The sequence below is a fragment of the Furipterus horrens genome, unplaced genomic scaffold (assembly GCF_987537825.1).
Source record: "Furipterus horrens unplaced genomic scaffold, mFurHor1.1.pri manual_scaffold_11, whole genome shotgun sequence".
In the NCBI taxonomy this organism is placed as follows: Eukaryota; Metazoa; Chordata; class Mammalia; order Chiroptera; family Furipteridae; genus Furipterus; species Furipterus horrens.
In genome coordinates this window covers 2,608,400-2,669,347 of record NW_028327181.1, presented here as the reverse complement: position 1 = coordinate 2,669,347, position 60,948 = coordinate 2,608,400, and the positions used below count along the sequence as shown (strand labels likewise).

The following is a 60,948-nucleotide window of genomic DNA, read 5'->3' as shown; positions in this document are numbered from 1 at the left end:
TACGTAAAGCCAGTTTGGGAAGTTGCGAGCATTTTTAAACCAACCGTGGCTCGCAGCCTTTAAGAAACTCACAAACAAACAGACGGACACGCGCACGCACACACCCTCGGCTCCCCCACAGGAGAAGCGCGTGGGAAGTACCACGGGCAGAGCGGAAGGAAAGACGCAGCACCGCCGTCGGCACTGCTGATTTTCAGTTTTGCTATTCATTCCAGGTTTGTCCTTATTCCCCCAAAAATCAACGAGAGAGCGCACAACTGAAAAAAATTATAATTCTTTGGAAACTGTCCCTGATTTTTATGCAAATGATATGCTTCAACAGCATCTCAGATACATCCATGTTGAAACCTGTCTGTTCTTATGTGTTGCTCAAGTTGGCGATGCTTTGGGGGTGACGCTGCTGCCAGAGCTGCTTCTGTTGGACCGCAAGCTGTTGAGACTGGTCTGAAGTTGACAGGAGATTTACAAGAGGAGCCACACAATTTGCAGGGATGATCAAACCTGTCATTGGAAACAAGAATCTTTAAAGGCTGCATCCAGGAGAAACCATAGGATGCTTCACACCGCACAGCAAACTGCAAATGCGGCACGACGTGAAGTGTAACAAACAAGCCTCCACACAAAGACTAAACACCAAATGACCACAACGGCTCTTGCAGAACCCCGACTCCTCGGCAGCGTTACCCACAGTCGCCTGAGCACGCGCCGTCACGTGACAGCGCCCTCCTGGTGGAGGAGCGGAAGGTCAAACACGGCACCTTCCCACCGGCTGCCCCTCCGCAGCTCCCCGAACACGAGCAGACCGCCCGCCCTGGCAGGAGCTGACGCACTGGAAGAGACTCCAGAGCTGAGCTGCCAATGCCAATGCTGACTGCAGCAGACAGACGTCAGCCAACCGGACAGCACACGCCTGGGTCAGGGGACTGTGAGCCCCTCCCGCATGGGAGTGGGGCGGCCTCAGTGTTCCACAGAAGCTGCCGTGTGAGACTTTTTTTTAAAGGAAGATAAAAATTCAGCCTTCTGAATTGAGTGTTGGACTCTAATTCAAACGAAAACTTGCAACCGAAAGTACTTGAGGGTCAAAAACAATGTTCCCAGGTTGACTCTGGCCACGGACTGCCAATCTGCCATGGATGACACAGCAGAAGGCTTCTCCGGGTGACAGAAACAACACAGGGGCAGAGCAAGGCCTGGGCGGCTCCCAGGAAGCCCTGCCCCTGCAGGGCCCCAGTCCTTCCCCTGTGCAGTGGCTGTGAGTCCCATAGTCTCGATCTGGCTCAATAATCCTAACATGGTCGATTTCAGAGAATCCCGGGCAAGAGGCTGGGCTTGGCCTTCATGACAGGAACCCCGCACAGCTGGCAACAGTGAGGAAGGGCAGGAGGAGGGGCACGAGCAGTGTCGAACAAAGGCCACCCCAGAACATCTACCAGCGACATCCAATCAAAGGCTTAGCTCTGTGCGACATTGTAAGAACACAGAAAGCAAGCTCTGCCCCACTATCGGAGGAGATGGGAAGATTCTAAAAGGTAAAAAGCAAAATAAGAAAACACGGGCCCTCGCCGGGCAGCTCAGTCAGCGTCGTCCTCATTCACCAAGACTGTGGGTTGATCCCCAACCAAGGCACAGCCAAGACGAGCCAATGAGTGCATAAGTAAGTGGGACAACAAAGTGACGTTTCTCTCTGTCTCCCCACTACCCCACCCAAATCAATAAATAAATTTTTAAAAATTAAAAAAAGGAAGGAAAAAAAAACAAAAAAACCCAGAGATCTTTTCCCCAAAAATCAAACAAAACGAACCTAACAGAAAACCTCGGACTTACCCACGATCCTCTGCCCGTCCTCTGTTCTCAGCCGGACGATCTGCATTTTCACGTTTGTGCCGCTGACAGAGGCTAGAACACCCTCGACTTTCGTCCAGACGCTCAGCACAGAGCCACATAACACGTAATACGTGCGGCAGCGAAGACCGATTTCACAAACTAGTCCCAAGCTTGCTTTTTTGCAATTGCCACGCCTAGGAGAGGTGGAAGGGGGGGGAATATTTTCACACACACACAAAAGGCTTGCAAGGTCTACCCAAATTTCAAGTGGAAAATGCCCCAACGTGATCTGCCTATACTGACAATTTCTTAGATTACAATCCCTTTGACATACTGAATTATCCTTTCCAATGTAGACTATCACTACTGAGTTTTAAAACTAGTCATTTCTGAGGCCTGACTCCCTATAAATGGCTGATTTACTCCTTTTGATATCCATTTAAACATTTTTTATTTAATATCCACTAGTTTACCGTGGATATTACTATATACGTTAAGATTAGCTTATAAAATAACCCTGCCAGCGTGGACCGGTGCTGCTCAGTTAGTTAGATGCTGTCCTGCAAAGCCGAAGGTGGCCCGTTCCATTCCCGGGCAGGGCTCAGGCCTGGGTTTCAGGTTCGGTTCCTGGTCGGGGCACGTGTATGAGAGGCCACTGACCCATGTTTCTCTCGCAGCACATCGATGTTTCTCTCCTGCTTTCTCCCTCCCTTCCCCTCTAGAAAGAAAATCTTAAAAGAAAAAAAATCCTGCTACTTATGTCAGATAAGCGGGAAAGGCTTCAGCAAACAAAAAATAAAAGCATATGTAAATTTATTTTTAAAGTTTTTTTTCCCTTTTTTCCCATTTTTTTATTGTTCTATTACAACTGTCCCATCTTTCCCCCACTGCACTCAAAAATCAAAATTTTGTGGTTAAAATTATTTTCACAATTCATCAATAAAAACATCCAGCATTAACTGAAGATGAATATACAGTATTAATGTACTTTTCCTGCAAAAACTCAAATGTTATAGAGAACTTTTGCAGGTTGACTTTTAAAACATTTTATCTTGAGTTTTCCTAATTTCTAACAGCCCTAATTACTCACAGAACAACAAAAACAGTGCCCACAAAGCAAATTTATCCACTGTCATGTGTATAAAATATAAATACAAATAAATGTTTTAAAAATATAGCTAAAATTCATCTGTATCTTATATTCCTTTCGAACTGTGGGCCAGACACCCCACTAACTAGTTGATGGAGGAGAAACCCTGAGAACAGTTAAGACCCAGGGAGCATGAGAAGGCCCTGGGCCCAGCCCAGAGGCAAACACCGGAGGGCGGGACCCGCAGGAGCCTTGGGGGTGGTGGCCCGCAGCATCAGCCAGGGCTCGCGGCCCAGCCTTCCGAAAGTGCTGCGAGCTACTCCAGGGTCTACAGGGCCTTCCCTAAGGTCCCCGGCCTGCAGAATAAAACTGACTGGGCACATCAGGGACGCGTCAGAGGGAGGGAAAAGGAGAAATGAAGAGAGAAGGAAGGGCAAGCTAGTCCCGACGCTGAGGAGGACACTTCAGCCCCCGCCCCCCACCGGCAGCTGCCTGGAAGCTCCAGAGCCCCAGCCACGAGCAGGAGGAGACGCACAGCGCATGGTCCACGCCAAGGGCAGCGGCTTGAAGGAGCCACGCACAACAGGGGTGATATGCTCGTGTGCTCGCAGGGACACACCGCAAGAGAGAAAAGGCATGTTTAATTAAATCTCGATGACACTCTGGAAGATACGGGGAGAAACGCAATCCTCACCAGTAGGCATGAGTGCAAGTGTCTGCAGACGAGCTGTACTGCTCTAACCAGTGAGCCACGGCGTCGTCCGAGGCCACCTGTGGAGGGAAGACAGAAGAGCCACTGAAACTACTGTCTGACGTACAGTGGCCGCCTTGCCGGGTCCGCGAAGCCCGTTCCAAGCCACCTCCACACAGAGAGCTGGCCCTTGCTGCGGCCCGCTGCCTCTCAGGAGCACATATCAAGTTCTGCCATGTGCTGGCTCAATTGTAACTGTTTCCAAGTGACCCTGCCTAGGAGAACAGGAGAAGGTGACACCAATAATAAAGTAACAACCAAGTAATGTTAGGAAAAACGTCCAGAAATCATCGCAGTTCATAATAAAACCAAGGGCTGGCAGGGTGGCGGTGGCGGTGGCGGGGGGGGCGGTCGCGGGGGGGGGGGGGCAGAGGGCATTTCAATCTTGCACACCTTTCCTTTACTTAGAAACTTCTAGCCCTGGCTAGGGGTGGCTCAGTGGATTGAGCGCTGGCTTGCAGACCGAAGGTCGCCAGTTCAATTCCCAGTCAGGGCACACACCTGGGCTGGGGGCACATACAAGAGGCAACCCATCAAGGTTTCTCTCCTCCTCTACCTCCCTCCTTTCCCCTCTCTCTAAAAATAAATAAACAAAATCTTTATAAAAAATAAAAACTTCTAATTTTACTGAAAACTTTTTTTTCTGACAACACAAGCTATTTCAAATCATCATCTTACAGGTTTCTTAAGGACAGGTGACATTAAAACTGGGATATTAATATAACAAAACTTGACAAAAGTTTTTTTCTGAAAACAATTTTCTAGTATTCAAATAGAAAAAATTAACCAAATAATTTTACATAAAAACATAAAGATCTTCCAAATAGTTTTAATAGTATTATAAGTATTTATAAATAGCATACAAATGAAAAAATACCTTCTTATATTTTTTCTTGAGATCAGCGTAAATTTCTAATTTGAGCTGTTTCCCAGTATTTGGTCGATAAACTAAGAAGAGCTTCTTTTTGGGGTTCACTTCTTTAACTAAGATGGCAGTTTTCTTGTTGTTCCTGATCTATGTAAAAAGTGAGAAAACATACAAACCAGTTACTGTACACTTTAAGGCACGCTGGTTTCCGGCCCCACCCCCACAGCAAACCCTGCGACACCAAACACGAGCGCGTGACTGCGGAGCACACTGGCGAGAGCAGCGGCCTGACAGGGGCCATTGGACCTTAATTCTGAGGGCGAAGGCTGCACAGCCCAAAAAGCCTCAGAAATCCATGAGGTAGGAGGCAAATCGAGGTCTTCAAAGGAACAGTCTTTGACCCCTACCATTTGTCTCATCTTCGGAATAAAACATTACTCTCCTTTAAGTTACAATAAAATAGAGCCTCAAAAATAGTGATTCTGACCCCAGCTGATGTGGCTCAGGGGACTGAGCAGCAGCCTATGAACAGAAAGGTCACTGGTTCAATTTCCAGTCAGGGCACAGGCCTGGGTTGCGGGCCAGGTCCCCAGGCAGGGGCACGTGAGAGGCAACCACACACTGATGTTTCTCTCCCTCTTTCCCTCCCTCCCTTCCCCTCTCTCTAAAAACAAGTAAATAAAATCTTAAAAAAAAAAAAGGCGAGTTTGATCACCCACAGCCCTCCGAGTCCCTCTCATCCCTGGGTGCTGCCCACCCCTACGGCTGCCATTAGGGTGACACGAAGTATCACAGGATGACCTGTCAACAGTGAGGCTGTGGCAGGAGGCCCAAATGTTGACCAAGAACTGTGTGCCTGTGCATGTGAAAGAGAACGCGTCACCCAAGTGATGGGACGTGCATAAAAGGGTTTTAGGTTGGACCCACGAGAGAGACCCTAGGAGGAAGGAGTGTTAGAAGCCCCATTTAATTCAAGGAAAAATATGATTGGAAGGTCAGCAGCTCCTTAAAGAATGGTGAGCAGTGACTGAATAGTCATCTCTGGAGAAAAACTGAAGGGGAAAAGAAAAGTTTCAAAGTGAAGACATTTTTCCAGCTCCTCTAAAACATGAATATTTTGCTGAGCAGCTAAGTTTTTATATTAAGGTCATTCTTACACTGATGAAAGAAAAATTTAATATTTTGTTTTTTCTTCACAGATATTAAAGATCCTTAGTCTCTTATACTTGCTCAAATGATTCAGAAAATTATATATTTCTGCCAAGTCTACAAAACAACGGTTAGGCGAAAACTACATTTTCAATTTTTTTATCAGCTGACATAAAACACTCGATAAACTAGACTGGAAGCACAATGTTTCAAGCAGGGCACTGTGTGATCTGACTTGGCAGTGTCACGGTAACTCCGTGTCCGCACAAAGCGTCACCACAGAGGAAGCAGAAGGGATCTGAGCGGCTCCCTGATGCTGACGCAGACCTGCTCTCTGCTGGGGGGGCTCAGCATCACATAGCTGCCCCCCCCCCCCGGACGCCCCTCCTGTCCGGCACCCACTGGAAGGCACAGAAGGCCGATGCGACCGCACCCTTTCACTGAAGAACACTGGGCACCAGTGCATTCATCAACATGTACCAGCGTTTTAAATTCCGACAATAATTTCAAGTGAAAAACAATACCCAATACCCAATACCCTACGTGGACCAATCAAAATCTAACCAAGGGAAAAACAGGGGTAAGCTCTGGTGAAGTGTATCAGTGCCCTGGCGGTGACATGGTCCCACAGTTGTGCTACCACTAGGGCAACCTGTGAACAAGGGCTTTCCTGTACTCCTTCCTATAACCTCATGTAAACCTAATCTCAGTAAGATTTACAAACCCACCCACCAACCCAACTAGCAGCCAGACCCAGTTTGAGCGCTTCTGCTCTTGGGACAGGGACTAGGAAACCAGGCCCGTGGACCACACCTGGCCTGCGGCTCCCAAGCTGAACAGCGTGAAGGAGGGGGGTGGAAGGGAAAACACACAAAGCAGAGACTCAACGCGCTCTGGCATGTGATTCCATAACAACAAGGGATGGAGCGATCAAACAGGCCACAGCACAGGTAAGCCATGAAAACGTCATGCTGAGTGGAAGATGGCAGGAAAGGACAAATACCGCGTGATTCTACATAGATATGCAAAATCAGAGACTCAAGGTAGAGAAGTCACGGGGGCCACGGGAAGGGGGTGGGCAGTGACTGTCTATTTGGGGTGATGACAGAGCCTTGGCAATAGGGGTGATAGTTGTACAACACTGTGAACACGATTAATGCCACTGAAACATGGTTAAAGTAGCACATTTTGTTATATACTTTTCCACAGTTAAAAAAAACTAACAATGTAATATACCAAAAATCATATAATCATACTGAAGTGGATGAATTGTATGGTATATGAATTCTATGTCAAATAAAGCTGTTAGAAAAAAGAAATGAAGAGTAGAAGAAAAAAACAGATGTTAGAAACAGGCAAAGATCTAATGTATGGATAGAAAAAGGTCCCGATAAAGGAGAAATCCAAGGAAACAGAATACTAACAACTCTGCAAATGGAAGTAACTGACAACGTACTGAAATAGAGACCTAACACCACACACTGAAAGGGCACGTCACGTCCCCGAGAACACTGACCAGAATGACTAGTAACAGCACATACACTAATAAAATCACAGAACTTGAACGGGAAAACCTTTTGGGCATGTAGCCCCCCCCCCCCCCCCCAAAACAACCAACACAAACCAAAAACACTTAAATTAAAAAGGAAAAGGAAATGAGAACACCGTCAGCCCGACAGCCCCCTGCAGCAGCAGAACCCTGAAGAGGAAGCCGGGGAAAGAAAGGGGAGCTGAGGATCTGCCGTCCACGGGCACTGTCCCCCAGGCAGAGACACAGTGCAGCACGCAGCGCGCAGGGCGTCACATCCCCACTGGCCTCCGTCCTCAGAGACCTGCTGCAGAACGGGCTTCCGATAAGCAAAATAACCACACAGGTAGTCACCGAAGGACCAGTGAGGGAGCATGAAATATCAGTTACTTTCCTGTAGAACTAAGATTATAAATAAAGGCTAAAAGAAGGGCACACTATGTAACTGCCATGTGCTGACTACGCATAAAGGGTACAGCTATTTTTAAGGTGAGAGAATGGGAGAATATGCAAAAACAGTTGATTTTTTAAAACATTTTATTTTCAGGAATACTGTGTTACGAACTCAAAACATTTCATCACCCTGTGTGCCCTGGAAAGTAAGGACTATAAGAAGACAGAGAAAAGGAACTGAGATAAAAAATTCCGGAGCCTTGAACAGAACAAATATATATGAATTCAAGATACTGCATCCTGTACAAACGTATGTATGTATTTGTGTGTGCATGTCTGAATATAAATGTACACACAAATACACACATCTGCCCCCCTTAGCTTTTCCTCCAGGCAAATACTAAATAAGAGAATGTAGTAACTGAAAAAAAATGAACCTCTGACGCATCGAGCATTATTAGGACTAAAAAAGATGACTGTATTATGAAAGAGGGGTTGAGTTTACTAAGACCATGTAGTAACTCAGACAGTGCACGTAACAGCTCTCAAATACAGTAAAAGAAAGTGTACATGGACGGGAAGGCCACAACTACCGTGATCAACTTACAGCCACAGAAGGCTGGATATAACTGGAAAACCAGCACAAAGCAGGCCGAGAATGCCAATGCTGGCAACGAAAACGCGTATCTGGATAATTCACATGAAAAGGAAGTGAACCTTACCTGCAGCGACAGGTAAAAGCCATCATCTGGTCCTGTCAGCTCAGCCCAAATCTTGGTAGCTTCCTCCCAGGACATGCCCCTCTCTACACTAATCTGGAAAAGAAACAGCAACAGTGAAACCCGACTCCCCTCTACGATGCCTGCCCAGAGCAGAGCGCGCCTGACCGCGTGACCTCCAGACTTACTGTATATAACTCCACGTGACCGGAAGTTGAATATCCAGGAGTCAGAAACTTCTTAACATCACTTTTCCTCACCTTCTCATCTCCAGAACCAAGATCTTGAACAAGAAAAAGCACCATATAAATGTAAAAAGAACATTTTAATAGGAACACATGTGATGTTTAAAAAAATCTCCCACTTACCTAAGATTCCCATATCATATCTTCCATTTTTTTTGGCATTTTGAACAACTGCAGTGAGTGTGTCTGCAAAATACTGAAATAACGCATTCTGCTGGTGCACCTCCATGCCCAAAATTCTGTTTAAGAATTTCCCTATGTTGTTATAATCTGCAATGACAAGATTATAGATAAGATTTAATACAACTAGCAATTAAAATTTTACTCACCTAAGCTTAGTTCAAGGTCTCCCTTTCTCCTCTGAAGTCTTCCGTCACAACTTCTGCACTGTTCCCAGAACAGCTACAATGTGACCATTTCTACCTCTAGTGACTAGCACGTCCCTAGTCCACGCTCAGAAGATGTCTGACAGGCAGGGCCTTTGCCTCCCCGACCGCACTCACTGCAGGTGCACGCACAGCCTGGCCTGAGAGCACCTGCTCCCGCCGTCCGTCCCAGCCAGCCAGGCATGGCCACTGCGCCTCGGTGGGGCTCAGTGACGGCTGCACGCATCAGACTATCTCAGAGCTGTGGAAGGTCACTCACGTCTGAGTTCCAGCCCTGACTTCAGTATTTTTAAAAACTTCAGCCCTGGCACGTGTGGCTCAGTGGATTGAGTACCAGCCTGCAAACCAAAGGGTCGCAGATTCGACTCCCAGTCAGGGCACATGCCTGGGTTGCAAGTCAGGTCCCCAGATGGGGCCTCAAGAGGCAGCCACACATTGATGTCTCGCTCCCTCTTTATCCCTCCATTTTCCTCTCTCTAAAAATAAACATCTTTAAAAATAAATAGAAATTAAAAATTAAAAAATTAAGAAAATAAAAAACTTCCCAGCTGCCCTGACCAGTATCCCTCAGGGGGTTGGGCATCATCTCCCAAAGCAAAAGTCAGGGGTTTGGAGTCCCAGTCAGAGCACACCTGGGCTGCGGGCCAGGTCCCCAGTTGGGCGCGTGAGAGACAACCGATAGATGCTCCTCTCTTACATCTATGTTTCTCTCTCTCCCTCCCTCCTTCCCTCTCTCTAAAAATAAACAAAATCTTAAATAAAAATATAGACGTTTCACAGTGGATCATATACACAACCTGGGCAGAGCAGTGCTGCTATCCAGGCAGAAGTTTAACTGCTTTTGAATAACCAGAGTGCACGTGAGCGCTCAGTGACAAGGGACTGAGAACGTCTACGTCGAAGCATCCCCTTCAAGTTCACAAAGGCATACACAGCAGGATGGGCTTTGCTGACACAGCAACAGCTACGTGCACATGCAGAACTAATACCATTACCTTTATCTAGAGTAAGAATTCCTGAGCGATCTTCTACATTTATCAGGCCAACTCCTATTAGTCCTTGCCGAACATCTGTAAGAGAAAATAAATTTATAAATGACCTGACAGCCCAGATGAGTTGTTACCTGACTAATCAAACTAGATCAAGTTCTAGCATTAAGACAGCCCAGCATTGGCAGGTGTGGCCCAGTGGGCTGAGCACCAGCCTGCGCACCAAAAGGTCTCCAATTTGATTGCCTGCCAAGTCCCCAGTACGGGGCACACAAGAGGCAACCGATTGATGGTTCTCACACATGGATGTTTCTCTTGCTTTCTCCCTCTCTTCTCCTCTAAAAATAAAATCTTTAAAAAAAAAAGAAGAGAAAGAACACGACAGCCTATGTGCCTTCCCCAGCTCTTATTAGCCGAATCTGATGGAACCTGCAGTCCCCAAAGGTCTTTGGGACTCCAAAACCCTACTCAAGCTTCACACTGTATTTCATTTCACTTAAACACTCCATCTTCCCCGGGTGGGGCGTCTAGTGAAGGAACTAATATGAATGATCCATGGACATGGACCACAGGGCGGGGACTGACTGTGGGAGTGGGGAGGTAGGCAGGGCAGGGGAGCGCAAATGGGGGTCGATGGGACAAGTGTAATAGAACATCAATAAAAAATAAATGGGAAGGAAAAAAACAACTCATCTTCCCAAGAGCAATCTTTGACAGAGGCGATCTCTGGCTACGCAGTTGTCAGCCACGAAATACACACAATTTTGACCGTGCAGCAGAATACTACCTTAAAAAACTGAATAAGGATAGAATGATGCCTCCTTCCCGGACGTTATCAGTGTTGACAAAGTAATGCAAAAAAAAAAAAAAAAAAAAAAATAGCATGTTCTGAATTGTGTTACTAAGAGGGCAGTTGGTGGAGCTTTAAAAAGTAGACTTCCAGCCAAGACGGCAGTATAGGCAGACGTGGGTCTCCTCTTCACAAACTGCATCAAAATTACAACTCAAATATGGAACAACCATCACTCAGAACTGTCAGAAACTGAGGTGCATGGAAGTCTGACAGCTGCGGAACTTAAGAAAGCACACCCACTGGGATGGGTAGGAGGGGCGCGGGTGCGGATGCTGGTCCCTCACCCACGTGCGGTGGATAAAATCTGGAGGGAGAGCTTGGGGGCGAGGAGTCCAGCCCCACACCAGGTCCCCCAGCCCAGGGTTCCAGAGCCAGGAAGAAAAGTCCCCACATTTTCTGGCTGCAAAAACCAGTGGGGACTGAGTCAGTGGAAGAAACTGGGGAGCCCCAGGCAGTGCCTCTTAAAGAACCCATACACATCCTCACCTATGCAGACTTACAGTACAGTATAGGAAATGCAGCAGCCAAAGAGCTTATGCACATGACCCATGGACATGAACAATGGTGGGGGGGTGCCTGAGGGAGTGGGGGCTGCTGAGTAGAGGGGAGCAAAGGGGGGAAAAAACCAGGACAACTGTACTAGCATAATCAACATAATTCTAAAAACCACTGGACTCTTACGATACCAGGAAGGAAGAGGAAGAGTCAGCAGGTAGCATGGTAACATCCTGGTCACATTTCTAATAACCAGCTAGCATTCTGCTGCACATGCAAAACTGCTCCAATTCTAGGGGTGACAACTGTGTGCCAGAGACCCCTATGGCAGAAACCCCTCCTTTGGAAGCGCATTTTATCCCCATGAGTTACCAGTAACGGGTGGTGCAAAAGCAGATTTACAGTTGTTTGTATGGAAAATAACACAACAGTTAATGAGCAGTAACACATGAATAAACTCCGAGACCTGGCTGGGTAGCTCTGCTGGTTAGAGTGCTGCAGGTTCGATCCCGGGTCAGGGCACATACAAGAATCAAGCAATGATGCATAAGTGAGTGGAACAACAAACTGATGTTTCTCTCTCTTTCTCCCCCTGAAAATTAATCTAACAACACCACTTTCCTTTATTAATCTAGTAATAACATGCAGTTACACTGTTAAGAGCAAAAGCACTGCACTTGAAAGAAATCTAACATATTTACTGCCTTTTATAATTGGTCAACACAGGTGACTAGTAACCTTCGATATCTGAATTTTACACAATTATATGCAAAGAAAACTAAAAACTAAAACACTACGGCATGTTCAGACACGGTTTAGTACCTCCTTATCAGAACTCACTTCCCTTTGTTATGATTATGTTAAAGTTACCTTTAAAGAATTCTCCAGGATAGTCTGGAGGCGGTGAGACCATAGGAGCATCTAGGTTTACAATGGATTTCATGACAATTTCTAATGCATTTCTTCCATACTGCAACAAAACCAAAAACAAAACCACTTTTAGCATCTGGGTACTCTTCACATGACCAGCTGAACACTACAAAAAGCATTATTGTAGCGAAGCTTCAAAGACAGCAGTATTCAAAAATGCTAAGTTGTGTTTACACGTATTCTGTACTCCCTGGAGCTCAGCTGACACCTCTGCGGACGGCAGGCATTCAGTGAGTAACTTAGCTGCTGGGAACTCGCACTTGATTCCTTCACAAGAAGGTATCATATTCCTACTTTCCAACAGGAATGAGATGATGATCATATTGCAGAGCTCATCACTAAACATCTGACCGATATGGGGCATCACGACTTTATAGCAAAACCCTAAGAGAAGGCAGCGTTCCGTTTTAAGCAGTCCCCACAGGTTTCAGAGACACTGAAATCTGAAACGTACCTTGTTATCGAAGTTGAACCTGCTCAGGTCTCTAGACTCTGTCGCTCTTCTGTCCCCGTGTGTCAGTGCCCCCTATCGAAACACAAGACTTCCCATCAAGGGAAAGAAGACAGGGAGCGTACATCGTCCTTCCCACATACCCATACACCTCAAAACTCACCAGACTCTCCAGTCTTTTTGCAACAATGGAGGCAAATCTCTGTTCTCCTGCCAACTCAGAAATCAGAAAGACATATTCGGGAGCAGTAACCTGGTTTGATCTATGAGTTCGTCCTGTAAACAACATTAAAAAAACCCAAGTAGTGTTCGCTAGAAACAAGAGAATTCTGAGATCTATTCCTAGAAGTTAACACTATGATGGTACCCAGAAACAAGGAAAAATACAAAACTGTTACATATTAAATGTGATTGCTGCCCCAGTGTGGTTCATCGCAATGCTGCTGATGCTCACAGTGGCTTGGGGTTCTCCCCAAATTCCTGGTTACGATCACTAGGCACCAGGAACGCGGAGATGGGAGGGAAGAGCGCTGTGCCCCCCCGCGAAGCCCACCCCCCCCCCCGCCCCTGCCGGGAAGGACACGAGCGGCACCTCCCGAGGGCTGAAACGAGGACTCTTCTGAGGAGCCCTATTCGTCGACAGGATGCCACGCCCGCCACAGAAACCCACTGCAGAGCTCCCACACCTTTAAAACAGGTATGAATTCATGGTGTGCTCTCTATTTAAAGGTATATGCAACTCACAAACACCTCCAAAGTCTAAATATGCCAAGTTTTAAGATGCCTGACAATAAATACAGACCGACACGCACGCCTGGGCTAACACCGCTGCTATCTAGTAGCGCCTGCCAGGCGCAGGGACTCACCAAATTGCTGAATTGCTCTATCAGCACTCCAGGGCAATTCCAAAGTCATGTGAACTCTGCGCCTTTGATTTTTGGCTCTCCGATCTGCTTGTAATGAAATACCTGAGCTGGCAGCTTCGGATATAATAGCAATATTCTGTATCAAATGTAAGAGAGAGAAAAAGATCATCTCTACACAAAAACAGGGAAGCACCCTAAACCAAGTCCTTAGTTAGACTACCGGGGGGCCACCGCTACCCCCTCGCCTCTTCTTCCTACAGCAAGATCTCCCAGTCCTACAGCTGCGAGCGAGCACCACTGCCCAGAACCAAGGTTACACTTCCCAGGATCCCCTGCAGCTCAGGGCAGGCACTCTCCAGCCAGCAGGTTGTAGTGATGTGAACAGGCTCGCAAAATGTCCTTCAAGTTGAGGGCACGCCCTCTCTTCCCCTCTCCTCTCTGACTGGCTGGCTGACGTGGTGACGTCATGACTGACTGAGCAGCCGTCTCACATGGGGGTGACTTGGAAACAGTGGCCCACACATTAAAGAGCGAGAGAGCAGAGGCCCACTCTTCAGGCAGTTGTCCCAGCCTTGATTCACCTGCTCAGGGTGAGGGCTACATGGGAGAATGAACTTCTGCCTTGATTATATCAGTACGACTGGATTTTCTGTCATTTAACAGCCAAAATTAGTTCCAATTAATACAATCCCTAATACATAATGGCAAATTCATGAAACAAGTTCATAAAATTATGGACACTACATCAACCTACAACCTGTAAAATATGTCACATGAGCTCTCAAATACATTTAAAACACAATTTTGACAGTGCTGACCATCATCTGCCTCCTAGTTACAAAGCAGAAAAACTCCCTGAAATATAACGCAAAGTGCGGAGAAACAGAGGACTTCATGTCCCACTTCCCGACGAAGTACCACCTACTTCTCAGCAGACTCATCAGCAAAGACTTAAAGCAACTCCAACCAGATGGGAAAAACTTGAGCTGAGAGTCTTCAAGTTGATGACGCTGACTTAACAATAAGAAACGGCCTCTGGAGGCAACCAAGCTCTCTCCCGGGCTCAGACATGCACGTCCAGCCCACCAGTCAGCCGTCCTCACGTAACGCGACAGTGACCAAAGCCGCAGCTAAACCTAAGGACAAGACGTGGTCCACGGGACACCCTTCACCTTCTTCCGGGTCCAAGACCAGACGGGGCTAGCAGGCGGCATTACAGGCGGCGCCGCCACTGTGACGGCCCGAGAGAGCGCAGGGCTATGATATTCTGTGAAAGGTCTCGGAAGCCCCCAAAGCTGCTGAGAACCACGTCTGTGCACAGAACGCTTACTGCACTCACGTTAGGAGAACACAAAATAAGTAAATATTCAACGATTTCGCGCAACTATGTAACAACATTCAACAGGCATGATTTGCACTGAAAGAAAAAGTAACCTTCTAAAGAGTAATCTAAGTGCCTAAAAGTACGGGCGGTATTCTTGTCACTGAGATGCGTCCCACAAAGAAAGGAGGGGAAAACCCCCGGAAAGCGCACCTTGTCTCCGTCCATAAACCTCTGCTTCTCCGTGATGTTCAGGATCTCCACAGGGACGTCGAGTTCCGACCTTGACTCATACGATATACTTCCATCGTCGTTGCTTACGACCCTCCCCTTGCGGCCGGTCATCTGCAGGGCCACACACAGCACCGCTTACCCTCCCGCGCCAGCTCGGCCCAGCACCCCGGGCCCCGGGAGAGGCCTGTGTGAGGTGTGGGTGACAACACGCCCGCGTGCCTGCCTGCAGCGCGTGCCCCGCGGGGCGTAGCGGGAGGGGCGCTGCCAAGTCCAAACCCCAGGGAAGACAGCGGGCGTATGGGGGGACCACAGAGGCAGCCTGACGGGCGCAGGGACAAGCGTCTCGGGGCAGACCCTCAGGTCCCGGGGGCCCAGGGGGGAGGACTCGAGTACAGCAGGGCCGTCACGCCTGAGCTTAAATGACACAGACCATCGGGCAACACCCCAACCTCACCGCCCACGCCACGGGGCTTTACGAGGGGCCTCGATCCGCAGGACCAGACGCAGACCCGCCAACCCCACTGACCTCGGCGACGTTCTCAGGCCCGCCAAGTTCATCGATGAGCTCGTCCAGGGTATTAGGGGGCAAGTCTTCCGCCAGTTTTTCCAGTTTCTCAAGTAGGTCTTTCTTCATCTGCTGGGCCCTTTCCACAGCGTCCTGACTTGTTATAAGGCTATTGTTACTGTTGGTTTGACTGTTAGCTGGATAAAGCACAGCTGTTATCAGTACAGAGCTCAACATCTGTTCTGTGTAAAAGCACATTTCCCACGGGCCCGCGTCCGCACGCATACCTGGTGCGCTGTGGGGAGCAGGAGAAGTAACTGGGGCGGAAGAAAAGCTAGGTCGCTTGGAGCCAAGACCTGATGCTAGTAAGGCACTTTGAATAGAATCTGGATCTATACTTTTCTTTCTTTTTTTATCTTTGTTTTTCTTGTGGTCTTTTCTGATTAACCAAGGATCTGAAAGTTAAGAAAAGATACGTCCAATTGCATGTTAAGTAAGACGAGTACAGTCATCGAGGGAAAACCACCGCTCAGCTGCTTTCGCGCTAACTGGTAACTACCGGGTCTGTGCCGTCCGGACACCAGGAGGCGCACAGCCCTGCAGTCAGAGGGGGAAACAACGGCACAAACCCGAGACCGTCAGCTCGCACGGAGGAGCTCCCAGAAGGCACGGAAACAGCCGCACCTCAGTGCCCAGATGACAGGCTGTCGCACTCACCGTCTTCGTCATCCTCGCTCGACTCCTCCCGGAACGGGTTGAAGTCGTCGTCGTCCCCGGAGCTCAGGTTCTTAGAGCTCTCGTAGTCACTCTCCTCGTGCTCAGAGGCGTCCGACTCGCTCCCGCTGTCATCAGAACTGCCACCAGTCAGGCCACCGGCTTTCCGTGCCTTTTTGGCTTCCCGACTTATTTCTTCGCCTGCCCTCAAATCCCAAACAAGAGAGTCAGCCCCACACACTGAACGAAAAACCCAGGAAATCACATTTAGTTCTTGCATTAATTCAAATGAGGCTGGTAAAGAAAAGCATTTCTGTCACTATACAAGCACAAATAAAATTCACAAATAAGTGCTCATCTTTTGAACTTTCACAGAAATAAGGTTATGTTCAATTACTCTTAAGAAGCAATCAGGCCGTGAGTACAAACTCAAAACCGCCTTCTCGTGCACAAGTTTCAAAATGAGCTCACAGCAGAGATGACAGGATCAGAACCTCTGGCACTGTCGCGATTTACCTGTGTATCAGGGTGAGAGATGACGCCTAAATAATTAGTTTTACAGAATGCTTAAAAAATAAAATGCTTTAGCCCCGGCCAGGCGGCTCGGTTGGAGCATCATCCCGTACACCAAAAGGCTGTGCGTTTGATCACTGGGAGGGGTACATACGACAGGCAATCAACCAATGTTTCTCTATTACACTGATGCTTCTCTCTCTCTGTCCCTAAAATCAGTAACTATATGCTCAGGAGAGGATTTTTTTTTTTTTAAGAAGAGACCTTATTGAAAAAACAAAAACAAAAACCTAAAGCAAAAAGGCTTCATGGAATACAGCTGTTGAATAGGATGGGTCTGAACTACATGCGTCTGCTTACACAGTTTTTTTCAATAATTACCATAAATGTATTTTCTCTTTCTTACGATTTCAATAACACTTCTTTCCCTCTAGTTTAGTTTATTATAAGGACACAGTATATAATACACATAACATACAAAATATGTGTTTCCTGAATATGTTATCAGTGGGGCTTCCAGTCAACAGAAGGATATACAGGAAACAGACTGACAGCTGCCAGAGGGGTGGGGGAGGGGGACTGGGTAAAGAAGGTGAAGAGATTAAACATCACAGACAAACCAGCCTCCTAGACAGACAACAGTGTGGTGATTACCACAGGGAAAGGGGGTGGGGGAGGTGGGGAAGGGTAAAAGGAATAAATGGTGATGGAAGGAGACTAGACTTGGGGTGAACACACAACATGGAGGTAATGTATCCTAGAATTGTAGCCCTGAAACCTATAATTTTATGAACCAATGTCACCCCAATAAATCCAATAAAAAATAACAAAAAATAGGCTATTAGTAGTTAAGTTTGGGGGGAGTCAAAGGCTGCAGAGCTTGTAACTGCAATGCCCGCGACCCTCGTGGTGTTCAAGGGCCACCGGCACAACCTACACAGCTGCGCTGTCAGCCCGGCCGGTGCGCCCGTGGGCTGAGCGCCGGCCTGCACACCAAAGGGTCACGGGGGCCGTTCTCAGCGGTCAGGGCACAGGCCCAGGGTGCAGCCCAGGTCCCCGGTTGGGGGCACGGGAGAGGCAACCAATCAATGTTTCTCTGGCACACCAATGTTTTTCCCTCTCTTTCTCCCTCGAAATATAAATACAAAAAAAATTAAGAGAAAAAGCCAAAAAAAGTGATTTGAATTAGCTTACTGAATATTCAGAAAAGATATCTAAAAGAATCCAATCAAAACTAAGAATATTAAAAGGTTCACATATTTAAGATGACACTGATTCTAAGACATTACTTTTCATGCCATTAAAATAATAAAAACATTGTCAGTTATACTATAACAACCAACCCACTTTCAGGGGTATGAAAAATGTCAAAAATGTATTTCTTGAATGAAATAAGGTTGAAGTGTCGGCCACTGGGTTTAGGGCACAAAGCATCAGCATCTCCGCAGTGAGTCGTCGTCATCCTTTAGAGAGAGCCCGAGAAGGTAACGGCTTAGCAAGCACCTCAGCATAAACCCAACTGTGTACTGCCCTGAATGTCTAACAAACGCGAGCTGGTGCGCACCTAACGACAAAACAGCCACCAGAACCCTCTTTAAATGAGACCGCAGACACACACGCGTGCGCACAGCCTGACAGCACAAGGCCCAGGTCCTGGTTCTCACCGTCCTCCAGCCGTATGAACCTGGGACTCTCCCTCCCCTCTCAGCCTCCCTGTGCCTCGATTTCCTCAGTCTATAAAACGGAAAACCCGGGGGTGGCTGCTGGGGCTCAGTGCACCGAACGCTGACTTGGGAAGCAACAGGGCCCCGCTTCAATTCCCAGTCAGGGGACACGCCCGGGGTGCGGGCCAGGTCCCCAGCTGGGGGCGTGCGAGAGGCAACCAACTGATGTTTCTCCCCCTCTTTCTCCCTTCCTTCTCCTCTCTCTGAAAATAAATAAAATCTTTTAAAAAATAAATTTTAAAAACGAACACTCCTTTCATATGGGTCCTTTGCATGGCCCGTGTTTACCACCATGCCCAGCACCATTCAAATGGACACGGCCCTAATTTAACACAGGTTTCTAGTGCGTTCAAAACGACCCGAGTGACATGAAAATATGCAGTCACTGGCCGATTCAAGGAAGGCAGTTAAACACCAAAATAAATCTGCTTTAAAATGTTCAAATCTATACTATTTTCAACATTAAAAACAGAAACAGAAAACCCACCTTTCCGCTTCTTTACTTTATTTTCTTTACAAGGACTGTCTCTCGGTGAACTGCTGTTACTTGGAGCCGTTAGATCGATTCCCAGTAAACTGTAGAGCTTTTTCCTGTCTGGAGCAGGGAAGTGTTTCTCAATGAGTGACTGTAATACTCCTCTGTTTAAGGGAGAAAGAGCAATATGAGCAATTGTTTGAAAAATAATTTATTATATATGAAGTCTCACTACACTTACTTCTTAAAAATGAATATACTTAGTTCCGTCTTACAAAATATCGATAATCCAGCTCACCTAAATTTTAATATTCTAGAAAGTCATTTCATTGCAATGTAATGCAAGCTGAGCCAAATATGCAGTTCTTACACGTGTTAGTAGCGACATGAAAAAGTAACCTGGCACAACTAGTTGCCACCACGTTAGATTTCGCTCACGTCGCTTCCACGTGTACTCAACGAGCTGCTCTACCCACGGTACCTGACGGCTAGGACACCCGGCGCGCAGCTGACACGCACAGCACGCCCTAAGCGGACGAGCCAGTCATCTGCTCAACAGCCACACGTGGCCGGTGGCAGTACCAGGCACACAAGTACAGAAAAATGATTAGCAGGGGCACGTTTTGCTTTTAAAAGTTTTTACTTGTATCTATCTTAAATGGAGCCACCTGAACATATCCCGTAAGGCAAGATACAGAATGGTGGCAACTCGTTCTGCTGATTTTACTACCAGAATTAGAACCGGCAGTTTAGACAAACTGGAAAACAATGCCAAAAACATTCTTTTACCTCTTTTTTTTACTATCTCATGACTATATGCAATTAGAGCTTACTAAATTGAGGCAAACTATACTTACTGCATATATACTTATTGAAATTGTAACTTCAAATGCACAAATGTGAAACTAAATCAGAAACTAAACCCAGCCGTCATTGATTTCCAAGAGGTGCAAGACAAACAAAAATCAAGCCCTTTTGTGAGTTCAAATACTGTCAAAATCCTCAACATTTCAGTATTGCTGCTGTTTCCCAATAGTTACACTGTTATGAATTCACACAGCATTGCAAAAACTAACATCAGAAAAACTTAAAAAAAGGATATAAATGAACCAAATATTTTGCCTCCAGGAAATGCCAACATTTAAATTAATATACCAGCAATTTTCAACCAGTGTGCCACAAGAATGTTTAAAATATGAAATACCTAGTCAGGGGCACAATCCACTTTTCCCTTAGACCAGCTGTTCTCAACCTGTGGGCCGCGACCCCTTTGGGGGTCAAATGACCCTCTCACAGGGGCCGCCTAAGACCATCGGAAAACACATATATAATTACATATTGTTTTTGTGATTAATCACTATGCTTTAGTATGGCTGGGGGTCACCACAACATGAGGAACCGTATTAAAGGGTTGCGGCATTAGGAAGATTGAGAACCACAGCCTTAGACTGTCAAATTAAAAAACAACAACAGCCCTAGCTGGTGTGGCTCAGTGGATTGGGTTCCAGCCTGCAAACCAAAGGGTCACTGGTTCGATTCCCGGTCAGGGCATAGGCCTGGGTTGCGGGCCAGGTCCCCGGCTGGCGGTGTTCAAGAGGCAACCAAACACTGATGTTTCCCTCCCCTTTCTTTCTCCCTCCTTTCCTCACTCTCTAAAAATAAGTAAATAAAATCTAAAATAAAATAAAATAAATGACAGCAGCTGACATATCAAAAGCTGTCTGGTATGAATCAAAATGATACTCATTTTTTTGTTAGATCAGCAAAAAATACTGGGGGTGGGGGGGACCAAAAAATCCCCAGAATTATCTTTTGGGGGCAAGCCCCTTGTAACACAGGCTTCCCCCACTAGACAAGTGTTCTAGGAACCCGTCTGGATCAGCGCACCGGCTGGCCTTGTTGTGAGAGGCTGCATTCAGTCTCAGCAAATTTTTTTTAAGACTCGTACAATGCATCTGCCCACTTCATGACGGGTGATTTACGGGCGCACCTGCCCACACCGCGCTGCGCGTTCAGCAGTTTTTGACCAAAATTGGCAGGAGCCCCATGTCCCACCCTCCCTATTCACCCCAACTCGCCCTGAGCTACTTTTTTTGTTTCCCTGGATGAAAAAAGCCCTCAAAGGGTCTTGCCGATGTGGAAGAGGTGAAACAAAAAACCGCAGAAGCACTAAAAGGCATCAAAATCAACTTGTTCAAAAACTGTTGTAGCAGCTGAAACAAGTCTCAGTAGGTGTGGTGTGCTGCACCACTGCGGAGTGCTCTGAAGGGGACCGAAGTTTAAACATGTCACAATAAATTACAGGACTTTTTTTTTTTCTTTTTTGGTCCGCCCCTCACCCGACACATAATATAGTTTTTGGTGTGTTGCAAAATTTTAGTAATTAATTTATGAGTGCCATGAGATAAAGGTTGAAAAATCACTAAGTAGAACCCTAAAACCAAAAAACATTACTTGGCAGTTGACACAAAATCATTCAGTTCTCCCCCGCCCTCTTCCAAGGCTTCTAATGTTCTGGCTTCTCCTGTCGACTGCAGACCAATGACAACACACTGGAAGAAAAGAAAAATATATCAACTATACATAAAAACATGCGCGTGGGATTTTCTTAAAGACATTGTAAATATTTAGTAAAAAAGGTTTCAAACAAGAATGACTGTTACTGTACATGTGTGCTCACTGACTTAATCCACACTCATTTGAGACATGACGTGTATAAGAACTTAGCTAGGAAAATAGGGTTACAGCAGTGGGCATGTCTGAAGCCTCACCCCAGTTTCTTTGTGATTTACTTTAAGTAGAGATACACTCATCAAAAAGAAAAAAACCTTAAGAAAATACATATACCCAGGCCCTGGCTGGGTAGCTCAGATGGTTAGAGCGTCATCATGATACGCCAAGGTTCTGGGTTCGATCCAGGTCAGGGCACGTACAAGCAGCAACCGATGATGCAAAGAGCAGTGAAACAACAAACCAATGTCTCTCTCTCTCTTTCCCCCCACGTTATCAGTGGTTGTAACTGTGGCCAAATTATAGTCATGTTTATTTCTTTACATTTTTGAGCTATCAAAATTCTTTATAACCAGACATTTCTTTTATTATTTAAAAACTGTATTTTTACAATTTTAACTATATAAATACTTTTATAACTGTCCTTTAGAAAAAGCAGGCTTTGCAAATAGAAAACCTCAATATCCAAAAGACTTAAACAACCAAAGAATAAACCTCTTAATGCACTGTCCTACTCACTTTTCCGTTCTTGATTTCTTCCCGGGCCAGCTGCACAACCCTCTTCACTTTGGACGCGATGCACAAGTACTTGAAAAACCTCTGGTGAGCAGACCAGAACTGCCCCCACATGGACTTCTTCATGCGCTGCTCGGCATCAATCAGATCCGCGGCCTGCTGAAACCGCTCCCTGGCGATGACCCACTGGGGAAGCACAGCCCACGTGTTAGGTGCTTCATCTCTGAGTGCACTTTATGTTAAAATAATTCTGTCACCACCATGTTCAGTGCAAGACCACTTAGCATTAATTTAATGAAGCATATTCAGTAACCTGCGATCCTCTAAGAATCGTTTGTTTCAAGGTGCTTACACAGCTGTGCTAAAACTCTTACTAATGCAAACATTTTAGGAAATAGTTACATTGCGATTTTTTAAATTATGCAACTAAGACAACGGCTGTTTTTAATAAATTAGCAAAGAGAGGCTTTAGAATATGAGAAAAGAAAGAATCTGGTGAGCTCTCTGTTGTTTTCTAGCAGAAATATACTCTTGTGGGTTGGCCCATGTTACACTGAACAGACCTGACTAACAGACACATTAGCAGGTGCATTAAAGACAGTAGGAATTAAGGAAAAATTCTCACCAGCTTAACTGCTTTGTTATACATTTTTACGTAGCTCTGAGAAAGAAGAACTTCTTCAATTTTGAAGGTCACTCCAGTAAAGCTCAGCTGTCGCGCAATGTACATTCCTCTAAGCTTCATATCCATAGCAACTATTTCCATGGCACCAACACCTCTGAATAAAAGTAAAACACACAGGAACTACCGTTAAATATAGTAGGGCCCTAACGTCCATGGGAGAGGCCTCAGCAGTACACATCCTCGAGGCTGCTCCTGAGGACAGCGCACACCGTAAACTGCGTTACCTTCGCTCTACGGCTTGGATAAAATCACTGAATTCTCTAAATGGAGTTCCTTCGCCCCAAATTCCAAGACGGTTCATATAGGCCATGTTTCGTGGTTCAGAAGCACCTAAAAATCAAACAAAACAAAAAATATTACAGCTGAAAAAACCACCTACAGATGTATCTTTTAAATAAGTAACTACTCACCAGTGGCACTAGCATAAACAACCCTGGCTTTTGGCAATTTGTTCTGAAGCTCTAAGACTGCTAAGCCTGTCTTGGTTGGCTTCGAAGAACCAACAGGACACAGGTTTTTTGCTTTATGACATTCATCAAACACGATCTGTACGACTGAGTCAAGGAGCAAGTGGCACTGGTAGCGTGTGTCTTCAATCTCTCGGGACTGCATTTCTGCTTCCCTGAGACCTCGGAAACACCCCAGCTTTCGAGGGTGATGCCCTGGCGTAAAATTCAGGATTCTTAGGGGAAAGGACGCGAGTGACCATAAGCCCCTAGGCATTAACTTATTCTTAGTAACGCCCACAGACCTATGGTCCAGCTTCGTCAAACCTCACATTCCGCCCCATTTGCTTCAGATCACTTCCTGTCTCAGTAAGATCACAAAGCCCTTTGTGTGCCCTCCCTTGACTTCACCCCTCCCGCTTAGGTCTCAGAGGCCTCTACCGACTTCGGGGTCCATTGTACCAGACATTTAATTCTTAGTTAGAATGGAGGAAAAGATCCACCGCACAGATAATTCCGGCAAATTCTGTCAGTAGAAGCCCAACTGGTTAAGCCAAGCAGCCAGCCTGTGAAGCCTGCTGCTCCCGCTGCGGGACAGTGAGGTGCGCTGGGAGCAGCACATCAGGGGGGCACGAAGGCCGCCCCCCCTCAGGTCCTTCACACGCACACATGCAACGTGGACCCCAAGGAGGGAAGTGAGGCACGCAGCGCTTCGCACGCCTATGAACATTTTCCTAAACCAGGAACTTAAGATACCCGCCCCCATAGGAAGCCAAAGGACAGAACCAAATTTCTGACCCCCCTGGACTCAATGTAATCATTTAGGCTGGCATCCGGAACTTGTGTGTAATCTCCAGACTCCTGGCTTCCCAATGTTCATCTTTATGTTAACTTTTGTGTCATTAAAAAACGCAAGAGCACTTGCTGCAAAGGATACCACGCCATCAAAGTCATCGCCGCACCAGTGAAGAAGCTGCTTTAACCTCGTTTTGTACTTCCCGCCGGACTGACTCTCACCAATCAGGGAAGAATAGGTGGCAAAAATAACACCCTTTTTCACACTCCCATTATGTTTGGAAGAAATTTTCCCATACTTAAACTAAAAAAGAAAAGAGAAAAACTTAGCACACTTTCTCTCTGAAGCACTGACCCCACCCACACCTCAACAGCAGGAGTCTGGTGGTCCGCAGTGGGCTGGTCAGGGAGGTCTAGAACCTGCTAAGATCCTACCCCAAATTTCTTATGCAAATGCACACACACACACACACACACACACACACAATGCACGCACCCACACAGATGTGCACAGACAACTGTGTGGTGCAAGGATAGTTTTCAAAGTCTCAAAAAGCCTATCACCAAGAAAAGATTACAAACCAAACTCCCCTACAGAAGTCACAATATTTATTCTACAAATATTAATTGTGCATTTAACTTTAATATGCAAAATACTGTAATTAAATTCTGAGGGAAATGTAAGAATTAAGAGTCAACATGCCCTCCTTCTTCAATCACACTGACTCAGAAATCAAAAATATTTTAGGTGATAGTTACTTGTTCCTGTTTTGAACAGCGAGTTAGTCTTTCAAACCACAGACCCTGACGATCGATCCCACCAGGAACGCTCCCCAGAAACAGCAGGGGCAAGGAGGGCAGCCCCGCCCCACACTGGGCCTCACGCAGCCAGCAGGCTTCGTTCACGTCTGCTGCTGTCAGAGGGCCGGAGGGGCCTGCGGCAACCAGGCCTGTCCGTTCTACCCTGGAACCCCAGCAGTGTGTGCATAGGTGGGAACCAGCGAAGGGTTGCTAAAAAGCAAGCCTCTCATCACGTTAAACTGCGCTTTAGCCACGAGGGCCGGTTCCTGCCGCCTGACGGAGCCGTCTCAGCAGGCGCCCAGGTACGGGCGCACGAGTCCCCTGGACGGGCAGGGCCTACGCCGGTCTCCGTGCCACGCCATCTCTCACGGCTGCGACGGGCACACCACCGTCCACGCAGCGATTACATCACAGCCTTTCGCAGCCACGAGTTTCACCCACATGAAGTAAACTCAGAAGCAACAAAATACCCGGAAGACCAGAGAATCAACTCCGTGCAGAGACAATGGCCGTCTGCTTGCCACTGCATCGCCCGACCTGGCGCCGTGTGTGACACACAGTAACCCACACCCCCCGAGGCCAGCGCTCACTGGGTTTTCTGTGACACGACTCGCTGCGTCGCTAACAAGCCTACGAAGTAGAGGCTGACTATTCCCACACCACAGTCAATAGTTACTGAATGACCGACCAAAAACCCGCACACCTTATTTAACGAGTGGACCAAAATGTTTTTTGCGCCAATGTCCCTCAGATCTCTCTCAGCATCATACTTTAAATCGTTTGAAACACTGAACCTGCAACAAAAAGAAACAAACAAATAAATAAACAAGCACACGTGGATTCCATCATTCCGGCAGTTTCCAGGAATAAAAAATACCACACATCAAAGAATACATACCCACACATTAAAACCCCTCCCCACACGCTGTAGCTACCCACACACGAGCACTGCCACAGCCGTCCTGAAGCACTTACCACAAGGCTCTTTTCCTACTCAATAGATAGTTTTCATAGATGATCCCTGCTATGGTCCTTCCTTTTCCTACACCAGCACCATCACCTATTAAGAAGCCAGCACGATCTCCATTAGGTAGGAATGTTTCATGTTGCTAGGGAAAGAAAAACAACTGGTAATTCATCTACTCCTTTGGATACTCTGGTCATCAGTCTCTCCTCCGTCGCTTTAGGGCTAGTATTAACATGACCGACATTTACATAAATGGCATCCAGGTTGCTGAGTGTGGGCACGTTCATTTGTTTACTATACACTCAATCTTGCTACCCTCGCAGGCACCAAGTAACTACAATTAACAAACTGATGTGCCGTCCCATGCCCCCTTCAACACTTGCACAACCAAACACGAATGCTGGCATCACACACGGAGATGGGCCGCTGTGTGGCTACTGTTTAGTTTACAAAGATGGTTATGACAGAAACCCATTCGGAACAACGGGCACAAGCCTAACTCACGCTGTTTTAAAAGCTGACACAACACCCGAGCGGAGGCCCCGCAGTTTAGTCAACCACCGCCCCCGGGTGGGCTTGCAGATCTTCCCCACCTTTCAGCCGCTGTGGGGGAAACTGCAAGAAACAGCCTATGTGTTCGGTCCTCATCTACTGGTTCTATGGGCTAGACCCCCAGCACTGTATCGTCAGGTCAAGGGTTTGTGTATTTTAGTTACAAAAGATATTCACAGCGAATGGCATCTGTCATTTCCCCGAGCCACGTGCCCCATTTAATTTTCTACCCCACAGACCCTCTACAACCACGCTGACAAGTTCCTCCCGCAAGAGCAGCTCCGCGCAGGACGACGACACCGACACTGCGCAGGCTGAGACGAAGGGTGAGCACACGCAGGGCCGCGCGCCCGCAGCTCACCTGGGCTGCGTAGGTGACGGCCTCCAGCTGCAGGGCCGACAGCCAGCCGCTGTCAATGGTCTCCTCCGAGATGGACGTCTTGTACCAGACGTCGGGGGGGCTGACACTGGACAAGGAGCTTGTTTCCACCACGGCATCCGGGTGACGCAGGCCGATTTTCACTAAAGGGCAGTAAAGAAACACTTCATTTTAATTATTCCAGGTAGCACTTCCAGATGTACTGTAAGATACGGCGGTGTCCCCCACCACAGACAGTACAGTAAGTAACTATGCGCCCCAGGGGTCTACAGAAAGTCACTGATAGCTGGCGAAGTGCTGTTCAGGTCTGACTCAGCCCTGGCCAGGCAGCTCAGGCGGTCAGAGCACGTCCTGCACACCAGAAGGTCACTGGTTCGATTCCCAGTCAGGGCACAGGCCAGGCCAGAGGCAACCACGCATGGGGGTTTCGCTCTCTTTCTTCCTTCCCTCCCCTCTCTCTACAAATAAATAAAAATTTCTAAAACAAAACAAAAAAACAGACAATGGGCCAGATTTACTTTGCTGACCTCTGGTTTAAAGAACCATCAATAAACTTTCAATCCTCTTGTTTAGAGATTATTATTGGGAGAGAAGGACATAAAACTTCAGATACCACAACCAAAAACTCTTTTTAAATGACCAGAAAAGTATGAGATCTTAAGATCTATACATGGTAATAAAGAGATTTTTAGTTTAAATGGTATTATTAGTGCTTTTTATAAAAACAAAACAAAAAAACAGTATATAAAAAGACAAATTCTAGGCACTGGTTTTCTTTCATCTTATTTACTCCATTTAGTTTTTATACTAATTATTAATTTTCATGGCCATTATGGAAAAAAAGGCAAAAATGATGCTAACATAAACCAATAAATTCAAATGCCATTTTAAGATTGCCATGTTTTTATGATTTTAGTTAAGATCTGTAAACCACACAAAGCTAAGACATACATTTACATCTCTGCATTTACTGACTTTATAATCAGTGTTAACGAGCAAAATTTACTTGAAACAAAATAAAACCCAAGCTTTTTTTCTTGGTTTTACAACTTCAACCTAAAACAAAGTTCTTAATTTGTGTAGAAAAAAATAAAAACCACAGTAAAATTTTCATGTAGATCTTTTCAAACATATTATAGTTTAAAATATGACAAAGCTTGCACTTGTCAAACCCCGAGGTACTCAGCACTGATAAACCCTAACAGATAATGATGTGAGGGGGAAGGTATTTAAGCTCAAGAGACTCCAAGAAACCCTTCATCATCTGGGCAAACCGCAAAGACATACGTTTTATTGGCATGTACTCAGCATAGGTCTCTGCATGACCCATCTCGTCCTCATCTTCCTCCTCGGGCTCATCTTCCTCTTTCACAACAGGAACCTTCTGTAGAGCAGAGAGAGCACGATCAGTTCTGGTTCCAGAGACAGGAGGCCCAGCCAGCACGAAAACCCTCCTGTAAAAACCCAGAATCTCCGCTGGCAGGTGCGGCTCAGCGGACCGAGCGCCGGCCTGCAAACTGAAACGCTGCCAGTTCGATTCCCAGTCGGGGCACAGGCCTGGGTCGGGGGCCAGGTCCCCAGGTGGGGGCACGTGAGAGGCCACTGATCCACATTATGTCTCACACACACATTGATGTTTTTCTCCCTCTCTTCCCCTCTCTCTAAAAACACGTAAATAAAATCTTAAAAAACACACACAAAAAACACCTCACTAAAGCCAACAGCACTGCTGGCCGGGCCAACACAGGGACATCCCTCAACCACAGGCGCACTTTACAGAAGAATGAGAAGAAAAAACACCCACAACCTTCAGTCCCGGAAACATGACATACCACTTCTCTGTTCCCCGAGGTCGGGGTCCCACCTTGTGGCTTCCCTGCATCTCCACTGAGCAGACAATCCTGGACCCACTCACCCCTCACACACAAAGGGGTCACACCACACTCCACCTTCCCTCCACCACCATCACCTCACACTGCTGTCCCCTTTAATGCTGCCTGCCACCCTGACCGCCGGCCTCGCTCCTCAACGGGAGCCAGGGCCAGGAAGAGGGAGGGGTTTGGGGAGAAAGTCAGAGAAGCCAGCAGCGCATGCACAGCCTCCCGGGCAGGAAGTCTAAGTCCGCTCCCCCCCCTTTTCTCAGGCCCCCCACCTGCCTTCTCTCCCTCGGAGCCTAAAGCCAGAGCCCCAGGGAACCCTGCAGTTTAAAGGTTCCTCTGAAGGACAGAGGATTTACTTCGCACACCTGTGTCCCCACAGACACAGCTACCGCCACGCTGAGGATCCCCCCCCAGTCACTCTCCGAGCCCTGGCATGTCTGATGGTGAAGCAGGGAGCCATCGGCACTATGCCAGGAAGACAGGAGCAAGGCCAAGTGTGCCAGGCAAACAGAGCAAACGGTCACCACAGCCACACGCTCCCTCGTGTCTCTCCAGTCTCGGGAAGGGACCGAGAGAGGGAGGGACAGTGGGATGGACAGACCCCGAACGAGCCTCTGTTCCCTACCAGCACACCCGCAGGAAAGCTTTTTGTGAGCACGTGCTTGTTCGAGGGAGAGTCGAGGGGAGCAGCTGGGAAGGCGAGTGCCCCACGCGGGGCGAGGGGAGGTGGGAGCCCGGCACGCCCTGTACTCACTTTCGCGTCACCCACAACTGAGGAGGAAGGCACGCAGCTGCCCGATACACGTGGGGAGAAAAAGCGTGGCGGGAGGTACACACGCAGTCAGTACCAACCCCGAGGTCCACAGGCAAACCCCCAAAACACCGCGAGTGCTCTCCGAACCCACGCCGAAACGAAACCCAGTTTCAGAAACCGGAGACAGGACGGGGTTGGCACAAGAAACAGGAACAAACCCCAGTCCTGCTCTATTTATCTGGGCAGCCTCGGGCGAACGCCTTCAGTTCTGAGTCTTCCCTCCTCCGCCCTCATCTCGGCTGCAACAGGCGCACGCGCGACGCTCAGTGAGCAGCCTCCTTCCGTCTCCCTCCCCTTCGCTCTCCCTACTTACAAAATTAAAAAATTAATCACCAGCGTATACTGAGAGGATAAGCTGGTAGTACCAAAGGGCCACCAAACGCAGGGACTACCCAGGACCATTTCTAGGGCGGCTGGCTGTCCAATGGCGCTGCCCGCAGCTCAGGGTCAGGGGGACACAGGGCCGCGGGGCCGCAGTGCCCGGGGCTGGCCCGCCCCCCACGGAGCACACGCGCGCCTCGCCTATGGGCGCGCCTGACGACATGGGCAATGTCAGCCCAGGGCTGCCAGGTCCTCCTATGTTTTAAGAGAAGCTAGAAATCCGGTTTTTGTGTGTTAGCAAGAACAGTTTTTCCAAACCCGTGGAGCCCGAACAGAACAGAGGTGCCCACGGGCCCCGGTCCACAGGCGACCAGCCTGCAGCCCGCCGCCGTGACCAGGACCTGCGCACGAACCACACGCATTCCCCGGAAGAACTGCGTGCTGCCTTCCCAAAACACCGTCTCAAGCCAGCCGCTGGCACACTAGCGCGGGTCCCGGGACCGCGGGCACCTGTCCTCCTGGGCCCCGGCACAGCCGCAGCGCAGCGGCTCCGCTGTCCCTAACCCTCTCACCCCCAGTCCCAGCCACCCCGACACTGGAGGTGCAGCCCCTCAGACCGCCTTCCTTCTTTCCTCTCCCCTCAACCCTTCCCAATCCCCCGAGTTTAGACCCTTATACGTCCCTCCTGCGTTTCTTAACCCAGCTCCTCCCCACCCGTCCCCCACTTACCTGAATCACTAGCAGGTCCCTCCCCACTCCAGAGCGGCTGCACCAACTCCCAAGTCCCCCAAACTCAACTCAGCCCCCCGCCCAAAGCCCAAACCAGCCACTCCCTAGCCGTGAGCACAGGTCTTGGCCTAGTGTCGCCCAAGCACACGACCCCCCTCCATGCCTGAGTACACTTTATTGTAGCTCCCTCCCTCCAATGCCCCCCCCCCCCAGGCCTCTCCCCACGCAGCAGCGACTGCACAGCGTGCGCGCGGCTCCAGAAGTCCTCCCGGGCTGGGGGGAGCTGACCGCCCCCCAGCGCCTCGCCCTCGTGAGCAGCACAGCGTGCCTCTCACTGGGCCCTGTCACCAGACCAGGCACCTGTCAAAGGCGTGTTTCTGAGGGACAGCCATGCGGGACACTTCTTGCAGAAACCTACACACACTCGTTACACGCTGCATGGTTATTAAGTAAATGTACAGGGTCAACGGGCCCAAGGCAGGCAGCATTCCCAGAATGTAAGAGAAAGATGATCATGTAACTATTCACACCTAGACCATCACATGACCTGGCAGCCCATGAACAGTTATACATGCAGGCCGGATTCTAAAATGAACACAGGTGCCAAATACCTAACTCCACCATTTTTACCCCCTGATCAGATGAGTCACAGTAAAGATGTCAGTACTGCACATCATGCTACACCCATCCCATCAATTTGCAAATTTTAACCACTTATTTAGAATATATTAGTTGATTCCAGTGAGATTTAATGCTTATTCATTAGTTTATGTGACTTGAGTAGCCCACCTTCACCCAAAGGAAGTTTTCTGAGTGTTGTTTTATCTCATTTTATGGTTTATTGATTTGAGACACCCCCCCGCCCCAATCTGTTGTTCCACTTATTAATGCATTCATTGGTATGTGCCCTGACTGAGGATCGAACCCACAACCCTGGCACATCAGGACAATGCTCTAATCCACTGCGCTACCTTGGCCAGGGCATCGAGGGTTGTTTAGAGCACTTTTAGCCAAGGGTCCTTTCACACCACAGAAAAATTTCACACCACAAAAAAATTTCACACCACAGAAAAATACAAATACAGCTTTCACACTTACCATGGTCGGGGAAAAGCTCCTCATTTTCATGTCATTTATCCATATTCTTGCTACTTCTTTATTGGAAGACTCTTTCTTTATTGTACCATTGCTTACATCAGCTGAAGGGGAGAGTCAATTTACATTTTAGAATAAAATCTCAATTTCTTTTCCTACAGTTTTAAAAAATTCAGTAGTTTACCCACTTCACAAACTGAAAAACACCAATCTGCTTATTATGAAGTATAAGAATGACAACATTCAAAGCTGTATACCATTATGGAAGCAAGAATTAACCTTAAAAAGCAAGTAACTTAAAAGGAAAGGTGTGCACAGAAAATCTGAAACCTGTTCATCAAAGGCACCTTCACCAGAACTACTGAACAGGTCACTTCAACACAAATGCCAAGAGCCAACATGACTTTAAGGTACTTGGTTCATTAAAAACAAACAAAAACCTGGTGCTCTCACCAAGACAGGCCCAACCTCACGAGACGAGACGGGACAGCCCTCACTTCCAAGGCCAAACGATCATTCCCAGAAGGGAGGCACACAGCACTGCGAACCCTGCCTTCCCGCCCCTGCGCACGCTTCTCAGCGCGGCAACGGAGAGCCCCGACGCGGGCGCCACTCGGCGCCCACCTGCGGCCAAGGGGCCCAGGGACTGCGCGACGAGCCCCCGACTCTAGGTGTTCCAGAAGCACCCTGGTACCGGGTTCTTGAGATGAGTGTGAAACCACCCCAGGGCACCGATTAGCATCTTGTCTGTTCTACCGAAAGATGAGGCGTATATGGGGCCCTCTCACTCGGAAGTCCAAACTAACTAGGACGCAAGTGTTGAAAAGCTAAGCCAACGCCGGAACGGAGGTAAGAACTTCCTCCAGGCCTGACCCGCCCGCAGCAGCACGGGAGAGCAGGCCAACAGTGCGGAGTGGCAGGACCGGGCTCACGGGAGCGGCGGGCACCCAGAGAACAGCCCCGCGGGTGCGGGTCCCAGGGGGCAGGCGCACAGACAAGAGCCGAAGGCTGACACCCCACCGTCCTCTCCTCAGTGCAGAGATGACCTTCCACACCACAGACGTCCTGCTTCTTCCTCAGCCCCGGCCTAGGTCGGCAGCGTTTCTCAGGCTTCCACACCAGGGCGGCCCTGGTCTGCAGTCTTCTATCTTTGGAAGTTAGTCCACTGAACGTGGGGGATGTGACTGCACGCGACACCGCTCGGGCAGCCCCGCTTGCTCCCGTTCCGCCCTGCTCTCCAGACTCCTGCCCCCCGACGGCACGCTGAGCTCAGCACGCGCAGAGCTGAGAGTGGAGTGGGGTCCTCAGAGCCGCTCACAAAAAGCAGCAGTCCTCCTCATTAAACCCAAAAACCTCCCTGAAAACCGTGTCAGAAACTGCCCTGCACCTCCACTGGGTCATGGTCATGGTCCTGTGCTCCACGGCAGAACGTGGAAATCAGTCCTAAGACCGTTAAAACAACTTCACAATCGTTAAGTTCAGGGTGATGACATTGAGAGGAAGACTACAGCCAAAAGAGCTCAACAGCACAGACCCAAAAATAAAGAAGAGACTACCTGGTACCTTTAGCTGCACCTGTCACTGGAGACGGCTAGGGACACATCATCCTACCCATACTTCCTGCGTCCCTTCCTTTGGAATGCCCCCCACTCTTTACTTTATAAACACAAGCATGTTACAACTTCCAAACAGTCGATTCTGCCACAAAACCATACTATACATCGGTCTATACCAAGACCTAAAACTTCTCCCCTGCAACCAGAAAGATAAAACCGCTGTTGGGAAGGAGGAGCTGTCCAGCCAATACCTGTCACCTCATTCCAGGGGCCCGACGGAGTGTACGAGCGTGCAGTGGTGGTCAGCTCAGGACAGGGGACATCTCCACGGTGCCCGCCACGGTCTGATTACATGACAGTGACTCAAATACTATTTAGTTCAGTGGAGAAGACAAGGAAGAACAAACTATCCCTCTTAAGAATTCACATTTTTCAGTCTCTAAAAATATACCAAATCCTGATAGAGCCAAAGTTAAAAAAAAGATTAATTCTATTACCAGTTAAAAAGACCCCCCCATACGGACTGGGATGCTTCCTCCACACCTGGCACTTTAGACTACAGCCTCCCCCTGCCCCGCACGCCACCGCCTCTCCCCCCACGGCATGGCCCCCGACACGCAGCACAGCTTACATCCTGTGCGACTCCACCAGGACGCAAGCTCACGAGAGCAGAGGTTCCAACGCTTTCCTTCTCAGCCACAGTCTCACAATCCCAGAACAGTGCTCGACACACAGACCCGCAGCAAATATTTGTTGAATGAATGAGCAACAACAAAAAAACCGCTCCAAGGAGGAAAAACTAACTATAAAATCTACATTCTTTATGCATAATGGGTTCCGAAAAAGGTGTGATCTAAGCACTGCTGCGCTTTTTCTCTTTAAATTGAAACCTACCCTTAAAGTGTTATGGATTAGCTAGTGGTAATGGTCGTCCAATTCTGTGAATATACCAAAATCCATTTTAAATGGGTAAATTGTATGGTATGTAAATTATATCTCAATAAAGCTGTTATTAAAAAGTAGTATAGGTGTTCACTCGTCAAAGAAAATATAGTGTTATTTTATAATGAGAGTGTATGTATCTTAAAAGAGAATTTACTAAAAACACAACTATCCATAAACAATAGAGCCAATGACAGGCAAAACCATAAAACTGTAAAGGGCTGAGTTAAAGTATGAAGCTGTCAGTTTAAAAGCCTGTTAACCTCAAGCGCGGTCCAAGGGCCACCAGCAACAGCACCTCCGAAGAGCTGATTAGAAACGCAGACCCTTGGGCCCCAACCCAGATGCACTGAATTGATCCTGTCTTTGAACAAGACCCCCAAGCGATGCGTAGGCACAGGAGGGTTGAGAAGCATCGGTTTAAAGGAGAGAAAAATGTTAACTGGTTATTCACAACATATAAAACTGGGCTCTCGTGGTGCGAACAAAGCCACTTGGGAATTCCACACTCCGTTTCAGAGCCCCATGCTGGTAAGGCCTGCACACTTTGCTCCCCTGAAGTGCACGCAGGCCAGGCAAGCGCCGCAGGCAGGCAGCGACACTGCGGAGAGGAAGACTTACTAGCTGCTGTGGCGACGGGCTGAGCGATATTGGCTGGTGGCTTCAGTTTCATGAGTTCGTTCAGACTATTGTTTTTCAGTAGGTCCTTCAGCTGAACCTGGTCTTTCGAAGGCGCAGAGGTCACGGCATTCCGCACTGCTGGTGCTGAGACTGAAGGGCGTGTGTTTGCCGTGGTCTGGATGAACTTCGTCAGAGTGATGGTTTGCCTGTTCGTTGTTACAGGTGGCGTTTTAGTCATTACAATCGTGGATCCCAGGGTCGGAAGCTGGTTTATCTGATTCAGCACAAAGGTGGTCGTGGACGGAGGCTGCTGCTACAGCAACGAGAAAACCACACGCATCACACCCTGAAAAGCACTGTCCCCTCCGGTGCAGCCCATGCCCACGCACACAGCGGCCATCTGAAATCTGAAGTAGACCTTCATTCTTGCCTAACCGCTGGCACCTTTCTAATTAAGGGTGATCACAACAACCTCCGAGCTAAAATGCACCGTTCTAAGGAAAAGGTACAGGGCAGCGTGACGTTTTAGGCAGCTGTCGGGGAGAGCGAAGGTGGCGCAAGGCACGAGGGCTGGAGCAGGAAGTGCGTGTCATCCCAGCACCGCCCCACGGGGACGCTCTCAGGGAACGCGCTCACCACCGGAGGCCCAGGCTCTCCGAGGACCGCGCCCCGCTTCTAAAGCCCTGGGACTCCTGTCCACCACTTTGTTTACTCATACAGACTCTACCGATGTTTAGAACTTAAGATAAAACCCACCAAGCAGAGCTTTAAATTCCTGTCACACAAGTGACCCAGCCATGTAAGTGACAAGTACTGGGGATAATGCGTGTGCTCCCTCTGAGCCTAAAACAGGGCTGCAGAGCATCTTCACAGGGGAGGGGGTAGGAGCTGGGCAAAAATGGAAAAAACAGTAAAGATTTGAGGATAACAATATGTCTGTGACTATAAGCGACCCAAGTGTAACAGAAATACTTTTATAAATTTAAGTATATTTCTACTTCCTTTCCACTTCAAACTTATTTGTCCATGACGCCTAGAACAAGAATCTTCTAACTACTACTTACCACGTTTCAACAAAACTCTCAACAATGATTTACCACAAGTTAGCGCGTTTTAACCAGTTTGTCCAATAATTTCATACCACCAGGCTTCAGTTAGTAACCGCTATATTTAAGGTAAGGTCAGATAAAATCTATATTTAAAGCACGATTATAATCACAAAAACATATATAGCAATGAACAAAAGCTGAAATAAACAAGCTAAATTGAAAGTGGAGTGGGACAACGCAGAGTTTATCTTTTATTTCATGCCGTTTGTATCGTCTGCAGTAAGTAAGGTTCTGCTTTGTCCAAACTACCTTCTCGGCAACGTCACTACGGCAGGAACGGAACAGGAGGCCTCACGAAGGAGGGGAGGAGAGCGGCACCCCGGGGAAGCAGCAGCAAGGAGCAGCGCTGCTGAGCCCAGGCCGCCCCACCCGGGGCTACCCCCCGCGCCCACGCCGCGCCCAGGCCACTCTCACCCTGACGTTCAGCAGCGCGGGGGCGGGCGCCGTCTCCGCGTCGTGCTTGACAGGAACCGCCGCGTCAGCCTCCAGCCCGAGCTCCAGTGCGCTCAGCGGCACCGACTGCAGAGAAGACACCGCCGAGGAAAAGGAAGAGCGACACAGTGAATTCTGTTTCAAGAACAAGAGACAATTTATTTCATTAGAAGAAAAAAGCCAGGCGTCACATTCCAACAGAACACGTGACCGCAGATGGCAGGTAAGCAGCGCGCACAGCACCAGGGGAACCTCGGAGAGCTGTCCCCACGCAGCACGCAGAGACAAACCGCTGAGGAGTCAGCCACCCTCTCAGCAAACACTGAACAATTCACCCGTCTGCCACTTCCCCGTACACGGTATACAGCAAAGCAAAAGGGTCCTGATTTTCACGGCCATGTTTTCCACCTCATGAATGAAAACTAACACTCAACATAACATAACCTTCACATACATGTATTAAATTAAGGCTTAATAATACGTTCTTTTGCAAGTGCAAATGGAAACGAAGGAAAGCCCTCCCTCTCACAGAGGCTCAGGAACACGCGCACTTACCTGGTGAACTGAAGGGGTAGGTGTCGGACCTGCAAGCCCTGCATCTCCACCATCAATCTCGAAGAGGTCATTCGGACTAATTCCACTCTCACTCAAAGCAGCAAGCAGTAAATCTTGCCCTGGCTCCACCATCTGTAGAACAAAATATTAAACATTAACATAAAAAACTTCAAATGACAATTAACTCTCTTCTAAATATAAACCAACGTTTTCTACCGGATCCATTCTTTATTTATGAAGACCCTGCTGCATGTCAGGTGGAAAGGAGGAAAAGTCTCTGATCCCCCCAAATCCACATTAAGGTGGAAGAGACAGCAGTCTGTAAATCACAGCAAGAGAACGTCCATGGTATGCTGCGGGGACCGAAGGCAACGCGGCACTTGGCCTGGGAGAGCGGGCACAAAGATGGCCATGCGGCTGAGTCTCAAGGAAGAAACCAGCAGGCAGACGAGGACTTTCTGGACAGTGAGCCGGAACGCGTGGGGGCATGAGCGACGTGGGCACTCTCTAAGGCCGAAGCAGGGCGCCACCTTGCAGAACTGCTGGAGCAGGCCAGCGGGTGCCGACGTACTGCACCGGCGGGTGTGAAGATGAAGAAGGGCACACGACTCCACAGTATTTAGGAGGGAGAATCCCTAAAACCAGGTTCACATAAAAGCTCAAAATGACAGGGAGAATTTTTTTAAAAAGAGGAGTTGATGGGTAATTAGAGGAGGTAATCAGAAATTGAGCCCAGAGCCCTGAAAGACGAGTTACATGGAGTTCAGGGGGAAGATGCCCACTTAGGAGCAGCAACTACATTTCACGTTGGGATTCCCAACGGACTCCAAGGAGAAGATCAATGTGTTCCCCCACTGAGGTGAACAAAACCGTAACGGGGCGTTCTCAGTTTTACCTTTTCTCAGTAACGTATCTGAAATAATCAATTATATACAGAAACATACTTATGGGAAACCTGTACTTGTTTCTCTCCGAAAACTAGTTTCACGTTATATAAATAATACACTAATTTTTAGCTGGTCCATTTGTTCTCAGACTATGCAACAGAATTAAATGTCAGTTTCATTATGTCCTACAAAAGGAAATGTATTAGCCAAGAATGGCATGCCCATGACTTCCAACATATAAGGACTACTATTCTGGATGAAAGCAAAATATTTAACAAAGAAATCCCCTACGAGGCAGGTCTATGGCACACAAGTGTGTGTATCACTTTGAAGTTCTAATAGACACATGAATGAATTTAAGGTAGGAAACCACGACATCCAGAATTGAAACTAAGGGCAAACCCACTGTATAAAGGATGGAGGGGAAGGACAGAGAGTCCTTCAGAGGAAGGAAAAGAAGTCTAAGGAAGACGACAGTTTGGGCAGGATGGTGGGAGAGGCCTGACGCAGTGCTGGGCTCTCATATCCGTCACGAGCCCACAACCCTGCGCAAGATCGAACTGAGGCTCAGAAAGCTGAAATTACCTGGCCAAGGTCACCCACCCACATCTGGATGGTTCAAAGCCCACTTATTCCTTTTTCAATGAATAGATCAAGAAACCCACGCTGGCTCCTGCCGGGGGCTCAGCTGGCTGCCCACACACCAAAAGGCTGCAAGCTGTTTCTCTCTCACACTGATGCTTCTCTCACCCTCCTTCTCTTCTCCCTAGACATCAATAAGCATCTCAGGTGAGGACTTAAAAAAACTGAAGACGTCAATGTTGGTAACTGTGAAGTTTCCACACTTAAAACTGGAAGGGGCTGGAGTATCAGGCAGCAAGATGAAGAGTATGAAAGAACTGAACATCAGGGATACACAGCAGAAACGTCCCAAGATGGATTTAAAACAAAGGTGACCTGTTTCTCTAATGCAGACACAGTCGGCCATACTTGACAAGTTATCCTAGCACACAGCAAAAGTGCGTACCAAGAGAGCAAAACCAATGACTTAAAAACACTTTCACTCCATAAGATACTTCATTAGAACTCATGGGAATACAGGGTCCTGGCCCACTTGCTCTGGCTAATCTTGACCTAAATTAATAAAACTCAGACTATCAAAGTGTCATCTTTAAAAAGTAAATATTGGATATAGTATATGTACATTTGAAACAAAAGTACATTGAACACTTGGAGGTCCCAGGGCCCATTAATCCATCAGATGCGCACCAATCTATTTATACAGATTGTACAGAACATTAACTCATGAAACAAACAAAAATCAGTGAAAAGTGTTACTGAATTAATGAGAGCTTTTCTGGAATATACTTTTGGAACAACAAGCATTAAAAGTATAAAAATATTCTTGCCCTGGTTGCTGTGGCTCAGTGGATTGAGTGTTGGCCTGTGAGCCAAGTGTCGCTGGTTCGATTCCCAGTCAGGGCATGTGACAAGGTTGCACGTCAGGTCCCCAGTTGGGGGCGCGAGTGAGAGGCAACCACACAGTGATGTTTCTCTCCCTCTCTTTCTCCTTTCCCCTCTCTCTAAAAATATATAAACAAATAATTATAAATAAATTATTTTTTAAAAGTATAAAAATATTCTTGCCCCGGCTGCTGTGGCTCAGTGGATTGAGCACCAGCCTAAGAACCAAAGGGTCACCAGTTCAATCCCCAGTCATGGCATGTGCCTGGGTTGCCAGCCAGGTCCCCACTTGGGGGTGTGTGAAAGGCAATCAATTGATGTTTCCCTCCCTCCTTTCCCCCTCTCTAAAAATAAAAGTAAAATCTTTAAAACGAAAAAGAAAACTAAGACTACCTGTAGATTATACCAAATTGTCATGAAAAGTGGAATTAGAAATAGCTAACAGACTTAGCCCTACTATCAGTTGAGTTGCTGTCACATGTTGACAGCATACAATTAAAAAAAATTTTTTTTTCCTGGAAGGAGGAATTTGGGGGATAAACTTGTTGGTGTTCAGACAAGAAATGATGGCAACAGTTCAGTTACCTACTCAAAATTCATTCATAGGAATCACAGCCTGAGACCTCTGATCTGAGTAGTGACCTAGTATTGACAATGTCCATTAAAGACATCTTTTATAAGCTATCAATAGAAGACATTAAAATTTACATATATTCACACACAGACAAAATCTAGGTATACTTTCTCTTAGCCAATTGGGTACAAATTCTCTAGCTGCACTTTAAAAAAAAAGATTTCATTTACTTATTTTTAGAGAGAGGGGAAGGAAGGGAGAAAATGGAAGAGCAACACCAATGTGTGGTTGCCTCTTGCCTGGCCTGTGCCCTGAGTGGGAATGAAACCCATGACCTTTTGGTTCAAAGGCTGGCACTCAGTCCCCTGAGCCACACCAGCCAGGGCTCCTTGCACTTTTTTTGCAGTTGAGAAGGAGAGAAAGGGAGAGAGGGAACATCTGTGCCCTTCTCTAACTCCATTAGGCAAAACCTGTAACGTTTCATCATATTCCTATTTTGAAACTATTACAGACTCATGGAATTTCAGTGCTCAGGCTGAGCCCTTAAAAGGTGCTATTATCCAATTTTCTCCTCCTCACTTCACAAATAAGCAGGATTTATCCCTGAGAGGGGAAACACGTTCACTCTCACCCGCTAAGTACCACAGAAACGCGAACACTGTTCCGTGTAAGAGAACCGTGTCACCTGGGCCTACAAAGGCCTCGGACGACGCTCACCACGTAGCAACCCAACAAACCCAAAGTTACTAACAGTGGTGCTTCTATGGTATCTCACCGATGGGCGTCGGAACGGCTCCATCTTCATCACAAATAATTTGAAAATGTCACCCATTTCAGAACAGGGCACCATGAAAGCGCCGACGCTAAGTGAGAGCCCAGGGCACAGCAGCAGGGAGGAGCGAGGAGCCGTCCTGGGCAGGAAGAGGGTCCTGAGGTCATGGACGCGCGCGTGGGAGGAGGAAAGGGTGCAGCTCCCACCGAGAAGACCAGCCCTGAAACCCAGCAGCAGGGACACGGTTCCTCTTGTTGGGACCTGACACAGGCCCTTCCGGTCTACAGCTCCGGCCGGGGACGCGAGGGCGTGTCTGCAGCTGCGGAGCAGACCCCAGAGGCCCGCAGTCTCTGGGCTCAAACGCTGGCTGCGTCACCCACGAGCAGCGTGACGCCATCTGGGGACGTCTGTGACCTGGTTCCCTCACCCTCAAATGGGAAAATAGAACCCACCTCACAGGACCACTGTACTATCTGAAGTAAATGTCAGTGACTATCATTCTGATAAACATTAGTATCATGTCCAAGAAACGTTTTCCTCCATATTGCTGACGCAACACTTTATTTCTCAGGGCAGAGACTGTGTGTTGGCAATCTATTCAATAATTAACTTCCAAATGAGTTCTATAAAATATTGGTTCCCTTTTTACCTAAAGTGTCGCACATCCAGTTTATCCACTCAACTGGTTAGTGTCTTTGGGGACAATAATAGACACGTTAAACGTGCACAGAAAGTATCATTTAGCCAGTATCTGTGCCCGAACTAGTAACAGAAAGGGTTTTCCTTGTTACTTAACAGCGCGAAGCATGTCTGACTTTGGACTCAGCTTTAATTCTGTTTTCATGCAGCCCAGACGTGATGACTGACACACCGTTTAAGAATCCGAAGGATAATGACCCACTTAGAATTGAGCTGATACAGTCCATCAACAAGTATTTATTAAGCGTCTACTGAGTGCTGGTTCCTTAAGATGAGAAAAGAGGTCCGTATAAAGTTCCTCACAGAGGGGCTTGTGTGCCTAAAAAGACGCAGTTCGTACTGTTTCACCTCCTACCTCCCCAGGGAGCTACCGCGGTTACAGGCTCCCTCCCGCCCTCAGGGCAGCGCCTGCAGGACCGAGGACCCACAAAGGGCCCCTTGCCTATGAAGAGGGGGGCCCAAGGACGGAGCGGGGGAGGGAACGCACCAGCGCCTGACCCGCCCCCGGGCAGCGGCCACTTTCTTCAGGCTGAGTCTGCGGCTGGCTTCTCTCCCTCTTAGCCCTCCGTCCCGGGTGCGAGGCTGAGGCCTACAGGGGGTGAGCCACGGGGACCCAGACGGGGACCCAGACGAGACTGCCAGCTCGGAGCAGAGTCACACCCCCCACGGCTGGCCCCGCCTCCCCCCAGGACTCCGAGCCCCTAACCCTAAGCGTGTCTTCCCCAAACTGCGGGCCCCACAGTGGGCTGTCTAGTCAGGCTCCGGCCCCGGGACCAGGGTTTTTAAACGATGCGGCACAGGAACAAGGAATCAGTGCACGACACATACAGAGAGAAAGCCTTACTTCACGAAGGGCGTGTTTCAGTTCTGTGTGTGTGAACGTAGCACGCCACAACGAAGCGTAATTCCTCACCATGGTGCGCAGGAAAAAGTTTGGGGGGAAATGTGCTATCTGCTGCCTCTAAAACAATAAACTATTTGATGGGCTTTGTACTGTATTTTATTCATAAAAGTTTCTGCTCTTAAAGAGTCTTATCTTTTCCATCTACAGAAAATTTCAGTGATATCCCAAAGTTGTCCTTAATACTTAGTAAATTCAAGACAAAGTGGATCAGTCAATTAAAAATAATAATAAAAGCCCTGGCTGGTGTGGCTCAGTGGATTGAGCACCGGCCCGGGAACGGAAAGGTCACCAGTTCGATTCCCAGTCAGGGCACAGGCCTGGGTTGTGAGCCAAGTCCCCAGTTGGGGGCGCACGAGAGGCAACCACACGTTGATGTTTCTCTCCCTTTCTCCCTCCCGTCCCTTCTCTTAAAAATAAAATCTTTAAAAATAAAAAAAAATAAAATACACTAAAGAACCTTAGCATTACACCATGTGGGTTATTAATGGGCTATTTAACGGGAAAGCAATTCTTCTCAAAAGGCATCTATTTGAGGCAGGCGGAGGGCGGGAACCCGCAGAAACACGGCAGGTCTGAACTCACAGCTCAGCCGAGAGGCTGAGAAAAGCCGCAACGTGCCTGTGGCTCTAAGCGAGCCTGTTCTGTCTGTCTGTCTGTCTGTGTGTTTGTCCGGAGAGGGGGGAAAGAAGGGAAAGAGGGAGAACCACCGACCTGAAACAGAAACATCGAGAACCACCGGTCGGCCGCCTCTCGCCCACGCCAGGCTTGGGCCCCAACGGGACTCGAACCGTTGACCTTCCGGCCCCCGGGCCACAGCAGCCCGGCTCAGGCCCGTTTCCGAACAGTGGCTTCAGGAAAGCCCTTCAAACGTGGCGGGGCCCGCCGGGCGGCCCCGCCGGTCAGAGCAGGACCCCGAGAGCCCGGAGAGCCCGGCTGCGGGAGCAGGCCTTTCGGCCGTTCAGGACCCACTGGCGAGCGCGCACGTGGGAGGGGCGGCGGACCGCGCGCGCCCCGAAAGTCAGCGAGTCAGAACCGTTCTGAGCACACGCGGCCCTGACGGCTGCGGTCCGTGCCCCTCACGGCGCTGGCCCCCGCCCCCCTAGAAATAAACAAGACAGTCGTCAGCAGGAACGCGCCCGGGAAACTGGCCGACGCCCACGCGCAGGGGAGGGCGAGCCCGAGCCCGAGCCCCCGCTCAGCGCTCACCAGCCGCGGAGGTACGGCCGCCTGCAGCAGCGGCGGGAACCCTGCGCCGTCGAGTCAGAAAGGAAGGTGAGCAGCAGACGCCAGAGGAGAACGGCGGCCGTGTCCGGTGTCCGGTCCCCGACCACGTCAAGTTCGGAAAGCGCTTCAAACGGGACCACAAAGCGCTCCCTGCGCGCAGCGCACCCTGCGTCCGGCCCGAAGCCCGCACGGACCCCCGGGATCTGAGCGAGGCCGCGCCCGCAGCTCCGGGACCCGAGCCGCCCGGCCCCGACCCGCGCGGGCGGAGCAGCGGGAAGGGGCGCCCCGCAGCAGGCCGGTCCGAGGGACGCAGGCAGCGCCACCTGCGCCCCGGCTGCGCCGGCGATGACAGCGCTCGGGGCCGCCCGGCGGAGCCGCAGCAGCCGCGCTCCGGCCCCGCTGCAACTGCCTGGGGAACGCGAGCCCCTCCGCCGCGCACCGACGGCGACCCAGCCGCTCTCGGGGCGCAGGGGCCCCGGCTCACCGCCCCGCGCCACCACGTGTCCGGCACAAACTTCCGGGTGCGGCTACAATTGGCTGCGCAATTCAATGGGCGAAAGCGCCGCTGGACGCGACTCTCCCCCGCTCGCCCGTCCCTTTCCCACGTCCCTCCACAGCGACTCCCCCAAACCGAAGCCCCCGCGGGACCCGAGCGCGCACGGAGAGGGGGCTCCGCCACCGGAGACCCCACAGCCGCACAAAGCCGGGGCGCAAGGAAAGGAGACGGGCGGCCGGGACCGAAACGACCGTCGCTCCCGCACGTCCGAGCCCCCGCCGCGGCCCGGCCGTCCCCACGCCTCCCCCGGAAACCCCCGCACGCGCGCTCCGCGGAACTTCAGGTCCCGGTTACGCCCCGCACTCCCGGCCGGCAAAGCCCCGGCCGCCCTCCCCTCCGCGGCGACGGCAGTCAGCCTCCAGCCCGGGGCAGGCGCGAAGGGGGTCCCCGCAAGTCCCCCCCGCCCCCGCGGCCCGAGCGCGAGCGGTCCCGCGCGGCAGGTGCGGGCGCCCCTGTCCCCCGCGCGCGCGCCCCGCGCCGGCGGCAGCCCCCCGGCAGCAGGACTTCTGAAGGGCTGCGGAGCTCACTTTCCTGCGGGTCCGGGACCTCGCACCCCGGCGTCGAACGGGGACAGGAAGGGAGGCGACCCCCGCGGGGCCGGAGCCGGCGTCCGCACACCCCGCCTCCCCGCCCCAAACGGGGCGCCTCCGGCCCGGGACAGCGGGGGCCCCCGGGGCCCGTCAGCCCCACGCGCGGTGCCCGCAGGGCCCGGCGTGACGGGCGGAGGGAGCGAACGCGGCGGGGCCGCCGCCGGGACCGTACTCTCGAGGGCCCCGGGACAGGCAGCCCCGAGAGCGGCGAGAGAGGCCCCAAAGCGGGCTGAGGTGGCGGCCCCCCCGGCCCGGCCCCGCACGGCTCCGTGAGGAGGGTGGGAGTGGGAGGCTGTCCGGGAGAGCGAGTGCGGGAGCAGGGAAGCGCTCAGGGGAGGACTCACTTTCCCCGCGGGACGCGGCGCCGGTGCAGCTCCTCCCGGGCGGCGAGAGCTTGAGGAACCAGAGGCGACAGCGGCGGAGGCGGCAGTGGCGGCGGCAGCAGCGGCGTCCGGCTCTGCCTACCTCCCCGCCGCCATCTTGACGCCCCTCCCCCCAACCCCCCGCCCCGCCAGGAGGAAAGGAGGCGGGGCGACGGATGAGGCGCAGCGCGCGCCGCGCGCCCCACGTGACTTCCTCCCTCCCCCACCTAGCCCCCGGCGCCTCTCTCCGCCCCGCCTCCCTCCTCGGCGAGGGAAGATGATTTACCCCCCCCATCTTGACCGCCCCCGCCTTCGCCGCCAAGCACGGAGTCCGCTGGCTCCCGCCGCCCCGGTACCAGTGGTTGGATCCAAGGAAATTCCGGAACCCAAACGGTCCATTACTGCGGCTCCGGGGTGGGAGAGGGGCGAGGGGGCCGGGTTTCCAAGAAGGGGGAGGGGGCAGGCGAAGGCCGCTCAGGAGAGTCACGTGTCCACTGCGTCCGCCGGCGCTCGAGAAGCCTCGCGAGAATGCCGTTTCCCCTCCCTTCTACCCCGCTGGCTGTCGGGAAGAAGGTCCGGGCTCTGGGTGCCACGCGCAGGTCAGCGGGTGCCGGGCGCATGCGTCCCACGCCAGCCTTTAAAGTCGGGCTAGGAGGGGGCCCGAAGCTGTTCTCAAACCCTCTTTGGTGTGTGTCGGGGGCTCAGGAAGTTACCTAGTGGCTTTTCTGTTACTTTGGAAAGCTCTCCATCGCGCATTTAATCCTAGAGAAAAAGAAATGTTCGCATATGCATTGCTCGTTAGGCTCGTTCAGAGCACTTTATTCAGTACGAAACCGCAAGTAAGTCGGCGGGCCCATTACCGTTATCACATCCGAAGGAGTGGAAAGCACCGTCAGCCCCACTTTTTTCCGCGCGCACACACCCGGTAACCCGAACAAACTATGGCTCTCGATTAGTGACTGCTGCGGAGTGCCTTCCCCCGGTACACCTCCAGTCTGTCGCTAGCACCTCTCACTTTTTTATAATGCCCTAACAGAATAAACAAACCCACTTCTTGGTAACCCTTTTGTAAAGTCATTCTGAGAACGCTTTGACTGTTGCTTAGGTAATAGGCGTGCCTGCTTAATTCTTGCCCCTACTGGCGGCGCTGAAAGGAAACCAAGGCGCTGGGCCGCTTGGAGGTTAAGGTGTGAGCTCTTCAGGAAGAATGGGGAGGGGAGTAGTCATGGCAAGACTAATTATGAATCTTTCAACCTAACGTTTACATACATAAATGCATATTGTATATGTGTATCCGTGTAAATAAACTAGCTGCTTTGCTAATAACTTTACTTCTATTTCATTTAATCCTTACACACACAAAAACTATCAAAGTAAAAATAAAAATAGTTCCCTAAGAACAAAACCTTCATCTGTCATTCACTGCTATCCTCTAGACGAGTTTATGGCCTGGCGTCGGTGACAACAATTACAAATGTCACATTGTGAAAGGAAAATAACTATGGAAGGATGCAGCAAAGAAATCTAAGACATTGTAGTTAATGTGTCCGTGTCTTTGGAGCTTGGTTGGAAGAGTTCACTTTCACAGTGGCTCCCACACTGTAGTTACACCAAGGACTAGATGAGTACTGGGTTCTGAAAGCGGAGGTCCGACTTCGAAACTAACACCCTTTGCGTTACTTTCTAAGCATCCAAGCCAGATCCTTGCTGCCATGTCTGCATAAGCTCTTTACCCTGAACCAACATAAAAGATGGTGTTTCAGTGCACATGTATAATATGGCTGCACATATGTACACGAATGTTACGCACAAGGCTATTGGTAGCAGAACTGTTTATGGAGAAGCAAAAGATGGATACAATCTCAATGTGTCTGAAGAAAGGACTGCTTAACTAAAGTATGGTACTTTGTGCAGTGAAACAGTTGTTCAAAAGAATAACGCACGTCTGTGAGAATATATAATAATACGTTTTGCTTGCATGTACGCTCAGAGCATCTCAGAATGACAACACAAGAAGTTATGTCGCGATGGGACCTGAGATGCTACTGGAGGCAGATCCAGAAAAATCCCTATTCAGGCATGGTATTGAGGACCTCATCCATTTGCACATACGCTCCTCACTCCATTAAACAAATATTTATTGAGCCCCCACTTTGTGCCAACTACTTCGTTAGAGGTTAGGAACATACGTTTAAGAAAAGCAAATCAAGGGGGTAGCAGTGGAGGGTCCCTGCCCTTGCAGTTAATGCCTTGCATTGATCAAAAAGTTCCACGAAGTCTAAACCTGGAACTGTGACCATGCTGCAAAGACAGAGCCTACTAGAGAGGCATTTGACCTCGTCAGGGAAGTTGAAGAAGGCTTCCTAGAGAGTGACAGCTGGGAAGTAGGCGTTAACCTGGCAAAGAGAAGCAGCACCTGATTTCTGGGAGAGGAAGCCACACTCGAAAAGCAAGGACGCAGAACAGTAAGGAGGCAAGTGCATCAGTTACCCAGACACTTTCTCAGCTTCTAGCCCCGCCTAAAACCTCATTTCTGCTCTGGCAGCTGTCTCAGGGGGAACTCTGCCACAGGGAGTGCTCCAGGGACACTGCGAAGCCAGAGGACCAAAGAGTTTCCTGTGAGCATCATCCCAGCAACACTTGACCCTGGCAGCTGCACTTCCTCCCCAGAGCAGAGCCTCGAAGACAGGATGACTAGCAAGAGCCCCCTCCTCGAAGTCGGTGTCAGGGTCTGGGTAACTTCTGAGTTAAAATGACACCAAACCCTCCCTCCCGAGTGGTGAGAGCTGATCCCTGTAGTCGCTACTTCTGTGATGCCTTCAGGTTTTCTCTTTACCCCTTCAGTTACCAAGTTAACCAGTTTACACCTAGTTAGTAATTTCTTACACTAAATTACCCCCATGAAGTAACTGGTGCAGTTCTGTCTCCTGTCTGTCTGAACCTTGACTGACAGAGCAATCAGTAGGCTTGCGAAAGTACAGAAGGCCATTCTTTTTTTTTTTTTTTTTTTAAGATTTTATTTATGTATTTTCAGAGAGGGGAAGGGAGGGAGAAAGAGAGGGATAAACATCTATGTGTTGTTGCCTCTCGCGCACCCCCAACTGGGGGCCTGACCTGCAACCCAGGCCTGTGCCCTGACTGGGAATCGAACTGTCAACACTCTGCTTTGCCGGCCAGCACTCAACCCAGTGAGCCACATCAGCCAGGGCATAAAGGCCATTCTTAAATGGCCTTTTCTAGGTAGGTTTGGGCTTTATTCTTCAGGATGCAGGGAACTCGGAAGCCTGGTATTCAGAGAACTGCCATGGTTGGATATGCGTTCTTCAAGAATCACTGTAAACAGGCTGGCAGATCTGAGAACTGGACTGCAGGTATGAAGACAGGTGGGTCGAGAGAAGTTACCACAGACCCTGAACTGGAGCAAAGTTGTTGAGCAACAGACGAGGGCCAGATTCAAGACATAGTCAGACGGTCAAGCCTGCTAGACATAGCGGCTGGTTGGCTAGGAGTGGTGGGCAGGAAGGATTATAGGATGACGTCTCAGTTTCTGGCTCTGGCTTGAATGCCATTAACTAGAACTAGGACCTCAGGAAGACAAACAGGTCTGAGAGGAAGGAATGCCCTTGGCTTTAGGTTCGGGGAATATGCTTACCTATTGCTATGTAACAACCCCCAAATGTAATGACTTAACACAAACATGTTCATATTTCTCACAATCCTGCCAGCTGAGCTGGGCTCAGCTGAACAGTTCTTCTGCCAATCTTGTTGTTAATAGTCACTTGCGTGACTATAAACAGCTGATGGATCTGCGAGCTGGGCCCTGATGGAATGCTAGGACAGCTGTATCTCTCGCTCCCTGTGGTCTCTCCAGCAGCCTCTCTGTGGTTGTTAAATGGTGGCTCAGGGCTCCTAAGAACATGACAGCATAAGTTTCCAGGCCCTGGCCGGGTGGTTCAGCTGGTTGGAGCGTCATCCTAATATGCCAAGGTTGCAAATTCGATCCCCCAGTCAGGGCACATACAAGAAGCAACTAATGAACGCATAAATAAGTGGAAGGACAAATCAATGTCTCTCTCTCACTCTCTCAAAAACTAAAAATAAGTAAAAATAAAGCATATGGGGGTGTAGCAGTTTGACATGGTAGCCATTTAGCAGTGAATAAAATCAAGTTACAAAATTGAGGCCTGATGCGCAGAGCAGGGGAGAGGAAAGTGGATTTGGAACAAAGAGAGCAGCACCGTCTTCAAGGCTCTCTGTGGTCGAGCCCCAGCTGCCTTCAGCAGGATCCCCTCCCTTCTCTCCCCATCGTATGCTCCATTCCAGTCACACTGGGCTCTGTTCTTTCCCAGGCACACCAAGCTCATGCCCATCTCCAGGCATTTGCACCTGCTCCTCCCTCTACCTAGAAGTACCTTTTCCCATAGATCTTACGTATTTAGGGTATAATTTTAAGCCATCAGCTCAAAGAGAGTTTCACTTCACCAAATCTAAAAAAGCCACCTTTCCCCTGCTCACGCTGTGAAATTCCCCATTTTCACTCTACTCGTAGCATTAATACAAATGTAATATCTTTTAAAAAGTGGTTTCTTGTTTGTTTCTTCCCTAAAAATATGGATGTGTGTCTTATTTGCCATTGTATTGTCCTTGGGGGATCAGACAATACCAGGTATACAGCTCAAGGAAATGTTGACTTAATGGATTCAGAGAAAGTAAAAACCTCTATGTATGTGTGGAAGCTGGAAGGAAACCTTGGAGATCACTCTTTGCCCACCTCCAAAATCATCTGACAGCTAAGGAAGTTGAGGGCCAGACCTGAAATGATACACCAATGCCATTTAGCAATTTAGTGACTACTGTCTCCAGCGTTTTCATATATATATCACCTTATTTTGCTTTCCCACTTTCCTGGTGCAATGCTAGGTAGGCTCCTTGGGCAAATGTTGAGTTCTCCAAAGCCTTCTTGGGGATCAAAGGGAGAATGGCTGAGTGGGTAACGTTCGCCTACATCCCCAGGAGGGGCCCCCAGGGGAGAGCTGTAACTGGATACGTTCCCTGCATTCAAAGGAAGAAACATCCAGGACACCTGTGCTTCTCCGGGACCAAACCAACTGCGTCTTCCCCGGGTGGGGATCACTGCAAGGCTGGTTCCCTGGGGAGTTAAAAGATTGATCCAGGCCCTGCAATTAAACTGCTGGGCGACCGTGGGCAGGAAGTAAGTGACTGTTCCCTCTGGTGCTCTGGTCCCCATCTGTGACATAGGTGGGTATGCTGGGCTAAGGCTTTCTGAGGTCCTAGGTTTACCCACTGACTCCCGTAGTTGGTAGACGCTCTGCCAGCGGCTTTTGACTGAAGGAATAATAGACTGCTGAAATTAACCTTTCGAACCTAGGAATGAATGGACTGAACTGCTGGAGGAGGTCAAGGGGCTGGAGATGCCACACTGCTGGGAGTTCGGCTTCCCAGATCTTGCGGGGAGGTAGCGGGTCCCGAAGGCCAGGTTCTCGAGAAGTTGGAGAAAAGCCGGAAGTCCCTGGAGTCTACTCGGAGCCGGGTCCTCCAGCCACGTGACTAAACCTCCCGAGGCGGAGTTTCAACACCGTGAGGGGGCGGAGTTTAGGGCCTCCAATGGCAGCGCGGCTGTCCTTCCATCGCAACCAATCAGCGTAGGGAGACGATACAATTTAAACCCCCACCCCAACCTCCTCCTCCGGGACCTGTCCCGAAAGCGTTTGTAGAAAGTGCGGCCGCTCGCCCCGCCCCCGGCCGGGGAGGCGGGGAGAAAGGCGGGTTTTCCCTCTTGTGTTCGCCTATCACAGAGGCGGCCAGGGGAGAGGCGGGCGGCGGCGCCAATCAGGGCAGCAGCCGGTGCTCCGTGGAGCAGTTGGCTACAGTTGTTGCAACTTTTTTCGAAAGCTGCGTTTCCCGGGAGATCCTAGGCGGTGACAGACCAGGGTCATGGCTAGAGGTATTTGCCCAGGTGGTCAGCGCCTGGGCGGCTGGGGTGGGCGTCGCGCTGGAGAAGGGACCGGAGTGGCGGGAGCGGCGGCGGCGGCGGGGAGGCACCCTTCTGAGGGCTGCTCGGATGGAGCGCGTGAACCGGGGGTGGGGGACGGGGGACACTGCGGAACCTTTCAGACCCCTCACCCCACAAGCCTCCAGAAGCCCCTCCCACTCCCGTGCCTCAGTTTCTCCTCGCTAGATGTAGGCACAAGCTAGCCTGCCTCTCCAGAGGCAATGGATCCATATGTCAAGACCGGAGAGAGCTCGCTCTGGGCTCTCTCTGGTTGGGAAAGGAGGTGACCCTGAGGCGAGGGCGCACATCGCGAACCCACATCGTGGAGAGCGGGTCTGAGTGGACACCGCGGCAGGCGCCTTCCTTCTCTCCTCATGCCCTGAGTCAGCTCTGCGGGGCCGGGGCAGGGACCGGCCCCGCTGGCCCCCCACTTTGGGCTGAGACGCGTCCCCTGGCATTCCCGGGGGCGCCCTTCGTTCTACAGCTGGTCAGGACTCCTGCCCATCTGAGATGGCTTGGGTGGGAGGCATAGCACAGCCGCGGGAGGCGACGTCCCTGCCTGAAGTCCTCTGCACACTTAGTTTGCTTCAGGCGGTAAGGTCCCCGTTATGCGGCAGTGATCTCCAACTGCCGGTCATTTCCAGCCACTGTGTCTCCTCCATGCAAACATTTGAGCGTGACGGTTGACTAGAATTATTTTTAAAAAATTACTTGAGATTTTAAACTTTCCTCAATATTCCAAGGCGTTGCATTTCAGTAGAAATTTGCCTTAATGCAGTATGCTGCCTATAGCAATAATAATGAATAAAGTAAGGATTTGCTCAGCAAATATTATTGGGCCCCATTGTTTTTTTCAGGCCCTGCACCCAATTGCATTTTATTCTCCCAGCATCCCGCTAGGGCCTTTGAGACAAGATTTACCCAGATTCTGATTAAGAAACGAGGCATAATGAACTTCAAGTTAAAGAGCCTAATAACTCAACCCACAGAGGAAATTAAGACAAATATTTTTCTTCAGAAAAGTGTTAAGCATCTAAAAGTATATTAACAGTATCTGCATAATTTATCTGGCAAATATTAATAAAAATATGCTTCGCCAATTCATTTTCCCATCACAGTAAAATAATTTAATTTACCTATTTCAACAGTAGAACATTAAAAAAAATAGTTTGCTTTAATTAATCTTTGTGGGAGGGGGCAAAATGAAGCATTTTGCCATTGTAATACTTAAATACTTAATATGGGCCAAATAATGCTTACTAATTGCCAGTAAGGGCTAGGCACTTTATTATCTCAGTTAATCTTTACAAATGGTTGTTTCCATTTCTCAGACGTGGAAGCTGAAGTCCAAAGTCACTGTCTAGACTCTGTGCCTTTGCCGGGTCCACCGTACCTCTCTTAGCCAAAGCCAGGCGAGAGTTCCCAGCTCCTACCGCAGCAGGCTTACATATCACCTTCGTAGTTCATTGGTCAGTGACTTTCACTGCCTCACGTGACCGCAGAATTAGTAGTTACTACTTAGGCTGCCTCACTCTTGCCAACTATTAAATGGGGCATTTGGTGTCATCCATATCAAATCATTTACAGTACTTCAAAGGAGGGCTTAGTTTTTTCCTTCTAGAAAAGTGGTCTTTGTCCCAAACTTGTAGTTCCCACTGGGTCACACAAACAAAAGGTTCAGACAACAGGCAAGCCCCCTCTGGTTTTGAAGTGTTACAATCATGTAAATATCTTCAACCTTGAGTGCCTTAGTTTGAGGAGGATCCATCCACCTCCTGTGCACTGTCAGATGGCCTGCTAATTGGTCTCCCTCTTCTCACGTTTGCCTTCTCCAATTTACCAACCCTCAGCAGGGAGAGCACAGGTTTTTATCACGTGACCTCCACTATTCCCCCTCCCCCCAACCTCCCCATTGCTCTTAGGGTCAAGTCCACAGTCCCCACCATGGCCCGTCAGACTCTGCTGACCCCTCTCCTCACTGTTCTGCATCAGTCTCTGTATTCAGCCTGTGTCCTCACCGCAGGGCCTGAAACAAAGCAGGGTATAGGCAGTAAATGTTTGTGGAATGAATGAATTGCTGTGTTAGTGTCTGAGTTCAAGGGGAGCAATACCCGTTCTTCATGGTAAACTACCCTCATAGAGCAGAACTGCGTTCAGAACCCTTAGGCAAGGGAAGCTTCTCTCCCCTGAGCCCTCATTTCTATGTCTGTAAAATAGGAATAGTGCCTCCTCATAGATGCTTGGGAAGGTTCAATTTAACAGTGCCTTCGTACAGGGCCGAACTTGTAGTAAACCTTCAATAAGGGCCAGATCTTCGTATCATTGCTTTTGAATTCTGGTTCTGTGCGATCCTGGGCAACATTAAGAGTTTTTCTTTCTGCTGATGGGTGCATTTGTTATACATACATGGAACACCTGATGTACCAAGAAAGGAAAGGCTGTTTTAAAACCTACACTGATTTCTTACAATGCAGTTTCTAGGTATCAACGCGGCAGAGTTGAGAGGAGTTGAGGCGAGAATTATACGTTACTGTACCCCCTGCACTTGGCTGAAATAGACAACACTTCGGCCATGAGTATGTGAGTGTAGGTGGGCGTTAAAATAGTATATGAAGCGGATAAGGTGCTTCCTGCTCTCCAAACAGGATTCTCATGATGGCTTGGCAACTGCAAACCTCGGCCCTGCAGATGTGACAGTTTCAGATGGCTCCAGCTGGCGGTCAGAGTGTCACTTCAGCATCCCCTTTTCACTCTCAGCATGGCCTCTTGGTGTTCAAGTGGGCAGAGGTGGTGGCTGGGAGGGTGGGGGAGTGGGTGGGGGTCCCCAGCCCTGCCCTGAGGGAGACTAACTCGAGGGCTGATTTGAGAGGCTTTTCCCCGAGTGGTTCCTGCCGTTTAATCCTACTCGGTCTTATTCCTTGTAATAAGGTGTAGCTACTTAAAAGTGACAGCTATTTGTTGAACCTGTGGTGGTTGGAAGGTGCCCTGGTTGGGTTCCTCCGGAATTCAAGGTTCTTGTTTTTTTCATCCGTGAGGACACGGAGGCCTAGACTGGGAAAGTGACTCGGCCGTTGGGGTCACAAAGCCCCTCTGGGGCCCCGGCAGGGAGAGAAACCCAATCCTTGCTCCCAGGTCGTGACCCAAGCAGCAGAGCGAGGTGTTTACATCTGACTTTGCACAAAAGCAGGGGCTCTTAGACTACAGCGCAGAGGCCCAGGGACACCGAGCTCTGCGGAGATGATGCCGGGGTCCCTGGAGCCCCTGCCTGCTTAGCTCATTCTCATGGGGAGGAGGCGTGGGGACCGGAGACCCTGGGGACTTGCTAACCGCTCCTGCAGTACCGTTTGCGCCTCCCAACGGTAGTTTCCTCCTCTGTGACCGGGAAGGGCCGAGGCCGGGGCTGCAGACCCTGGTATCAGGTGCCTTGGCCAGCCTCCTCGCTTTTCGGACCCTGTTTGCCCATCTGTGGAAGAGAGATAATAACAGGGCCTGCCTTCCCGGGGCTGCTGTGCGTGTGAGCGAGATAAGGTGCGCAGCAGCGGCGCCCAGCAAACTGTCCGCTGTAGCCCCGGCTCTACGTCCCCGGGGCCGTTACCCGTCGAGTACAGACCGCCTGGGCGGCCACCTTCTGGGTCCGCGGCCCTGCGTCTCCCTAAAGCCTCAGTATCCACGTCTTAAACGGGGGCGCCGCAGGACGTGCCCCCGCGGGCTTGCGGGCAGGGTTAAGCGCCCTAAAAGGGCTCTGTGAGCGCGGGCGTGGGCACCCCGCCGCTGGCCGCGCCTGGCACGGACGGGCTCCCCAAACACCCGAGAGCCCGCGAGTGAGGCCGCCGGCGCGCGGGGAGCCCAGCCGTCACTCTCAGGTTTCCCACCCCGTCCTCGGCGAGTGGCTGCGGACGCGCGCGAGGGGGCGCGCAGGAGCCGGGTTCGGGAGCCGGATTCGTCGGCCGCGCTGCCAGCCCCGCCGCCCGCCACCCCCACCCCAGCCTCGCAGCGCCGCCCCTGCCGGCCCCTCCCCGCGCAGGAGCGGGAGCCGGACGGTGGGCGGCGGCACCAGGCGGGCGCGGAGGAAGTGCCGCCAGCGCCTCCCTCGCTGCGTCCTCGGTCCCGGGCCGGCCGGCTGCCGCGGCGCGCGGGTGCCGGGCCCTGCCTCGCAGGCCATGGGGGAAGGGGGCGCCGTGGGGCGCCGCCGGCCCTTCCCCGGGGCGCCGCGGCGGCGCTGGTGGCGGCGACAGCAGCAGCAGCAGCGACAGCGGCAGCGGTGGTGGCCGGGCCGCGGCGGCGGCGGCGGCGGCAGCGAGGGCGCGGGGCGCGCCGCCATGGGCCTGGCCGGGCTGCAGGTGGGTGTGTCGGGCCCGGCCGCGCGGGGGGCGGGCGGCGCGCGGGCCTGGCCTGGCCGGGGCGGCGGGAGGGCGACGCGGGGCCCGGCCTGGCCCAGCCGACCGGTCCCTGCCTCCGGCGGTGCGGGCGGCCCATCGCCGCCGGGCCCTCGGAACATGGCTGCGGCGCCCGGCCCGGGCGGCCCCGCTCCCCGCCCCGCCGCGCCCTGAGCGCCCCCTCCCCCGCTTCCCCCGGGTCCCCCCTCTCCAGGCAGGAAGATGTCCAAGCCCCGCGCGGTGGAGGCGGCGGCGGCGGCGGCGGCGGTGGCGGTGGCAGCGACGGCCCCGGGCCCGGAGATGGTGGAGCGGAGGGGCTCGGGGAGGCCCCGCACCTACGGGGTAAGCAGGCACCCTCCCCGCACTCACTCAGCGCCCCTGAGGGCCCGGTGCCCCCGCCGGCCACTAGCACGTGGGCTCGCCCCGCAGCCCCGCCCGCCGCCCTGGGGCAGCGATGCGGGCGGGACGCCCGGCGGGCAGCTTCCTTTTCTGTGGCCTGCCTGGGAGTGGCGTCCACCCGTGCTCCGCCATGACCCCGGCTGTGTTTGACCGCGCAAAAGTTTGTGTCTTGGTGGCATTTCCCCATCTGAGACCCGGTTATCCCGGAGGTGGCTGACTTCCCGGGGCCTGCGGGGCCTGCGCGGGCCCCTCAGAGCGTCACGGGTGTCGCTACCGGGTGTTTAATGGCTCGCCAGGCTGAAGGGCCCGGGCATTGTTTCTGGGGAAGCCCGCCTTCCGTCTCTGCTGACTCGGAAGAGAGGCCCCACACCCAGAAACACCAGCAGTGGCCCGGACCGCCCCACGCGCCGGCCCACCTCCCTGTTAGTGCCAGGATGCCATTTGCAAAAGAGCAAAGCCCTGAATGCGCTGGCACTAGGTCCTGCTTTCATCAGCTCTCCACCCCCCACCCGCCTGCAGTTGCCCCAGAGAATTCCAGCCGCAGTCCAGGCTGCGGTCCTGGGAGGCCGCGGGGCTGCTGCGGTTTGCGAGGGGCCAGGCCTGGGCACACGGAAGGCTCAGGCAGTTGTGGCCAGTCCTACCAGCTGACCTGTGTGCCAGTAAGTGGTTAATCAGCTTCCCTGGGGCCTGCTTCTGTGCTGGAGTCCCCGAAGCTCTGTCTGGCCCACGGGCCAGCCTTCCAGGTCGTTTATTTAGTCCTGGTCATTCTGACCTCCCTGCTCCTGGTAGGTTGTCTTCTTACATAGACCTGAGTGTTCAGCGGGTTCTCCCACTGGCCAGATGTCCCCTTAGTGACCAGAATTAGAGACCGCCTGTGTTCAGGAAACATCTGACTTGGACCTGGGAGATTCGAAACCTTCCACTGCTCTGCCGGGGCCGGCGTCCCCGGTAGCCCTGCTTTGGAGAGATGATGACGTCCGATTCTTTGTCCTTTGTGTTCAGCTCACCCCTTCTGCACTAAATGCTATGGGATCTTCTTCTTAAAGCCTCTTTCAGAATACGCATTTGTCGTTTTAGGAGAATGTGTTTACCGGGCAGTCAAAGATCTATACCTACATGAGCCCGAACAAATGCTCTGGAATACGTTCCCCCCTTCAGGAAGAGAACTCAGTTGCACATCACGAAGTCAAATGCCAGGGGAAGCCATTTGCCGGAATCTACAGGAAACGGGAAGGTAAGCCTCCGCAGTGGCCCTGCTCTGACCACGGCTGGCCGGGCTGCAGAAGCCGCTCTCCTCTGTGATTATACGTCAGTATTACATTTCTGTCTAGTCTTCTCCCACCCACATTCGAAAGGAGCCATGTTCTGTCTTGCTGCTAAGAAGCAGACACAGGGAGCAGGGCGGCCTGTCCCAGGGCGGGCGGCCTGTCCGTCTAACAGGTTCTCCTGCTTTCTCAAGAGTGTGCGTGTCCTTCAGGCTTGACTGTCTTGCCGAATTGCAGAAATAATACACCCGATTTGCCGTTAAAGAGGCTCACAGGTGCCAGGGAGCAGCAATCGTGGGTCTGGGTGGAACACCCCAGGGGGCTTGCAGTTCTGTCATGTGAATGCTGGGACTTGACTTCCTTCCCTTTGATGAGCCGGCCTTGACCTCATTTCTAAAGTTTCTTTCCACTCAAGGGTTCAGAGCTGCTCTCTGAAGCAGCATAATCGGCAGTGAGTTAAAATGTTGAACAAAAAAATACATAGTTATTGAAAATTTTGTCTGGCCCCACAAAGCCAGCTGAAACCTGCTGGAAATCCTGCTCTAACCCAAACGCTCCCTTTCCAAGCGTCACTGGGGGGGGAGTGTGAGCTCTTCCCAAATCACCACGCTCCCTCCTGATAAAAGTTGCCTGAAAGAAGCAGAACTCTGGCCACCAGCTACTCCACACAAGGAAGCCTTGTATTTATTAACAGAAAGTGTCACACGTGGTGGGTTAGCGCAGCCCCAGAGGGCGACACTATTTTGTTGTTCTTCCAACAGCCTAAGTTCTAACCCTTGCTCTGCTACTTGCGTGAGGCGCCTTGGGCAGGCCGCTCCTTTTCCTGAGCTTGAGTTTGCACATCTGTAAAGAGGGAGAACTCAGGGCTGCTCCGAAGGTCAGCGAAAGTGTGGATGCCGGAGGGCCTTGGGAAACGCTCCCCACCCCACCCCCCGCAGCCCTTCCTCTGCCGGGCTTGAGAGTCACCCCTGCTCCTCACTGCGCAGGCAGTACTTAGGCAGCACCTCCCACACAGGGACTGGGGGCGGGGCTCTCTAAATGGGGCCCCCCAGCCTCACATTCCTTCTGGAACGGGGTGGGGTGTAACTGTCCCCAGTGGCAACGTGATGCCCCATCAAGCCTGTCTGGCTCTGACTGTCCCTAAATGGCACGGATGAGAATTTTGGGCCGGACGTGCTTTGGAGGAGAGCGCACGGGCCCGGCTCTTGTCCTTGATTCTCAGCCTCTCTGCTGCCCTGATGTGACAGCTGGCGTTCGTGTGCACCACGCTTCTGGGGCCGTGCACGAGGCCCTGGCCTTAACTGCCTCTGGTTCCACTCGAGAAGGCATGTCAGGGAGTGAGGACGGTCTGGAGGGGCGTCGGTGTGTTTCTTTGTTTCTCATGACCCCAAAAGAAACCCAGAGCCAGGAGCCGTGCCCCATTCCTTCCCCCTGCAGCCCCGGCAACTACCAGGCTTACTTTCTGTCTGTGGATTTGCCTGTTACGGACACTTCTGTAAATGGAGTCTCTTAACATGTACCCTTGTGTGACTGACTTCTTTCCTGAGCATCATGTTTTCTTTTTTTTTTTTTTAAATTGTTTTTTAACTTAGTGTAATTTTTATTTGGTAACTGCTCGTAGTAATATATAGAAGACAATGCCACTTTAACAATCCAGAAACCTCTTCATGTGTTTTTCTAAAATTCTCTCCCCCAACACACGCAAACTTCAAAGAGCTGGACTTTCTGACTTTTCTTCATTTTTCTCTAATTGTAGAGGGAGACGTAAATAGAACCCTTATCTGCAGGAATTTGAGAAACGTTTTCCCAGGCAAATTCCAGAAGTACCAGTTCTGCTATTTTGAAACACCTATTCCTCAGTTCAGAAAACAGCCCCCTCCAGTTTGGATTTTTTTAAAACTAACTTTAAACTGGGAACAGAGAGATAGTTTTAGCTTGTTCCACATAAAATCTTGATGAGAAGCAAATTCCTTAAATTCATAGCTAAAAAGAGTTCCTTTTAAAAAAGACTTAGGAAGGTTTTTTTTGATTGATTGATTTGAGAGAGAGAGAGAGAGAGAGAAACATCCATTTGTTGTTCCACGTGTTTAGGCATCATTGGCTGATTCTTGTATGTGCCCTGACTGGGGATCGAACCCACAACCTTGGCGTATTGGGACAACGCTCTAACCAACTGAGCTACCCGGCCAGAGCTGTGTTTAACTTTTTCAAGAACTGCCAGACTCCCCTCCAAAGTGACCGCACCATTGCACGGTCCCACCAGCCACGTACCATTTACTTACTTTTTAAAAAGTAAATCATTTTTAAAAAGTGGCTCATTCCCCAGCGTGGGGCCTCCACAACGGTTTCGGTGACGTCATTTTTGACCCCCTCCCTCACAAGTGTCCCAGCGCCGTGCTGAGAGCCGTGTGGATGTTTTGCTGTGACCCCTCTAGAAGCAAGAACTGAAGGGCAGCGCGCAGGTGGCGCCTGGGGAAGACACTCCGCGTCGCGCCTGTTCCCGTCCGCCAGCGCCGGCCCACTCTGTAGGAACCCCGCTTTTCCCTGGGGTGTCGGCGACCCCACTCCTGAAGGCTGTTGGTCAGGCGCACACGCTAGGATTGCTGTCTGGTGCTTCTGCTCTGGGGTCTCTCCCTCCTCCAGATGCAGAAGGCCAGATGTGCTAATGAACCAGATCCTCCCGCAGGGCGTCACACTGCCACTAGGTCCACGTCAGTATCTTGCCCTTTTGTCAGTTATAGCTCCATAAAGCCGGGGAGAATACCGAACACCAAAAGCTCTGCCCAGTGTCTGGGTCCAGAGCTAAAGCCAGAGGACGCTCCCATGGGAGCTGTTGGCGGATGCCGGGCCGAACAGGCCGAGGGCAGCCCCGCCACACGCCCACGCTCCCGTCTTCTCTCGGGGCCCGTCTGAGCGCACAGCGGGCCGTCTAGGAATTGGGCGACGACGTCCCGAATAAACCTCTCTCTCTCCACCCTCTGCCTACAGAGAAGAGAGCCCCTGGGAACACCCTGCGAAGCACCATGAAGTCCGAGGAACTAAAGATCAAAGACGCCAGGAGAGGTCCCCTGGCACCTTTTCCAAACCAAAAATCTGAAGCAGCAGAACCTCCAAAAACTCCGACCTCGTCTTGTGATTCCCCCAACGGAGCCATCGCCAAGCAGGGCCTGAAAAAGCCCATCAAGGGCAAACAGGCCGCTCGGACAAAGTAAGGGCCTCCCGGAGCCCCGGCCCCACCCGGCAGAGTAGCCTCCCCAGCCCAGCGGAGCTAGCCGCGCGCCCTCCCCCTCCCCCCACTGAGGCCAGCTCTCCCGAGTCGCCCCCGGGTGCCCCCTTATTTGCCAGCACCTCAGTCTGGCCTGTGTTTGTTCCAGCTCAAGAGCCCTGCCCTCCCCAACCAGAGAGGCGGCCTGTCTCAGCCTCCGTGGGCAGGGGCGCCCATGGGAGCACAGGTGTCGAAGTGCTAGGTTCCCAGGGAGCCGCCCCCTGGCAGTTGTGTGCCTGCAGGGTGCAAGTGTGGTTCTCTCTCCCCCCAACCCCAGAGCTCAAGGAAGGACGCAACAGAATCGCAAGCTCACGGACTTCTACCCGGTGCGGAGGAGCTCCAGGAAGAGCAAAGCGGAGCTGCAGGTAGTGCCCTGGGGCCCAAGCCGTCCTCGTGCCGGCCTTCGTGGCCGCTAGTGGGGACCTTCGTAGCTCTCGGGGTCCCCGTGCAGCCTCTGGGAAGGAGCCTCGGAGCTGGTGGCAGGGGGCTCAGGTGTTGCTGGAGGCGGCTTTTCCAGGACTTGTCAGCAGGGCCGTAGGAGCCAGGGACCACAGGCAAGGCCGTGTGTTCTTTCTGGGGCTGGCCTGCCTGCTCTCCGGAAGGTCCCATGTTGGGGCTCGAGGCAGGAAAAAGCAGCGGCATGGGAGCCA

The 60,948-nt window shown here is 50.7% G+C and overlaps 2 protein-coding genes across 4 annotated transcripts in view; one reads left to right on the top strand and one right to left on the bottom strand.

Annotated features, from left to right (window-relative positions):
- Positions 1-358: 358 nt before the first annotated feature.
- Positions 359-45,100, bottom strand: SBNO1 (strawberry notch homolog 1). The gene is made up of 32 exons (XM_090291356.1): positions 44,963-45,100; positions 36,949-37,080; positions 36,376-36,480; positions 34,853-35,165; positions 31,737-31,837; positions 28,182-28,278; positions 26,877-27,037; positions 25,972-26,105; positions 25,700-25,790; positions 24,338-24,499; positions 23,365-23,500; positions 23,179-23,284; positions 22,895-23,048; positions 22,273-22,455; positions 21,478-21,575; positions 19,036-19,187; positions 16,315-16,512; positions 15,885-16,052; positions 15,619-15,794; positions 15,072-15,203; positions 13,538-13,673; positions 12,835-12,947; positions 12,675-12,746; positions 12,161-12,260; positions 9,949-10,023; positions 8,691-8,837; positions 8,511-8,605; positions 8,326-8,418; positions 4,543-4,680; positions 3,609-3,685; positions 1,825-2,018; positions 359-501 (listed from the first exon to the last, which is right to left on the bottom strand). Exons 2-32 carry the CDS (start codon positions 37,078-37,080, stop codon positions 359-361), a joined length of 4,182 nt encoding a protein of 1,393 aa, XP_090147482.1. The 5' UTR covers positions 44,963-45,100.
- Positions 45,101-50,816: 5,716 nt separating this feature from the next.
- Positions 50,817-60,948, top strand: part of KMT5A (lysine methyltransferase 5A) — a 15,895-nt gene continuing 5,763 nt past the window's right edge. The window contains exons 1-5 of one of the 3 annotated variants that reach the window (XM_090291497.1): positions 50,881-50,945; positions 55,584-55,711; positions 56,846-57,002; positions 60,022-60,241; positions 60,576-60,663. In XM_090291497.1, coding sequence (XP_090147623.1) covers positions 50,936-50,945; positions 55,584-55,711; positions 56,846-57,002; positions 60,022-60,241; positions 60,576-60,663 — 603 coding nt within the window. In that variant the 5' untranslated portion in view covers positions 50,881-50,935. Of the gene's footprint in view, positions 50,946-55,087; positions 55,334-55,583; positions 55,712-56,845; positions 57,003-60,021; positions 60,242-60,575; positions 60,664-60,948 lie in introns of those variants that run through there. The other 2 variants (XM_090291498.1, XM_090291496.1) reach the window with 2 other exon arrangements.

Bases quoted from the DNA above. Each gene is read 5' to 3' on its own strand.
- SBNO1 (XM_090291356.1), bottom strand. From the start codon at position 37,080: ATGGTGGAGCCAGGGCAAGATTTACTGCTTGCTGCTTTGAGTGAGAGT. The intron at 16,053-16,314 runs GTGAGTGCGACA...CTTAACTTTCAG, and splicing joins GAGCGAGGATGACGAAGACG to ATCCTTGGTTAATCAGAAAA. The intron at 15,795-15,884 runs GTATGCGTGCGG...TGCTTTATCCAG, and splicing joins TGCTCCCCACAGCGCACCAG to CTAACAGTCAAACCAACAGT.